Genomic DNA, 72089 nt, shown 5'->3' on the forward strand with positions numbered 1-72089 from the left:
TCTCTAGTTTAGATTTTATAGCAGAAACTCCAAAAAGATCTAATAAGCCGTCATCCAACTTTATATGATGATTGATGATGGTTCATGTTCAGATAAACTGATCCACTGTCAGAAACTGTTCACCTTCTCATCAAACCTGAGCTCCATTACTCCTGCATTAAATAGATGCAGATAGAGTAGAGCTACAGCTCCCTCTAGTGGTGGAAAGTAACCATGACATAAATAAAAAATCATATTTACTGCTTTAAGTAGATGGAGAGATGTAGCCTGGGTGCCAGTCCGAACTTAGTCCCGCCCACAAAGTTTGAGGTCGGGGAAGTTCGGTCTGGCTCTGCTCCATAGTAGCGCGAGTATTAAAGCCTGTCGCTACCCCGATCCGTACCGGTAGCACGATCCGTACCATCAGCTCATTTGCGCCTGCGCGAACAGAATAACTTCCGGGTCGCCAAAAAATAATGTAATTACGGTACTGAAAAAAACTTTATTTATATCCTTAAATAATTAAAGAATACTAAACTACATCGTAAAGACAATATTGAAGACTTTTCTGGACGAAATGGATGCTTTTTAAATTCAATCCATTGTATTGCTTGACGTCATTTTTCTGGAATAAAAATCCAAATTTTCGGGAAATGTTCACTTATCAATGAAAAACTGCAGGTCACGAAAGGTAGCAAATGAATCCATTGTGGGATTAGTACTGCTGGAGTGCATAGTTAAGTACAGAGTAAATCAAATATTTAAACAAATTTAAATATATACGCTGTGTGACGTATATTTGCGCATGCTCAGAGCAGTCAAAGTAACTATCACAAGGCGATTGAACTTTTTTTATGTATTTCGGTTTTTTTATTTTTAGAAAATGCAATATTGACGAAAATACAAAGATATACAAAAAGAAACCCATGCCTCTAAATAATACAAAAGAATAAAAAAGTAAGAAAAAGGCCACCGGAAGTTATTCTGTTTGCGCACGCGCAAATGAGCTGATGGTACGGATCGTGCTTCCGGTACGGATCGGGTAATGACAAAGCCCACTGTCAGGCGATCCAATCAAATTGTCAGGGCGGGCTTTATACGATGATGGACAGATGACAAACAGTAACGTAATCAACCACGTGACCAATGCGCGCTTGGGTGACAACAATAATGGCTGCCGCTGGAGAGTTGAGGTGAGTAGATTCTGCTATTAGGTCTGTTCTAGAAGATATCGACAGCAAATTAATTTTAAAAGAGGAACAGAGAAACGCGATCAAGGCTCATCTTCTTATTCTAGGCGTGAAACTGCACGCTTTGATTTTTGTTGACAACAACTTTGCGTGGCTTAACATACGTCACGCACTCCGTTGCTCTTATTGGTTGTAGGTCTATCCAATTGAGTGCAGAGGCCTTTTTTTTCCTGGTTCGTTCGAAACACGCCCCATAATCACAGCTCTATGGAGCAGTATCAGACTCATATTCTGACTAGAATTGAGTCGGACTACGTCAGGCTAGGAGAGATGAAGTTACAGTGGCAAATCATCTGCATAACAACAACATACCGTCTCTAGTAAAGAAGACTGAAAGCACCTCAGCTTTGTTACTCATAAATAAAGTTAAAACGTTTTTTTTTTATTAAGCTGTGGTTATCAATCTGTAATTATCAAAATAATTAATGCTTTACTGTACATGTGGGAATACAATCAATGTCTTGTTACAGTTTAAATATCATTCTGTACCAGTAAAGTCTCATCATATGTAATATGTCTGCTATGAGGCAGAGGCACATGTACTTCTGCACTAAGACCAAGTGCACACTTTATAAAGTGGTTTAAAGCTTAAGTATCTGGACTAAACCAAACAGTTAGTTTAGTAAAAATGAAAGAATATAGTGTTGACACTATAGGCAGGTAAGTTTAGGGTTTACCAAGCACATAAATAGATCATAATAAATACTCCTTACAAAAGAATTGAGGATATTTAAACAAATATTTCTTAATGCAATAACTAAGCGACATTGGCAGAACTCTTTCATTTATTATTCAGCTATTATCATTCAGCTCTTTTAATTGTGCTCGTGCTCTGGGAGTCTTTGGGATTTAAGATGCAGCTAATTTTACTTCTTTAGATTGACCATATAATCCAGCTGGATGACATATTTATATTATTCCCCATAAAGGTGAGATATTATACCTTACATTCAACTCTAAACTAGTATCCTCAGTCAGTTTTTTTTCCACAGCCAACAATAAATAATGTGATGATGCAATGATGTTCCTTCTGAAAAAAAAACTAAACTATGATTTAATCATTGTTTTTACTGGTTTAAAAGGCTTAGAGGAGATGCACCTTGAATTAACCCTCAAAATTCACCCAATGTGAATCTACCTGTGCACACGCATCCAATGTACCGGTATGAGTATCGGACCACTGATGTGAATCGGTGAATTTCCTCATCTCTACTCTGCAGTCAGAAAGCAATCTTCTGTGAGCAGATTTGCTCAATGCAGAATATGACTGATTTAGACAACATAGATGTATAAATGTGTAGAGGAGCTGAAAGAACCTGGAGGAATGGATGAAAGAGCAGTTAACCTCTGAAATACCTGAGATGAAAATCTGGAAAAATATAGATTCAAATGCTCTTCAGTAATCCTTTAGCTGTGTGTGTGTATGGATAGTTACAGATGTTAGTGATGAAATGTGAGCGGCACAGCAGCAGCACCTGGAGAGCATCCAGGATCCACCAAATATTAACCTTTACTCTCATTTTCCTGCTGATGTTCCCTCTGCTGAGCTGCTCAGGCTGGAATAGCTCTGCAACCAGAGTTCAGGTCAATGGGAGCTCTTCTCCATCAGGGACATTGAGCTGGATGGTTCTGATCCTGAGAGGTGGGTCAACCTGGACCTCCAGAACAGATGAGGCTTTAGGAGAGCGACCCAGAGAACTCAGGTGAAGTTCTGGTTCCTACTCTGCTTCACTTCACACTCACCAGAACAGAGCCCTCGTCTGTTCAACCTCCAGCCTCTGTGAGCAGCTCTTCAGTCATCTTCTATTTAGCTGACTTCCTGCCTGTAGTTTCATCATTATACTGCTGTAAATGAGCGAGTGTGAGACATGTGGACAGTTTTCTGTTAGAATCTAAACAGGAGTGAAGGACATGAAGGTGTCTGTGGACCCACCCCTCTTCCTGGATTTCAGCAGCAAGAAAAAATGCTCCGCTTTGCTGATGATAGTTGGCTTGATGAAGGAAAAGCTGCTCAACCCCAAACAGAGAAACAAGGTCCTCATGGCTGGAAGGAAATGGAGCATAACAAGCAGCTCTGGAGCTGGAAACTCCTGATTTACTCCCTCTGGATTTCCAATGATCTGCTGCTTCAATGCTCAGAGTGGCAGGATCCAGAAAGAGGTACCAGTGGATATTAGCTCCATCCCTCAGAGGCGTCAGCTTAACACTAGAGACTAAAACACTGAAGCTGTGAGGATAAACTTCTGAAAGGAGCATCTTCTGAACTGTTTAAGCAGATAACTTTTATAAAAACTTAGTTTAAAGTTGCTGCTGATCCATAAGAATCAAGAATGTTGAAGAACAGATCAGGAGGCTTTCTATATCTGATCTACTGAGCATCATATCAACCTGCTTCCTTCTTATCCTTCCTCTGCAGCTTCATTTATATTTCAGAGACTGCCTGTTCTTATGGGCTGATGGGACGCTAAACCTATGGGAACAAATTAATCTGTGGTACAATTTTTCAAAGACGCAAAGGCAGATGTTTGCTTTCAGTTTATTGATTTAGAGAAATTACAGTTCCTCAAAGTGTCAGATAGAAAGAAAAAGAATGAACTTTGGATAGAAAAACACAATCTGTCCAGTTTAGGAACATTTCATTAAATTTGCTGTTTGATTTTTTATGAAGCAGAAAAAAGTCACATTTGACAAAAACAAGCAGATCAACAATTGTCCCTTAAAAAATCTAATTACCACAGAAACAAATTAAGACCCAGAAATCTTTCACCTGCAGGAAATTACACTATTTTTAAAGAAATAACAAAAACCCAACAGAACCTGCTGGATTCTCTGATAGATCCTCAAAACATAACTATTGAAATATGCAACCATTAAAATTATTTCATTCAAAAACACATTTTAAAAAGATGGAGATTTTATCAACCATCTGTTTTACTATATTGGTGGTTTATTGATCTAAATCAGCTTAACTTTACTGCAGCTTGTTGGTTCTGCTGGCACCGATTTGTTACAAAATAAACTCAGTGACAGAAAGAAACTTTTAGACATTAAAAAAGGTTTTATTTCCTCATTAAACAACAAATGATGATAACAAACACAATAAGTAATAAAACAGACAAAACTATCCACAAACTAATGGAGATTTTGATCTGATTTCATGTTGTTTATAGACATGTTTTTTTTTAGAGGATTTTTTCAGCACTTATTGCTGCTTTACAGCACATGCCCCTGACTTAAACAGGAGATCTGAACAAAGAGAAGCTTTTTAACTGCCGGATGAATCCAGTAAAGTTTGTATACTTAGGGAAATCCAGGTGTAATGAAGACGTTGGAGATACGTCCTAACCTGACTTTAGCAGAAGACCCACTTTATTTGGAGTCCATTTTGACCTAATAGAAAGCTGCAATAAAGCAACTGCACCATGAAAGTAACCTAATTTATTGGCAGACCACAGCTTCTGGATTGATGCTCAGATTGTTTCTCAGAGACAAAAAGTGAAAAATAAAAGTTTACATAAAAGAAAAAAAAAATATTTATAAAGACAAACTCACAGTTAGCAGATATAAACTCTAATAAAGCTAATCAAGATCAAATCAGTGAGTAAAAAGTGTTTGTATTTTTTTTTTTTACAGTCATAAACAATAACATATTTGTATGAAAACATTTGGACATTTAAGTTACATGTTCATGAAATGTGCATTTCTTCCTCTGCTGATCAGCTCCAGCTCAATATACTGACACTTTCGCTGAATTCAGGACAGGAAGCTTCATTGCAGTAATGTTTCAGTGGATTTCACAGAAACTTTAAACACCTCATTTTATTATTTGTTCTGCTGCTTTTCCCTGAACTAGACTAAACTTATTTTAACAAGTTTAAAATTTAAATCGAATACATATCATAAAAAAAAAAAAAAAAACGGACAAAATGCACTTTTCTTCTGTGACTAAAATCTAACAGCTAAAGTCTGTCAGATATAATACAGTCTTTCTGTCTCCTGTTCAAAGAGACTTTAGCACTATCAGTGGCTCTACCTCTTCCAACCACTGAATTGAGGGATAAGCCATAGTTATCAATGGTTTCTTCCATGTAAACTGGCTCACACCTCTTCCTTCTTTGCGGTAGCTTATTTAAGGATTCTGTGCCTTCCTGACACACTTCTGAGTGAAATGACCCCATTTACCCCCTTTAGTGCAATACGTTATTGTAAACATTCCATTTAAATTAATAACAATAAAGCTGTGAGGTAGCTCAGTCAGGGATCATACCAACACCCAGTAGATCCTAAATAATACTATCAGTATTCCAACATGAGGTAGATACCCCCCTGTAATACCAGTGATAGCAGAGGATTCACTGTAACAGGGGGGATAGTAGTGCAAAGTGCATTTTTACATATTTCTAACCAGTAATGTAACGGAGTAACAAGATTCCTGTTCCCATCAAAAACAAAAATACACAAACAGAAAGTCCCCACCTCCCCCGATCTACCGGCTCTTCAGGTTCCTCCTGCTTTGGCTTTATAGAAGCTGCAAAGAAAAGAAGCAAGAAAATAAAACACTGTCATTCCTGTCATCTGGAGATCTTTTTTTTCAGTGACAACAATATTAAAATAGTAAAACAAAAAACAGAGAAAATGTTTAAAGTAAAATAGCTTACATGCAACTACAAGTTGCGATTCTTTAATGCATCTCCTTCCATCAGCAATAAGGACCAACCGATACAGCCCCATGTCGTTCAGCCTCAGGTCACTCAGCAAACATTTGATACTCATGTTCTCGATCAGCTGACACTGCAGCCGACCTCTGAACAGATTATCAATGTACGGCTCAGCATTAGCTCTGCTGTCGTACTCATAAATACGTCTCAGTGGCTTCATGATCTCCAGAAACATGAACAGGATCTCAGGAGGTGAGGCATCATGGCCTGTAAGGTTGCAAGTCAGTGTGAAGTTTGAGAACTCCTCTGCCTGGTAGTCGCCCTGAGTTTCCTTCTCAGATTGCAAAGATTTTCCTGCAGGAGACAGAGATAGACAGAAGACAGGAATGTCAACAGGAGGCTGAGGGATCCTAGGTTTGATCAAGTCCTCATGAACCATAGATCTACTCTGTTAACCTAATTAATCTAGAGTCTAAATCATCAGGTCTCCTCCGCAATGCTTTCTATGCCATGGCTGGTTTTCTTCATGATTTCCACAACATTATTTGTTTAGACTTAGACTGGACTAGACTTCCTTTATAGTCATTGCACAAAAAAACACAAGGTGAATCTTGACAACGAAATGTCAATTACTTGGCTACCAGTGTAACAGAGCTAAGACCTTATTCCTGCACAATAAATATGTTTTCTATAACTAAGAGCTAGCTATATACAGGGTAAAGAAGTATATATATATATACATATATATTGCACTGAGTTATGAAACATTAAATTGAAGACAGAACTAAACTAAGGTGCTTGTATTGTCCATGTCCATGGGGGGTGGTTTTAGTGTGTGTGGGGTGTGGGGGAGTGTTATGTGGCGTTAAGCAGTCTGACGGCCAGGGGGAAGAAACTGTTCAGTAGTCTGGTCGTTCTGCAGAAGATGCTACGGAACATTCTGCCGGACGCCAGGGGGGAAAACAGTCCATGGTTGGGGTGGGTGGGATCGGAGAGGATCTGGTGAGCCCGGGAAAGGCAGCGCCTGTCAGCGATGTATACAGCCACTCTGTGGAACACAGAGTGGCTGTATACTCAGGTTAGTAGGAAAAATGAACCTGCTACTTTGAGACACACAGGCCCCTGATGGGGAACCAACTACCAGTTTTAGTCCGTGAGGCAGACACCCTGTCTACTTTTAAGGCTAGGCTTAAAACATTCCTTTTTGATAAAGCTTATAGTTAGAGTGGCTCAGGTTATCCTGATCTATCTCTATAGTTCTGCTGCTATAGGCTTAGACTGCTGGAGGGCATAGGGACCCCTTTTTCATCATTCTGCTTCATTCTCTCTCTGTTCTCCTATTCTGCAGAATCTGTTTGTTCAATCTCTAACCTTCTGCTCTCTCTGCTTTTCCTCAGAGTAGCTTTGCCTAGTCTGTTCCTGTTTGGCTGTGACGTCATCCTGGAGAGAAATATCAGCTGTGCTGCTTCCATCAACACCCTTGTTTATAGATGTTGGAGATCGGCCTGTTTTCCAGTGTAGTCCTGTTTCTCTGACTGTGACTAACTGGATGTGCTCTCTTCGTCCTCTGGCATGGGAGCTGGCTCGGAGCTCGTCTGCCTGGCTGTGTGTTTCCTGAACAGGTCCGCCTTTTACGGGTGCCTTTTGTATCTATGCTTCTTTTTCTATGTCTGCTTCTGTCTCCTTGAACCCCAGTGGGCCTCAGCAGATGGCCGCTCACACTGAGCCTGGTTCTGCTGGAGGTTTCTTCCTGTTCAAAGGGAGTTTTTCCTCTCCGCTGTCGCTACAAGCATGCTTAGTGTGAGGGATTGCTGAAGAGTCAATGAGTCGATGCAATCAACTGGTTTTCCTTAGATAGAAAACTTTGTATCGATTTGACTGGATGATCTGGTTGAACTGTAAAGTGCCTTGAGATGACATGTGTTGTGAATTTGGCGCTATAGAAATAAACTGAATTGAATTGATGTGGCTAGGTGACAGTAAGAAACATATATGAACCTTTACCTGCAGGCTTGACTACTACTTGTTTTTTTATGTTAATGAAGAAAAAAAAAATATTTCTTATAGGTATGTACAGTAGATGTAAACAGAATAAGTATTTGTTGCACTTTTTTGAAGAGGTGGGGAAACTCTGTCTCAACAGACAGCCACAGGCATAGAATAAATGTTTGTATGTACTTTTCTAAATTTCTTTTCCTCATGTCACTCTCCCCTTAGGAGGCGGCAGAGCTCATTGGGCCCCCAAAATTGGAAAGCCCTGCTAATGACCCTTGACCCCTCCGCTCCCACCCCCACCACTTTGCCCCAACCCAGAGACACAGTTCTAGTTTTCTACTAATAACACTATTCATGTTATTAATCTTAGGATATACTAAACGTTTGGAAAGGCACATTCCTGGCTTTTACACTTGATTTTTGTTGTTTAAATATTAATAAATATGTAAAAATATATGAAACCATTACTGTCCCCGTTTCCTAATTTCATCTCGATAAGATGTATTGATTTTTATCCACGAGCAAGAAATGTCCCCAGATTTGATTTCAGAAATCTGGTCACCTTACTATGGTCCCTATGCAAACCTACTCCTATTTGAAGGAACAGAGACTGACCGATAAATCCAGAGCTGTGCCTTTTCTCAAGTATCTGTTTTTAAAACATTCTGGATTTTTTTCCCCAGATTTTCAGAACTTTGACTGTAACTCAGATCCTCACCCAGAGAACGATAACTCAGGATCCCCATCAGCACCAATAAGAGGGGGAAGGTGGTCCAGTTCAGCATGCCTCATGCAGGTCCTGAACAAAATATAAAAAATGCTCAGAACCACAGAGTTAATGAGATTATTCTACATTTTAATTAATGTTTATTTATCTGTAGAGCCGTTTCCATTGTTAAACATGGCGACCAGGACAAATCAGGACAAAATGGAGGATTAGGAAATGTCTGGATAAGTTTCATTTTCACGTTTTCGTAAGAGTTTTCATCTGCAGACACAGAGTTCAGCTGAGAAATCCCAGAAGGAGACTTAGAAAAAGAAAAGGGTCCAAATCTAAGTGTATAAAATGATTAAAACATTTTAAAGCTTAAACTGAAACTTGATGTGTTAAAGGTTTAAGAAATAAACCGAGCAATCACTCAGAAACGGAGCATTTTCTACGATCGCTGTGATTTGAAGGAAAAAATGAAATAAGATGAAATTAATAACCAGAAATGAACTTTGCACCCAAACATTGCATGCAGTATAAAAAGGTTATAAATGTTTATTTTGTTCTGTTTATTTTAGAAATAGAAAATAACATTATGGCGATAAATTCCCTTTAATGTGATTTTTTTTACCGCATCAAAGCTCCAGCCTTTCAAGTTTTGTTGTTAATGTGAAAATAACCCTATTTTATGGAGGTCTGCAAGAGAAAAAGTGCGCAACTTACCAAGAAACACGAAGAAGACGTTCAAATACTGGCGATAAAATGTGTCCCAACATCAACTAAACTTTTATTTAATCTGTTTAAATCGCTTTAAAGCTGCAAACACTAACTAAAACTCCGCGTTTTAGTTTTTTGGTGCTGAAGGTCGGACCATTAAAAAAATAATAATCTACTTCCTCCTTCCACAAAAGGTATACCGCCCCCACTTATTACGTCATCATTTTACCTGCGTGTGATTTTTCTATCCTGATTAATGCACTGAATCAGTTTCTATAGTTCTGTTAACTGATTATGATATTAATGAATTCCTTCATGTTAATAAAGCAACTTTTAGACTCTGCAGCCTGAATGAAGGACAGCAGGCTGTCTCTGACCAGCAATACCATCTACAGCCTATAGGGGGCGGACTCTGTTTCTGCCCAGAGGGAAACCTCATAGAAAAACTACATCAGTGAAACACTGAGTTAAAGCTAAATCAAACATGAAGCCTCATTAGACTTAAAGCCAGAGTCTAACTGAGCCTAAAGTTATGAATTATCAACTAGATCATCTGTTTATTGACATTAATTAAATTGAGAACAAGCAGTTTGTCTCTTTTTTTAAAGGCATCCTTGCAGCTTGGCTCCTCCAACCCAATCACTGACCTGATCAACCTGGGAAATAAAGCTAACCTCTTTAGACCAAGAAACTGACATAAAAACACTGATCACTGCTAAAGGCAGAAACATTTGGGTCTTTTTCTTGGTTTAACATTAAACACCAGAGTTTAAGGACACTGAGGCTCAGATACTGCTGGACTGAGAGCCGTCTGTGACTCTCAGGTAATTAGATCATCCCTGCAGACAGAGAAACACCTGCTCTGAACACTTCAGGATGTAATGGTGGTCAGCATTTATCAGCACGCTGGAAAAAATGGAAATCTAAATAAGTAATTTTTTCTTAAAATAAGCGTATTTATTCTTTGATTGAGGAGGTAAAAGAGACATTTTGCCAATGGAACAAAACAATTTGAACTTAAAATATGAAAGGACAATTGCATTGTCTTATTTCAAGTGCATATTATCTTATTTTAAGAGTTAAAAACTCTCATTCCATTAGCAAACTATCTCATTTATCTACTCATATTAAGGGTAAATACAGGTAACTTGAGAAATTTTTACTCATTTCTAGATTATATTTCCAGTGCAGGGGATCAAGAAAAGATGAGAGTCTTTATGTGATCAATAACTCAGTATTCCTGCTTATATGAGTATAAAAAAAGCCTAAAAAAAAATCAAGACTAGATAGACTCATAAATACACATTAAAGTGTATAGAAGTAAACTGAGATTAGAGCAGTAAGAGCTTCATTCAGAAAGATCAAGCTGGAGACACAGCTGTTAGATAAAGAAACACGTTTAATAAGAGAAATAATAATAAAAGAAAAACATCAATGGTTTCCTGTCACTCAGCTACCTTTCAGAGCTCAGTCAGTCAGGTTTGTACTCCGCTGCATTACTGCCATCTAATGGACACATTAGGTTATTAAACACGCTTCCAAAAGCCACATACTGTAGTGCACAGAGCTGTTTTCAGGAAGGGAAGCAGCCATGGGCGTAGGTTTGCATAGGGACCATAGGGACATGTCCCTACCAAAATTTTGAACCGACCTAATTGTCCCTACCAATAATTGGATGTGAGCAACATGTTTATAATTTACAGCAGTAGTTTTTGCAGCAGAGGCTTCTTTTCCTCTCGCAGCTCCTCTGCCTGGTCTCTCCTGTCCCTTTCATGTAGCAGCGCATGGAACTGTGCTGCGCTGTTTAACTCAACTCTCATTGGTTGTTCTGCCTTAGGTTCCGCCTTCTCTCTCTCTGATTGGCTGTTTTCTAGTCCGTGTGTGCTTGGAGCACAACATTGAAAATTTATTCACACTAGAATGCAGCGGTTACTACAATTAATATTAGGCTACAAAACTAGTCCCAATAAAAAAAATGAATATCATGTACACTAAAAAACAAAAACCTTTTTTTTTTCTTTTATAAACGAAATATTCTGAGTCAGCCAGGAGTTCTGAAGACTGCTGGAAAAATGGGCAAATAAAGACTGTAAGCCATCAACATTTCTGATTCTTAGCCACAGCCAACTAAAAAAGAAAATGTGAGGGTTTCCTTTTTACCGATATTAAGTTGATATTACAGTTTTCATTTTTTTGTTTTTATTTTTATAATTTTGATATAATAACTGATCTAAGTGGGTTGCTCTGTGGGGAAAGGCACATTTTACATTTATATTACTGTATGTTTTAAAGTCTCTATACTCCAGTTAATGATGAATCACTTACTAAATTAGTTGACGATTATTGAAATAATCAATTAATACGATTCATTTTTTTCAGCCCCAGATGAAATACATGAAATGGGCTACACAGAGTAACTACAGCCCAGATGTTCAACTTTTATAGTGAAGTTAATATTTTAATGAATGTATTATTTTGCTTGATACAGAGAGAGAATACTGTAGTAGGTACAAATATTAGAGTGGGGTTTAACTCTGCACAATTCTATATCTTCAAAAGTAAATACTGTATTTACCTTCTCTCTTAGTTGTTCAAATGAAACAGTTTTCAAAGTGGAAAACAGTCCTAATTCCACATTCATCAGAGCCGGTGATACTTCAAACATTGATAAACAGCATCTAATGAGTCTAGAGCTTATAACATTTTTATTAATGGAGCAAAATGATGCTTTTCTCTTTTAACAATGAATTCCTCTTATCAGTACGGATGCTCACATCGAGCATAAAAAAGGGCATGCATATTGCATAGCACCAATGACACCAGACCAATAGTGTCCCTACCAAAGTTCAAATCAAACCTACGCCCTTGGAAGCAGCTGATCTGTTGCTCCATCACCACTGGACACGAGGTGAAGCTGCATGTTAAACATTACTGTTAGTTTAAGCATTAGAGCTTTATAATTAAGTAAGAAGATATTTGAAATAAATGGAAATGATACAAAGAGTGTGAACAGGAAGATACAAAGTTTAACCAGAACGAAACATTTCTGATCTATATCTCTCTGGTGTATATTTATATATTTCCAATCTCTTTGCAAATCCTATCTTAGCCCCCAAATCTATATTTTAACCATTTAAACTGATAGAAACAATCTGATCTGAGGTTATTATTATATATTATATATGAATAATATTAATTAATATGAATTTTCAGGTTTTATTTATAAAGCATTCAATCTGCTCTTTGTGCTGAATGGTTCCAACTTAATTATGCTGCAATGATGAAGAACATATTAAAAAAGGAAATATCAAAAACTGAAAGGCTGATTCCTTTTTATGTTTTTTTATTTATTAACACATATTTTTTCTTCAATTAAAAAAAAAGTTATGAAAAAAAATAAAGCTTAAAATAATGTTTTCTTAATTATCTTTATATAGTTCGATGTTAATGAAAGCAGCGAATTCTGAAAATCTTTGGCTGTAATTAGTTTAAAAGCCACTAGTTAGTGAAAACATAAAAATAAAAGCTTTTCTGTGGTTCAGATGTTTAGTAATGATGATGGATTAATTTTATGAATCCAGACAGATTAATTTACCCTTTAAAAAAATAAAAAAGCTTAAATATTTATTCTCACATCAATTTAAACTGAACTTGGAGTCAGACATATATATTGTCTGACTTATATATAGACTTTTATATTGTAGCAGACCTGAAATATGCTGCAGTATCTGTCTATGACCACAAGATGGCGGCAGAGATCTTTTAAAAGGTTAACGAAACTTTTTCTGCACATTTAATGGATTCAATTTTCTATTACAAATTTTATCTTTACAGATTAAAACACAGATTTCCATCCTCTCTTTCCCTCTCTGTCTCCTCAGCAGCAACATTTGTAGTGAATGTGACACAGAGCTCCTATCAGGCAGAGGAGAACCACAACATCACTCTGGAGTGGACCTTCACCACCAGAATCAGCAGAACCTGGACACGATTGTTAATCTTCTGCAGCGTTTTAACTCTTCCAAGAGAAATATTTCTCTATTGGGTCCATATTTGGCCTCTCTGGAAACATTTCTGTTTAATGTTTGGGCCTTGGAGACCTTAATTATATCAGATTCCCTTTGTTTTTCTAAGTTTTGCTAAAACATAATATTGTAAAAATAATAAATGTAAAATTGTGTCTACCTTGTAAGTCGCTTTTGATAAAAGCATCATCTAAATGCATAAACATTATTAGTCTATTGAGGTGTAATAAACTCAGTACAGTACCCAAAATGTTCAAGCCAAACTCCAGCATATAGAGGCTGAGTGAATGTGGTCTGGACTCTATGGAGGAGAGTCATGGTTTCAGAGACGCTGTAGAAAGACAGAATTCCTGCTCTGTGATCCAGATACACTCCTATTCTGGAGGAAACTGGACCTGATACTGGAGTATGGATGTTGTTGTGATTAAACCAGTACCTGTCCTTGTAACAGCTTAACGACCATGATTCTGCATTGAATCCAAGTACAATATGATCTCCGTATCCCTTTCTGGAGATACTTTTGTATGAAACTGCTAGATGAACTTCTCCTTCTCCTCTCCACTCCACCTCCCAGTAGCAGCGTCCAGTCAGAGTCTCTCTACTCAGAATCTGAAACCAATCACTGAATCTATCTGGATGATCAGGATAGGGCTGATCTTCTTCCTTTACTGTTACTTTTCTGTTCCCTTTTGACAACAACAGCTTCTCGTGTGCTGTGTTTAAATCCAGTGTGATTTCTTTTGAATATTTTAAGAATCCAACTCTGCTCTTTGGTTCTGGTCCTGATAATAGAACCTCAACTTCAGTTATTGACAGTAAGATGTTTGTCCATCCTTCCCTCAGGATGTCCTGCATTTTCTCTCTGAGCTCTGAAACAGCTGCTGTCACATCCTCAAAGTATCTCAGAGGACGAATATTGATGCTGGATGAGTGTGTAGACTCACTGAGTGCTGACAGTGAGGGGTAGTTCTGGAGAAACTGGTACAGATCCTCTGTGATTGAGAGCTTCTCCAGCTCAGCATCTTTCCTCTTCAGCTCAGTGATCTCCTGCTCCAGCTTCTTCTGAAACTCTTTGACTCGACTCACTTCAGTTTCCTGCTGGGATCTGATCTGCTGCTTCACATCAGAGCTTCTTCTCTGGATGTTATGGATCAGATCGGTGAAGATCTTCTCATTGTCCTTCACTGCTTTATCAGCAGAGCCATTGATGGCCTCCACCTCCTGTTGAAGCAGCTTCACATCTTTCTCCTGGTCCTGGATTCTCTGCTGGATTTGTTGTCGTCTCTCCTGGAGCTCCTTCTGCCTGTCAGCCCTTTCTGCTGCAGCTGGGACTGTTTCATGGCCTTTATGTTCATCCATGGTGCAGAGATAACAGATACACTGCTGATCAGTACGACAGAAGATCTTCATCACCTCATCATGACGAGAGCAGATGATCTCCTGCAGCTTCTTATAGGGGTCCACCAGCTTGTGCTTCTTTAATGGTGGAGCATCATAGTGAGGTTGGAGGTGATTCTCACAATAAGAAGCAAAACATATCAGACAGGACTTTACAGCTTTCATCTTCCTCCCAGTGCAGACATCACAGGCCACATCTTCAGGTCCAGCATAGCAGTGATCAGCTGCAGGAGCCTGGAGTCAGGTCTTCTTCAGATCCTCCACTAATTCTGCCAACATGGTGTTTTTCACTAAAACAGGCCTCGGTGTGAACGTCTGTCTACACTGAGGGCAGCTGTAGATCCTTTTCTTGTCCTCATTATCCCAGAAGGTTCCAATGCAGTTCATGCAGTAGTTGTGTCCATAGGGGATAGTTACTGAGTCTCTCAGCAGATCCAAACAGATCGAACAGGAGAATTTCACAGAATCCATCTGATATCCTTGCTGAGCCATTTTCCATCTGGTAAACAGTCACTGTGTGAAAGGTTTTGTTTCCTCAAAGACAAAAGTTCTGTTATGCAACAAGTCCATGACGTTTTAATTCTCTGAAAGGGGAGTTACCAGGATAAGTAAAAATTCTATTCCAGCCAGAGGAGGGTTTTCTATTCCTGGCATAAAAGCTCCTCCTTTCTCTCTCATTAGGGGGGAGGAGCTGCTCTATCAGGAAAGCTTAGGCTTCGTTCAGCTCTTCCTTACATAACTATATTCAGTCTTTTTGTGTTGGGCTATATTTAATGCAAGCTTTGTAATTGGGTACTTCATAGTTTCCTTTAAATGTGTTAAATCAAAAAGTGCCTTCTCATAGGGGTTAGTAATTATTCCTGTCTGTGTATTAAAGGAAACCATAAATGAGTCACTTGGATGATATTTCTTTGACAGAATGTTGGATTCATGCCAGAGTTCAGTGACTTTGGAAGCATTCGACATGTCTGGAAGGCATATTGACAAGAAGAGATGATAAAGTGCGATTTACATGCCAGATGTGACTTTCTCTCCGTCTTGTGCAACTCATAGTGACTTAATTGGTCTGTTAACGTTCTCATTTTGAGGCAAACTCTTTAAAAGCACTACACATACACCAATAAGGTAATAGGAATTGATGCATGTTGAGATTAACTACCAGAAAGTGTAGTTTATCAAGACTATACAGATGTTCACCTCTCCATCATAATTATGAGCCTTTGCGCAGAATTCATTGTGTGCCAATGGTTTCAGGAAGGAAAAAAAGAAAATGAATAAAAAAGAGAAAGAATAGAAATGACAAGTGATGGATCAGAGAAGCAATGAATAAATCTAATTTTCTTCAGATTGTTACCTTAACAGCATGACTAAAAATGTCAGTAACTGTGGTAAAATGTTTAATCTTCTTATACAGAAGAATATTTCCTACCAAGTAAGAGACATCTATTGGCTAACTGTCAGGTTTTATTTTTACTTTCTTCATTATTCTGTCTTTGTAGTTGTTTTCTGTCAGCTTGGTATTTCTTGAGTTACTCTCTGTTGCCCCCTTGTGCTGGTTTCCTTTCTCCTTGGCTTCCTTCTAGTTATTTCCACTCACACCTGTTCCATATTCAGCTCATTAGTCCATCCTTTGTTCTGTTCCCCATATATACACCACCTCTGCAGTAACTTTAGATTAGATTAGATTAGATGAGCTTTATTGATCACAGCGGAGAAATTCACTGGTCACATATTGGCATAGTACTTAAAGAAGGTGCAAACAAGGAGGAAAAGGTGCATTAGGAATAAAAATAAATAAAAATATAATACAAATAAAAAAAAAATAATAAAAAAAAAAATAGCTGGGAGTAACATAGAGATTTGAGGTGACATATGTACAATCATCATGGCTTATATACAGGTGGATTGACTTTTACATTAAAGTGTAGTGGGTAAGGAACAACGGTGAGGTAACGGTATTACTATTATCTTCACATATATTGCACAGTCAGCATATTGCACAGTCAATAAATAAAAAACTATAATATAGCTGCACAGTGGTTGTTACAGGAGTTATTGTGGTTATAGTGCAGTAGCATAGAGTCTGGTGTAGGGGTGTAAATAATAATTGTTTTGTATCGGTCTATTTTTATCCATTTGCTCCTGGACGTAATTCTCCTCCCGTGCTGCAGTGGCGCTAAACCTATTTTGCCCTCCTACCTCGCTTCCTGGTTATACTCTTGCAGTGTGTTGCAGTAAGCTTGACACAGACATTTTTAAATTATGCTCAATGTTGAAGTCTGGTCTGAGCTACACAATGTGGGTCTAGATACGGCCGAGGCGGTGAGGAAGTGGGGGCGAGTTTAGTCCGACGACGGAGGGACATGTGGGCCAAAAAGAGCGGAGATCCAGGTGGAAAAAGGGTCCCAGCGTTCTTGCGCACCTCGCCCTTCTAGCGGGTCAAACTTCACGAGTTGTTTCCGCAATTTCGGTCATAAAAACAAAACAAGCCGGCCTCCTGTCTGCGGCACTGTTTGCGGTCAGCTACAATTTGGGAGAGGTGCAGCGGAGCATTGCATTGCACCCATTGCACTGATTTTGTCCAGTATTTTTGCAGTATTTTTTGATGCAACTTTTCTACTTCTGTTATTTGCTGTTGTTTCTATAAAAAATGAATTATTATATTACAGCTTTCATTGATTTATTTCAAACTTGAAACTTTGTTTAGCCTGTAAGGTCTAAAAAAAAATAAAAAATTAACCGATTAATCGAATCGAATCATGGTGTATTCTTGAGTATTGAAAATAATCGAATGGTCGGGTCAGGAACTCGATACTGAATCGAATCGCCATGATGGATGTGATTTACACCCCTAGTCTGGTGGCAGCAGGAATGAATGACCTGCGGTAGCGCTCCTTCTTACAGACAGCGTGTCTAAGTCTCTGACTAAAGGATCTGCTCAGCTCCTCTACAGTCTGGTGCAGGGGGTGAGAGGTGTTGTCCATGATGGATGTGAGTTTGGACAACACCCTACTCTCAGCCACTTCCTCTACTGAGGAAGAACTCAGAACTGGTTTCCTGTAGTTGTTTTGGTGCTCCATCGTCTCTTGCTCCCCATGTGTGTTTTCCTTCAGGTTTTCTTGTTTTTTTGGTTATCAGAATAAAATTATATTTTTTTGCCTCTTGCCTTGGACAATTTATTAAGTCGTCAAAACTCACCTCTGCCTCCTTACCTCTGAATTTGGGTCCTAACAAACCAACACTTAAGCTTGACACTCACTGACAGTTATAGTACATATTCTAACTCCAGCCTCTATAAAATAGTTTTACTAATTCCTTAATGTTCCTTCTGTATGAAGCACAGGCTGCTTATATTATTCTCCTTTAGAAAGAAACACCTGGATCAATTACTCTGTACTATAAAACATCTGAAAACAATTATTAATTTAATACCTGATTTATCTGGCAAATAGCAGCATGGGACTCACCAGCTTTGAGGGAAACTATGTGCTTTCTGCGTCATTCTGTTTTAGATTTCTAGTAGTTAACAAAGCCGCTGCTAACTACAAAAGGTCTACATGTTCATGTGGCATTATCAGTTCATACCCTTTGAAAAAAAAGCACTTTAAAAACAAATGACTATATATGATATTATCTGTACAAATGGAAATATAGGCTGTATTTACATTGTAAAATTATTCACTTAGTAAAAATTATCTAATAAAAGGAGAGTTTTCTATGTTGATGGTATATATCTACATTCCTCTTATTCTGTATCTTTGATAAAGCTGCTTCCAGTGATGTTTCCTTGGAACTCTTGGTTGCCTGTTATCATTGAATTCAAATTGTTGTTTTTCTAGCGGACAGCTTTTAAGTAAAAACCAAGAAAAAGCCAGTAGAGCTGCTGGTATTACTATCAGTCCATTGTAGTGTCCAACTCTTCCTTTACACCCATTTGTTGGAGTTTTAGGTTTCCTCTTAGGCTCAGCTTGTTTCCTCCCGGCTGTGAAGAAAGTGAAAACATCTGATTCACTCAAGTGAAATTATATCTTTATTAAAAACAGATAAAACAAGGTATTAACTAATATCACTATTGTGTTTTATCTAAACGTTGTTTAAAGTCCTCTTGTCTGAACTCACCTGAGACATTGAGTCGACATCTTCGAGAGTCAACTCCACCATCAGTCTTCACATCACACACATACAGACCAGAGTCTTCAGTCCTCAGTCTGGACACATGGAGTCTGATTCGTCCTTCTCTGAGGACGTCTTTGTCACTCTGGACTCGTCCAGAAAACTGTTCATCCTGAGACTCTGACACCTCAACACCATCATTGACCTGATAGAGGACTGAGATTCTCTTTTCAGTGATTAGGTCGCAGTAGATAAACAGGTATTTCCAGGATCCCTGAGGTCTGGTGGTGAAGGTCCACTCCAGAGTGATGTTGTGGTTCTCCTCTGCCTGATAGGAGCTCTGTGTCACATTCACTACAAATGTTGCTGCTGAGGAGACAGAGAGGGAAAGAGAGGAGCAGACACACTGAGAACTGGAACAAGGAGGTCATTTATTATAATTAATAAATACAAATTAAAACTGTTTCTTTCCATGACATAGCCACCGAGTGGGGAATTTGATCATTACCTTCTCTAACACTGATCAATAATCATGGATAAGTGCATATTTGTTCATTTTGTGTTTGCCTTAATCTTCTTGAACCTCCAGTCTGACTCAACAGAAGGCTGCTGACACTGAATATGGGGTCTTTCTGTTAGAGGGGAGTTTTCCTCTTCACTGTCACTGCATGCATGCATTCTTGTTGTGATGGATTTCTGCAATATCAATGACTATGCAAACACATAGGTTTCTTTACACAGAAACATTTAAATCAATCGACTGTAACGTGTCTTGAGGTGACATGTAGTAAATCAGTGTTATGCAGATGAAATTAATGGAAATGAATTAGACATCTCTAGAGGTTTCTGTCTCATGTTGATCTCTGTGTTGTCAGAGCTCTGATTGATTCTCTTCTAATTGATTCAATTAATTTATTGATATAGCACCAATTCACAACATGTCATCTCAAGGCAGATTGGTTCAAAGTTTTCTAACTAAGGAAAACCAGCTAATGGTATCGATTAATTGACTGATAGCAATCCCTCACACCAAGCATGCTTGTGGTGACAGTGGAGAGGAAAACTCCCTTTAAACAGTAAGAAAACTCCACCAGAACCAGACTCAGTGTGAGCTTCCATCTGCTGAGTGCTGACTGGGGTTTAAAGAGACAGAAGCAGTGATACATAAATAAGCAGAGATGCAAAATGCAACTGTCAACCAGCTCCATAGACGGCCCTGTCTAGGAAACACACAGCCAGGCAGAGGAGCTCCGAGCGAGCTACCATGTCAGAGGATAAAAAGAGCACACTCAGCCGGTCAGAGTAAGAGAAACAGGACTTCACTGAAAAATAGGCCAAACTCCAACATCTATAAACAAAGGTGCTGTCAATGCCAAACAGAAAAAGACCAGATGATGCCACTATGAGAAAAAACAGCGAGAGCATAATGTTAGCACTTGAGCTAAAAAATTCTACAAAAAGGGAGACTAGAAATAGAATGTAGCAGAATGGTGAGAATTGGTCCCTATGTCCTCCAGAAGTCTAAGCCTATAGCAGCATAACTATAGAGATAGCTCAGGATAACCTGAGCCACCCTAACTATAACCTTTATCAAAAAGGAAAGTTTTAAGCCTACCAAAACTGGTAGTTGGTTCCACAGGAGAGGAGCCTGATAACTAAAAGATCTGCCTCCAATTCTATTTTCATAAATTCTAGGAACCACTAGTAAACCTGCAGATTGAGAGCGAAGTGCTCTGTTAGGAACATAAGGAACAATCAGATCTCTGATATCAGATGGAGCTTGGCCATTTAAGGCTTTATATGTGAGAAGGGGGATTTTAAATTATATTGTTGATTTAACAGGAAGCCAATAAAGAGAAGCCAGGATAGGAGAGATATGATCTCTCTTTTTAATTTTCATCAGAACTCTGGCTGCAGCATTTTGGATCAGCTGAAGGCTTTTAACTACAGTTTGTGGACTTCCTGATAGTAAAGAATTACAATAGTCCAGCCCTGATGTAACAAATGCATGGACTAGTTTCTCAGCATCACCCCTGGACAGGATATTTCTAATTTTTGCAATATTCTCCAAATGAAAGAAGGAAATAGTAGAAATCTCTTTGATTTGGGATTTAAATGACACTTCCGGACAAAAGTAACACCAAGATTTTTTACTGTATTATCTCAGATCAATTTAATCCCATCCAGATGAAGTGACTGCCAAGCTGCTTGATCAAATGCAGCTGGAGGATTGAAGTGTTACCTTCACTGACAGACTTTTCACTGATTATTGATGGATTTAGAACAAAGAGAAGATGGAAACTGACCACAGAGACATGAGTTGATGATGATGAGCAGCAGGATCCTGGAGATCATCTTCTCCCTCTGAGAGGAGACAGAGGAGGAGAATCAGCAACACATCAGCTCCAACATCACTTACCGGTACTAGTTGTAACCACAATATGTAATTTTATAACAGTGCACCCTAGTGGCATAATGGTGTAATTTTAACACAAATGCAGGTGATGTCTGACAGATGTCTATCTCAACATGCAACATGCATGCCTTTTCAATAATTTGAATGCTGAAGGTAAAGCATCACAGGGAATGGTAGTCTCATCATTCCTTTTACTCTGCACACCCAATGAATTCATTTCATCTGCAAACATACACAGATGAAAAAAAGCTTTTTGGCATAGCATGGAAATAATTATCTGACCTTGAACATGAACAAAACAAGGGAGATGGTTGTTGATTTCAGAAGAAACAGTAACAAGTTGTGTCCTATTAAGATACTGGGAGAAGAAGTGGAGGAGTATACCCCAGTGTTTACTTGGACAACAAACTAAATTGGAGACTCACAACTGTGAAGTTGTCTATAAGAAAGGATACAGCAGTCTGTACTTCTAAAGGAAGCAGGCATATGTCAGTGTTTTCATCAAGATGCTGAATATATTCTATAGTCTGTTTTGGGCTGTCTAATTTCACACTACCGTCATAAAATATCTAAAAGAAGCTGAACAAGCTGATAAAGAACAACCGGTTCCATTCTTGGAACTCGTCTAGAACCTCTGGAGAGGATTTTTCCTAACATGGAGAACTTTTTCTGTCTAAATCAAAGGTATCTCATAGTGTTAGCTGAAGGGAAAACAAACTGACAACAGGTGGTGGCCAAATACAAACCAGCGCAGGATCGGCTACACTACCAATACCAATTATTTTCTTGTTCATCGCCAGAATCGACAGAGTACAGACAATCAGTTTTATCCCGTACCAGCTACCACTGTCTGACAACTTTGGTTAAAGGCAATAAAGTGAGTTGAGGTGACAGAACAATTGTATGTAGTGCAAACTTCTTAGGAAGTAAATAAAATATGGTCTCTCGTTGGTTTTGATTATGTTTGCCTTTGTAGCATTACTCAACCAGCCATTTAATTGCAGATTCCCATAAAGATATAGCTGTCTCTTCTTTTTACAATGACCCCAGCCAGCTACATGTTGTTTTTTCAGGTCTTGGTAGAACTTTGCATTACCCTCTGTTTTTCAGTTAGCTAGGTGTAGATGTTGTGACATTTAGCCAGAGGTAATCCTGTCAGATCTTCCATTTAGCTGGTGCGTCCAACCCATTGAGGTCTGTCATTTTAAAAGTAACTGCTTTAAATAAATATCCTGGCCCCTTAAGTAAATAATCTTAGACTTCATATTCAGGAAATACTTTGTAGATATTTTACAGTTATATTTTTGTCTTTAAAAAGCTAAAAAAAAAAATAATAAATTATATTTACTGTTGTTAAATTGCTTGGGAGAAATATTTTTGCCTCCAGCTATGCTCCGCTAATAGAAATACATCATAATGTTTACCAACTAAAAAGGGATCTATAGTGAATATCATCTTCAGGAGATGTTTTAACACCTACAAAGTATCTTTAGCTTGAATCTCCTGATCCTAAGCAAGATAGAACACTATCAAAGAACCTTTCTTCTTACACCTATCAACACCAATAAAAACTCATTGAGAAAAAAGCCTCAGTTACTTCTTTTAACTTCCTTGTGGGTTTATTATAGTATGTCTGAATTAAAATGAAATTTATTTGAATTGAAGGGGTGAACAAACCCAGAGTTATAACAAGGAGTGGGTAGGTACAACACTAACCCTATTTCTTTGAAGATGAAGCAGCAGCCTAATTATATGAAGGAAATCATGAGGTAAAGTTCTGGTCTAAGCCCTAAAAAACACCAAATCTGACTTTGCGTTTGATTTAACAGAAAGTTGTGTTATCCAAGGTTATTGCATTTGCACTCATTGAGAGTTAGTGGAAATGAACACACCTGACACGACCTTCTGATTGGGTGCTTGCTGGACTCCAACCAAAAAAGACCCCCGTTCTATTTATGCAGCAAATCAGCTGTAATTTCATGGGTTTGACATCAAGAGGACTTGGTTACAAAGTAAAACATGTGCTTTCCCAAAAGAAAACAGTCAGGTTTGGAGTCGCAGAACACATATATAGCAGCTAGAGCAGTGTCATGCTTAAAAAATCATTGAGACTTTTAACTATTTTAACTAGCTATGATAGGAGTTCAGGTGGACAGAAAACGGATAAATTTGTGAAACTCTTGAAAAAACAATGATGTGACAGTACAGAAAAGCACAGTAAAAAAAAAAAAATCTCAATTTACAACTGGAAGGATTGATGCAGGAATCCAAAAGTGGGTTGCTGTTTACATTTATGTTAGTGTAGTTATCAACAGCTCAAACATTTTTTAAAGTAATGTAGAAAGTAACATGTCTAGAATATGTTAAGTAGTCTTATTACCCACTAGAAAGGTTAAACTTTAAAACAAGCAACAAATTAATTAGTAAATCACAGACATGCTTACCTCATATCTTCCTCTGTTTAAAATATTTTGGAGTGATGCTTACCTGTCTAAACTTGTAAAACTGTGACGAGCAATCCACGTCCAGTAGCATTGCAGGGTGGTAAACTTCCATCAAGATAGGAATCATGCAAATATTTGGAGTTCAGCTAAATATACTCAATTAAACAGGAGTAACTGGTCTGTCATTGCTGTCTGGTGAAATCCTGATGGACTGACGTCATAGTCATGTTAGAGCAACTATTGTTTCACAATCCTCTCTCAAGGTAGAAGACTAACTTTAACCTGAGTCAAGGTAGTTTAAACTTTCACTAATGCTATTTTAGCTTTTACTATGTAGACCAATTCTATATTTTTTTTTTCAAAATTGCTGCTACTTTTCTGAGGTACATTATATAGAATTTGTAATATTTACACCATTAAATTGTCAATGATCTTTATAAAAAAATATATAATTTATTCATTAAATACATTCAACTCCAAGTCAAAGACATTTTAGAATGTCATTTTTAAATAGTGAATCTCTACTGAACTAAGGTATGTACACAGAAAAAAATGAATGGAAAATAGTAGACCGGATGCACAAAAAGAAAGAATGCTAAAACAAAATGAAAGAGAAACTTGATGTACTGTTTAGTTGTTTTATTTTCCAGCTTGATGTCCTTAAAGAAGTGAAGCTATTACATAGGTAAATGCTATATGGCCTGTTCTTATATAGCACTTTTTCAAGTCAGGCGTCTCGAGCAAAGCGCTTGACACTACATTCAGTCATTCACGCACACACTGATGGTGGCGAGCTACACTGTAGCCACAGCTGCCCTGTGGGTCACTGACAAAGTGAGACTGCGGTACGTTGACGCTGCAGTGATGGGCTGCGCCTGGATCTGCAAATCCACAGCCCTGCGCTTCAGTTCTGTTATTTCTGTTTTTATTTAAATAAACGTTTTAAACTTTTCCATTGCCTGTCTCATCTTGAATATTGGGTCCATCTGTCCAGTTTCTTTAAATAATGAAGTGAAACTAAAGAGCATATTTGTCTCTAGCTATATTGACAATGTCATATTTTTCATGTAGAAAAGACTGTGTAAAAGAAAACAAATGACAAAAAAATCTGTTCAATTTTTGAAATTGTCTGTGAGAGTCCACTTCCCTAAATGTTGCTAAAACAATGCAGAATACTATATATCTACTATATATATATATATATATATATATATATATATATATATATATATATATATATATATATATATATATATATATATATATATATATATATATATATATATATATATATATATATATATATATATATATATATATATATATATATATCAGTGGCGGCTGGTGAAAAATATTTTTGGTGGGGCTGATATACCCTAGTGTATGTCTCCAACTAATCCGGAATAAGAATTCAAATAAACAATTGGACAATACATACAATTTAACAGTAATGATTTAATTTACTATATAATAACAGTAACAGTGATGATTTGGGTCACTGTGACGGGGTTCTTTGGCCTCCAAGAATCCAGTCTCAGTCGGGTTACCGGTGTTGGTGATTTATTGAGCTCAAAAACTCAAAACAGGGTGCAAAAGAAACTAAACATGTACAAGATACTCTGGGCCTCAGCCTCCCTCCAGTTACCAGCAATGTAACAAAGAAACAGAAAACAAAAATTGCCGCTTTTCTTCCCACAGCCCTCATTAAATAGTTTAAGCCCCTACCCTCAGGCTCTCTTATTTCTGATTTCTTCTCATTAATCAGTTTTGTCCATATATTACCTCCACAAACAATTGATGTACAAAAACAAATAATTTTTACAACTTAATTATTTTACACAGATTCATTGACTTATTCAATTACACCAAACTGGGTTTGAACCCAGCAAAGACGCAGCCAGACTGAAGATGACAAGTCCCCGTAGCATAAACACGTACACACCCACACCCCCAACATACCCACACACACACACACACACACACGGCTAACCCCACTGAAATATTAAGTGTGCACCCTCAATACGCCAGCAGGTAACCAGGACAGCTTGTGTGTTTTAAGTTCATGGAGCTACTGGTCTCAGCGCGAGTGTATTGGTCCTCACAAACACAGTATAACAGGAATGTGTGTGTGGCGCGCAAAGTTAGAGAGGTTGTTTTAAGTGACGAGGTGGATTCGTCACAGTCACAATAACCATGACATGAAATGTTCATATCCTACAACAGGGATGTTCTTCAGGCAAACGGGTAGATAAATAAGGATCTCACCGAATTTGGTGGAAGCTGCATCTCGTTCGTTACATTCGCCATCTTCCCTCTAATTGTCTGCACCTGCGCTTGGGTTCAGAAGCCTGTTAAAGCGCAGTATTTTCAGAGCCCCAAGACCATAAAGTTCCGAGACGCTGATTGGCCATTAAATTCACCTAGCAATAGTACATGATAGGGAAATGTAGTTTATATAATTTGTTTTGCTTATAGGTACACAGTCTAGAGAGTAAAACTGACATTTATGAGTTAATTTCTAAAAATATATTTTACGTTTCTCTCTTCTTATCAGGGAGGGCGGTGCCCCAGCGCCCCCTATGGGTCGGCCGCCACTGATATATATATATATATATATATATATATATATATATATATATATATATATATATATATATATATATATATATATATATATATATATATATATATATATATATATATATATATATATATCTACACATTTTTAAATTACATTTTGTTAAATACTCTTACTACAAGAAATAGTCTAAACTTTCAACTGTAATAAAAGGTCTTGACAACATGTCTGTATAAGCTTGGATTTATTTATAAGATTCCAACATTGAAAATAGCACAGCCGAAGCGGGAAACATGTCTTGTACCTAGTAACAATATGCATAAGCTTTAAGACAAAAAAATTAAACAGAACAATAAGGTGCACTAACATAAGCTTTGACTCCTGAACATATTATAACCAATATAAAGCTTTAATAAGTGGAGTGAAACAAACAAGATCCCCATCAATACAATCATGCAGAAAAGTCAGAACAGAACAATGAGGAAAAGGCTGAACCAGGATGGATTATTAAAAGAGCCACCAGAAGAAAGACTCTCCTCTCTAGAAAGATTCTGGCAGCAGAACTTTGGTTTTTAGCTGCAGCTGAACAAAGCTCCAAACTCCTATTCTGAAACCAAACCAGCTGTCAGGCACGGTAGTGGCGGACTGATGACCTGGGCTGGTTTTACAGCCACAGGACCTCAATACCTTGGAGTCACTGAGTCCAGCAAAGACTCATGTGGACACCAGAACCAGAACCTTCATGGTTCTGTTAAACTGTTTAACAATACTTTGACACATTTGGATAATTGCGAAAACAGTAACGTAAGAGACAATTGAGAAGCACCGATGCTATTCCTGTTGCAAATCCAGTTAAAAACATGAGACCAATACTTTGCGCAGTCGTTAGTCTGGTTTGGGTGACACCAGCAGCTGCTGAAAGAACAAAACATAAAAGAGATTAAAGCTTGCTTTATGCTTGACTTGTCCACAATGTCCACACAGCATATTTAGGTCAACATAGTTGTGAGTAGGCAGGATTTCCACCCCCTGCATCGAGCAAAATGTGTTACTACATGGATGGCTGCTCCTACCGGCAAAGGGTTTCAAAATGAAAGTTCTAGAGACATCTTCTCATGTAGTAGATAAATATCACTATGATCAACAGATTATCTGCTGTAGATCTCTTAAATTACGGTCCCTCTTGGATGATGTGAAGAGGCTTTGAAAAACTTAGCAATGGTTGTGCTTTCTAATTCCAGAACCTTTGTTATGCTTAATCTTCCACGAGGACGCCTTGCGGACAGGATAGGAACCTAATATATTGATAATCTGCTTGTAAGATATCTCAACACTTATACAGAAAATAGTCTGATTTGTTTGATTTGTCCTTCTCCTCTAGTCAAACTGCTTGATGAAATGCAGCTGGAGGATTGAAGTGTTACCTTCACTGACAGACTTTTTACTGATTATTGATGGACATCAGCCAGAGACACTTGGTTCTGAAACACATTAAACCTCAACAGCATCACTTCTAGCAGAACTACTGGAACATGGAGGCTTTTTATGGACCCATTGACTCTCTGTAGGGCTGAACGCTGGAGCAGCTGTTAGCACTGCTGCCTAGCAACAAGAAGGTCCTTGGTTCAAATCCCTCTCTGTGTGCTGCGTTCATGTTCTCCCTGAACACGTGTAGAGACTCCAGCTTCCTTCATTGGAAACATGCAGCTTAGGTTGACTGGACTCTATGAAGTGTGTGTGGGTGTGTGTGTCCATATCTGGTGTCCTCAGTGTCTCTGGGACCAACTGTCCAGGATGGACACACATCTGGATTTTATCAGAAAGGAACAAAGTTCCCCTGAGATAATCTTACAAGCATCATGTTTCCAAACAAGAGGCAGCAGAGAGATCAAATAAACAGCTGATACCAAAGAACTTACCGATTATATTGACTTGACATTCTCTAGAACCAGAACCACCATCAGTCTCCACAGAACACACATAGAGACCAGAGTCTTCAGTCCTCAGTCTGGACACATGGAGTCTGATTCGTCCTTCTCTGAGGACGTCTTTGTCACTCTGGACTCGTCCTGAAAACTGTTCATCCTGAGACTCTGACACCTCAACACCATCATGGACATGATAGAGGACTGAGGAATTCGGAGGAGCAAATAGTTCACAGATAATAATCAGTTCTTTCCAGGTTCTGTTGGGTCTGGTGGTGAAGGTCCACTCCAGAGTGATGTTGTGGTTCTCCTCTGCCTGATAGGAGCTCTGTGTCACATTCACTACAAATGTTGCTGCTGAGGAGACAGAGAGGGAAAGAGAGGAGCAGACACACTGAGAACTGGAACATGGGAGTCTTTAAACTCCATCTCTAGAGGTTTCTGTCTCATGATGGTCTCTGTGCTGTCAGAGCTCTACTTGATTCTCTTCTAGTCAAACTGCTTGATCAAATGCAGCTGGAGGATTGAAGTGTTACCTTCACTGACAGACTTTTCACTGATTATTGATGGATTTAGAACAAAGAGAAGATGGAAACTGACCACAGAGACATGAGTTGATGATGATGAGCAGCAGGATCCTGGAGAACATCTTCTCCCTCTGAGAGGAGACAGAGGAGGAGAGTCAGCAACACATCAGCTCCAACATCACTGACAGACAACAAGGAACCTCTGAACTACAGATACCCTCCCAATAAAGAAAAATATAAACTCACACTACTCACGTTACTAAATGATAGTTGAGTCAAGTAAAATTTGACTCTGAAATTGAAGTACCTTGCTCCTGAACAGTGAACCAACACAGCTGACAACAGGTGCAGAAGTCTAGCTGAACATTTCCTGAACTTTACAGAAAACACCTTATGTCCGTCATTGCCTCATAATGTTGCTCAACAATGTTTTTGGTCAGGAGCTCCATCAATTCAATTCAATTTACTTTACTGTTTGCTGATTGCATTCTGTCTTTAATGGGATTGTATGTCAACTTTCAAGCACAACTGTATATTTAAAGAACTACACATTTATTCTTAAAAAAGACCATTACTGTCACCTAGTGGCTATAAAACACGTCTCCATCCTCTGCAGTTGCTAAACTTATTTATTTGATCATCAAAATGTTTCAGAGTAAAACCAATCTGTTATAATTTATGAATTGAAAAAATATGTGAGAAAAACCTGGAAATGACTTAAATATTCATTACATTCTTTTTACTTTTACAGTTCATTAATCACATGTAAGCAGAAGTAAAGTTTTTTTTGTTGTAATAGTTATCTTCAGACTGTTCTTTTCCAGCTCCCATCCACTTTCAGTGAACGCTGGATCTTTAATCCACTCTCAGAGAAATGTTTCTCTGCTACAATCGAATGAGGGAGTTCAGTCAGGGTAGCAGCTTTTTGCACATCTCTGACCAGACTGCAGAAGAATGAGGAAGTCAGATCAGTCACAGAATAAGTCAGCTCTGAGGTCTTTGTTTCCATCATGATATACCTCTCAAATCGTTCTCTGTCGCAGTGCAAAATAGATTAAGTGGTTAGATTCTGAAAAAAAAACTATGACAAATATCCCATTGGAGAATGAGACGTAAAACTGAATTTTCAACTGGATTAAGAAAGAACGTTTGTGATGGAAAGCCATTTTGTTCATAAACTACTGTATGGTGTATATCATACACCTCTAACACCATCATCATCTTATCATAGACAGGAGCAATAAATAGTAAATAGAATTATAGCTGCCCTTAATTAACTTATTTGTTTACTCATTTCCTATAGGTATTTTCTGAGGTAAGTCAGGTCCAACATTTTCGAATATCAGTTTTAAACCTCTTACAAATTCTTCCTTGTGTAATTTTCAACAAACTACTCAGGATAACATTAGCACTTTTATCACATCATATATTACACTCTCATAAATAAATGTCTTACTTAAAATATTTTACTCAAGAGATTTTCTTTTATCAATCTAAGTAGAATCTATGCAAACAGATGATCAAACTTACCTAACCTTTTTCTAACCTCTTCTGAACCCTGAAGTCTCTTCTGCTTTGAGCAGAAATATATCACGTATGTAGAACATGGCTTTTTATCTTTAACCACATGTACTTTCCTAACCTTGGTGAGAACAAGAGGAGAATTAGAGTTAGTATTTAAACACACATACGTTATTAGAGGCAAATATTTTGTTCATTATTTTGGGCTAAAAATAATAATAAGTGTTTATAAAATGTTATGTATTTTTCATAAAACACACACACATTTATATATGTATATACATCAAAAAGACATGTTGACTGTTTCACAAGCTGCTGCAGGTGAATCATCATAACCCACATTTATTTCCTGTCAGCTCTTCAAGTTTTCTAATTTTTTCTCCTTTAGAAACATTCAGTAGAAGCATAAAGACTTTAAGCGACAGGCGTCAGTAGAACCTGTGTGAAGAACATGACTCCTCCTGCTGTTTCTCAGTTTACATTTAGTTGTGCTTTATATCCTTGTTACTGTAACATCTTACTTTCTGGACCTTTTTGTTTCTGTTAAATTGTACTTTTTTAGTTCTAAAGTCTGCTTTGTTTCCTTTTGTGTTGTTCTCTAGATTTACATCATTTTTTGTATTCTTGGTATTGTTCTACCTGATTATATTTCTTTCTACATAATTGCTATTTACGATCTGAAATGTGCTGAGTGATTTTGCAATAGCTTTGGATTCCTCTGATCCTAAATGATAAAAACAATGATTGAAACATTGACTCTTATCATGATTCTCAGTTCCCTAATAAAAGGCTTATCTTTGCTTTGTTTTATGATTGCACCGTTGATATTCCAAATGTATTTAATGTTGTCTTTATTTTTTTTTATTATGTTCTTGTAATAATATTTTCTTAATTGTTCTAAAACTGATAATATATAATTTTTTATTACTGTATTTTCGCCACTATAAGGTGCATATAAACGTACATTGGTACATTGATATTTATCAATAGATATGTGAAAGCTATAGGTTTCATACATTCATGCACCAAAGCATGATACTGAACTTAGGCCATGCTAGCCCACTGCTCATAAAACACATTTACAGCACAAATGATCAATAAGCTTCATATTTTATTCAGCTTAAAATATCCCATTAGTTTCATTGATGGTAAGCAGGTAATTCTTTTAAAGATTCTTAATGAATTTGGAGAAAGATTCTGGAAATTAATTAAAATGATTAAAATGATTTGATCAGACTGTCTGAGGATAAAAGTAGGACACAGTCATTGAATTCAATTCAGTTTATTTCTATAGCGCCAATCCACAACACGTCATCTCAAGGCACTTTACAGTTCAACCAGATCATCCAGTCAGATCGGTTCAAAGTTTTCTATCTAAGGAAAACTTTGAACCAATTTGACTGTAGGATCTGATCATGACTGAAACGGCTGTAATTATCAGTTTAATTAATGAAACTCAAACTTTTTAATATCTGAGATGTTCAAAATTCTATGGTTAAAAAAAAAATCATCTCATCTTTACAAATGAAGACATTCTCTTTCCTTTTTTTTCAATATTTAGATATGTTCAAAAACAATAACATCAAACATTGCGCTAAGAGGTGTCTTTCTCACTCTTCACCTTTAAAACTGAAAAATCTGATGAAATAATTTAAACAATAGAGTTTGTAACATGAGATTTGAACTTTATTAACCAGAAGCTAATAATAACTGTGAGTGTTTCCTTATTTGGTTTCTCAGTCACGTGTAAATCTGATGCAACAATTGAATAACTAACACTACATCTACTGGGATTTCCTCATTCAGAACTAGTCAAAGCCGTGATCACTGTTTATCTTCGTCACTGCAGCTGGAAACTTAATGTAAAACCACAGAAAAGAGGAACAGCTCACCGCTCATCTACAAACAGTGAGTATTTGAAGCTAATATGTCAGCTTTACAGTCTGAGTCATTATGTTTCAGTCTTTTATTAACGTGTGCTTTTACTGTTTACAAACAATGACTGATTGCACAATAGCCTAACAGTGTAACAAGCCAAAGTAATGACAATTTTTCTGCTTTAGTTTAATTTGTAAATAATTTTAAAGATAATGAAGTTGCTTTACGTTCATTTAACCATAAAAACAAAGGAAAAAAAAAAACAGGTGTTGTTTGAGATGATCATATTTTTATCTAAGAATTCTAAAAAGAACATTAATCATATATTTTAAGCGCTAATCAGGTTGAAACAGTTAAAACATGTAATCAACATGTAAATGCATCTGAAGTAGTGCTGCAACTAACGACTATTTTGCAAATCGATGAATTTGTCAATTATTTAATCGATTTATAGTCGGATAGCCAAAGGGTCCCTAAAGATTTTTTAAGATATTAAACCAGGTCAAATTAAAATGTTTGCACTTGTGGAGTTCTGGATAGAGCATATTGACAGACGAAAAAGTTTTCGTTATTCTTAAATGCAATATTTTTCTAGTTTTTTTTTTTTTTTTTTTTTTTACAATTTTGGTATAATTACTGCTCTAAGTGGGTTTCTCTGTCAGTTAAAGGCATGTTTTAGAGACTCTATAATCCATTTAACGACTAACCGATTACTAAATTAGTTGACGATTATTTCAATAATGGACTAAATAATATAAATCTGATTAACTGTTTCAGCCTGATGACCGCATAAAATATATATTTATTCAACAAATCTTTTTGTTTTTCTCTAATCTGTAATAACGTCTCCCTTTAATCCAGAAATAACATTAGCATCATATCATAACACCATAACATTGCAAGTCTAGCTGAGAAGGAGATGCATTGAGACGAAGAAATCCAGTATAACCTGTTTGTCAGCTTTTTTGCACAAAAGCAAAAGCGCTTCGGTCCTGACAGAGGTGACTAACACAAAAATAAGGGAAAGAATCCAACAGTTCTGATCTGTCCTGGAAAAACTGCTGGTGGGTAATGGAAAATATAAACATTTCCCTGATATAATTTAATTATAGTCTCTGTGAGAATGATTTGATCAGAGTAATCATTTTGTTTTTGTTTAGTTATTTAGTTTATATAGTGTACTGATTAAAATACACCAATCTGAGCTGCAGTTTTCCATAATCTTCAAGTATTCCTCCATTGGGACTAAAAACAGTTACATTTTTTAAAGCTCATAGCTTTAGTAAATGTGGGCCCTAAATTATGAAACATTTCCCTGTTTATTTACAATGTATAAAAAGAAAAAATTTAAGATTATTTCACATAGCCGACTTTTAGAAACAAAGCCAGTTTAGATGTGAGACCAAGCAGGACTAATACTGAACTGACCGCGCTAATCTGAACATTTGGACCCAGTGGCTTAATCCTCTTTTTATAAATTACGAGTTTTATGCCTTAAGAATTCATGAAAGTGTTTCATTTCTTTAGCTCAGTAAATATAAGAAGGTTTCTTTTTTCTTTTCTTAATTCTCTCATCATTAAAAGAAAATAAATGGGAATGTATGTAGGAAAGATTTTTGACTGATTAATTTAAAAAGTGGCTTAATTCCTTGACTCTATTGAATAATTATTAATGTTAAGACTATATTTGTTTTGGTTGTCGAACAAATGATAACTTTCAACTCTTTTTATGAATTTTATCAACATTACATTATAAATCTTCCTATAACACAAAGATGTTCCTCTTTAATTTACAGAAAAAGTCTTTTGGTTCTTCTGACATTAAGAAAATGAACTTATTCTTTCTCCTTCTTCACCTGACCTCCACTGTTCAGGGTGAGTTTATCTTTATTTCATACTGAGTTTTATACTGACATTTTTCATTGCTGTAGTAATTATAGTTTTTGTTAGGATAATCTAATTTATGGAGCAGAAACTAAGTTAAAATTCAACTAATTAGCTGTTTTCACACTAAGGTCTGGCTTAATCTCTCTATGAAGCTGAGCTTTTGATTGAAATTAGCCTCATTATTCTGAGTTTAAAATAAAACTGAGTCAATTTGACTTTTCAGCTTCAGAAACAATTGTTCATGTCTTTATTGTAGTTAAAAAAGCAAAAATGGCTGATGTATCTCTGTCTTGCGAAGGAGGGATTACCGATGAAACACCACCTGCTCATGAGATTGAAGAAGAAGACAACATCACCTTCAGTTGGGACAGCATGACCCAAACGGACATGTCTCTCACCAACATGATCTGCCTCCTCCTCTTGCGTCGTCCTAAAGTTCTCTATGAGATCATTAATGGAGCTGAGGTGACAGAGTTTCAAGACGAGCGGTTTGCAGGACGGGTTCATTGTGACAGAGAAGCTCTGAGAGAAGGACGTCTCAGACTCCATCTGTCCAGACTCAGCACTGAAGACTCTGGGACGTACCGCTGTGATCTGGCTACTGGTTATAACCAGAAGTTAGAGAGATGGGAGTTAAAGGCTTCAGGTAAGTCTGCAGTTTTGACACATTTAATCTGATTCTTGCTGCTTTATCATATAACTGTTTTCTTCTGCAGTAAACTTTGTCCTGAACGTGACCAAAACGTCTAATGGAGACATTTCTGCGTCTGTGGAAACGCCAAAGCCTGGACACATCCAAAATGGGGTTAAGCTACCTGCTCTACTGGCAGCCATTGCTGTCATTGTAGTTCTTTGTTTGGCCATTTGGGCTGTCCCCAGACTACATGGAGGAAGATGCAAAGGTGGGTGTTATTTAATGTCTTTAATGGATTGATTTTGTTGTTTTTTTTATTTAGTGTGTTGAATTTAGTGTTTTCTGAATCCTATAGTTGCCATGGATACAGATGAACCAGGTTACTTCGTATAACAAGCAAGGGTCTTGAGGATCATGATAAACCAGTAGGATGATCTTCTTCCATCCACATTAGCTCCAGATATTGAAGATCATTTTCCACAGGATCTCTGTCCTGATGTTTGGATCCAGAAATTATTCTGCTTGTTTCCTTTTTAATATTTGTAATTTTTGTGATTACCAAGAAGTGATCTCTGCATTATTATCTCTGCGTTTATCGACTCCTGAATGGCTGAGTCAGCATTAATAGTTTCTGCCACTTACTGATGTGTTGCTCTTCCTAAAATCGATCTAAGAATGCAATGATGTGTGAATATATATATATATATTTTTACTTTGAATCAAATGTTTTATCGAGAAACAAATATGTTTTTTGATTGTACTTGAGTTTAGACAATCAAGTCTTATATTTTGCTTTATTTTTTAACTTTTAATTTTATCATTGTAAAACAGTGCACTGGATGCAACTATTTACTATAAGTAATATTTGACTTTTCTTTTCACACCAAGAATGGAAGCATATCAAACCTTCTGCCTCTGAAATCCTTTTCCATCCTGGAGAGCATCTGGCATCATCATGGTTTGCAGCCTTTAGCTACGTTAGTATGAAATCCAAAGATCTGCAACCTGAATAAACTCGACCCCAAGAAAGAGCATTAAGAGCAGATAGGAGTCATTTTTAGATCATATTGTATCTGAGACAAAACAAAATCCCAGAGAGAATCCTGATTCCAACGAACATCATCATCATTTTTTAAATACATGCTTTTTATTAAATATTTATAATGTGTTCATTTCTTGCACTTTAGATGACATTTATTTATTATGAAACTATTTAAAACCTTCATTTCTACTGCATTAAATAATAGTTTTTACAGATGTGTGATGTGTTTTTATTTGTTAATATGTTGTAGTATTAATGTGACTCATGTTTTTAGATGAGAGTTGAATTGAGATTCTTTGGTTCCTGGTTTTACTTTGCAGAGATTAAAGTTAAGCAGGTGAACAGACTGCAGCTGATCTATGGATGCTTTATAATTTAAACTAAAGAAATTCAGAGGTTGAACTGAAACAGAAGGGCTTTGTGCAAAAAAAACCAAACAGTTTTTCTAAATTCTGAATTGATTCAAAAAAACTTATTTTTAACTATCCTTATAACCACCATTAACTAATATAACTTTATAATTTTGTTGTTGTTGAATGTAATATTAGCATTAATATGTTGCATAACTAATGTACACACAATCCAACTTAAATGAATTGCTTTAATTGGAAAACTTAAGTCAAATCACTTAAGTTTGCCCAACTGACCTACCAATTTTTCTGAGTCTTGAACTTAAAACTTTAAGTTCAAGACTCAGAATAGTAAGCTAAAGCTAACTTCAACCATGAAATCTGTTGGGAGCTGGAGAAGTTCCACCTTTCTCCAGCAGAGTCCGCCGTGGATCCTTCTGAGGGAGCCTCCTGCACAGCTGCAGCCCATCAAGATCATCAGAGGATCCACTATATAAGCTGTCTTCAGACCTTGCCTCAACGCCGCAGTGTTGATCCAGTTGGTCAGCGCCTAAGCCTAGACTCTCTGTGTATCTTGTGACTTTGAATCCAGCCAGGATTCTAACCGTTGTCTTTGTTTTCCAGGAAACCAGTGTCTCCTCTGTGAAGCTCTGGAAGAGCTAACCTGCCGAGCCGACCCTCAGAGCCAAACCCGAAGAACCATAGAGAACTTCCATGCAGCTCAGGACTAAGAGCTGGAAAACCCAATGCCAAGGTCTGTTCATTAGTAGACGTTGAGACGCTGAAGCAGCAAGCGGATTCTGCTGATCAACTCCTCTCCAGATCCAACAGTGACTCTTCCAAAGCTAACCTCAAGAACCCTCAAGGTACAATCAGTTATCATCAAGAAAACACGCTCCAACGTGCAACGCTAACTGAACTGTCTCTCACGCAGACTCCGGTGAACCAGTGTCCAGGCCCGAGCCAGAACCAGTACATTCTGTGTGCTTGTGTCAAAATAAACTTGTTGAACTTTTATTCCTGTGTCCGTCAGTGGTGTTCTGCATAATTGGGTCACTCTTAGAGTACCCATCATGACAAAATCTTGCTGATTGAAGCATCTTTACTTATTTTTGAATTAATGACAGTAAAGGTCAATAGTGATAACATTAAAAGTGGGTAGAAGTATCAACTTCAGAACACACAGAGAATCCTGAAAAGGTTTGGAAACGTTTTCAGAAAACCTGAGCGAGAGTTCAGTTTCCTCTGATTTAAAACAGTTTTGATGGATGACTCAGAATTTTCACAGACAAACTGCATTGACTGTAGTAGTTCTGTAAATATTGAAGCTGTGGCATGACTGATGCCTGTTTGCAGAATAATTTTGAAAATAATCACAAGGAATTTTAATTTTCTCCCAGTTTAGTTCTTAGAGCAGAAACTCAGGGAAAAGATAGAAGAAAATAAGGTTAAAGAAAAAAAAAACTTAAAACTATAATGTCAAGTCAGGCAGAATGACAAGAATGCATCATCACATGGTCAGATGTTTCAGGAAATTCCCTGAAGAAGTTTGTGAAATCTAAACAGGTTTTTCTAACTGGTAATTTTGGTTTTAAGTTCCCTCATGACTCATAAATGAGCTTCTTTTGTCACTTACTGTATGTCACAGGTAAAAACAAATACATTTAAAACAATTATTATTAAATGTGTTAGATAATGAGACTTGTTTATCTGTATCACTTTTTTTCTAACTGTTTTGACATCTGTTTTTGTTCATATAACTGGATTTATCAGATTCATTTGACATCTACGTTTTATCTATTTGTTTGCAGCTGTTCTACGAAGCAGTATGAATGTTTGATATCATTACTTTCTATACTTTTTGTTATGTTGGTATTCTTTTAAATGGCATAAGTTAATCGTAGGTTCTCTACCTTTCATCCCTATTGTGTGGGGGTTTCTATATTTTTATTCATACCATTGTATTCTGAGATTTTTACAGATAAAGAAATGTGTTTCCTTTCCTGTACACTGCTTATTGCATTTCATTATTTTGTTAAATTTCCTCTTTAGGGTCAAATTGGACCATTAGATCATGTTTTTTTATCTTATCTTGTTAAAAGCTTCATCCGGCCTCTCAATCTTACAGAGTGCACACTAGAGATCCAAATAAAACTATTCTCAAACTCTCTTTTTAGTATAAAATTATTGGAATGATTTTTTTTTTTTAGCTGTAAACCCTGCAAACTGTCATTGGTTTTAATATTTGACAGAATTATATTTTCTTACCAAACAATTCTGGATTAATCACATACTTTGAACGCTAAGTATCGGTTTCCTACCCATTAGTTTCCTATTAGTTTCCTAACTAATCAAATTTTGTGTACATTATTGTATTTTTGTTTACCAAGTTTTTTGACACTCAAGTGAAACACATTTTTAGCTTTGACTCAACAACAGTTTTGAATCAGTAATTCATGCAATTCTCTGGATCTGCTTCTGGGGCATTCAAGGGAAGCTATTAGAAAAATGGCTGTTTGTGTTCAACTCCCATATTCAGGGGCTGCCACAGGTAATTATCATTTGCTCCCTGACGTGGAAGATCTTTGGTTTTCCTTTGTGAGTAAAAGGGTGTAAATCTTAGTTCCTAGCTTCATATTCCTTAAAAAATACATTATGGGAGTAACAGCACACTGCTGAGAAATAAATAAGATGAAGTGACACTGAACTGAATAATAAGATCGCAATACATTTTGAGATATTCTGGAGGCTGAAATTAGATTTTTAAACACTAGTAAAAAATGCAAGAGGAACTGACCCACAAAATAAAAGTTTGACATTCAATAACTAAGAATTTCAGCAATGAGGAAGAAGTGCTTATGGTTGCTATAAGTTGCAGTGCCGGCGATTTGGAAACCTGTACCCCTGCTACAACACAAACAGGTAAGAAGATTCAATTCATTGTCTTGCTTGCTTGTTTTAGAGTAAACTCTTGCCTATGGAATCCACATTGTGGAAGGTTGAGAAAATGAGGCTGGTTATAGAAGCTCAAAATAAATATCACTGAATTGCAAAAACAAACATTTGAGGTTTCAGGAAATTTTGACAATTTTTAACAAATATATGAGGAAAAAAGGTTTAAATTTGTTATTTTCGATTAACATTGTAATATTAGCCAAATTAAAGTTACCTTGGAAACTGATTGGGCACAAGTTTGTTTGACTTGAAATCGCTCTCATCATTGGCAGTGCAAAAATAAGTAATCAAAATGATCAGATGTATGTTTTACAGTACGACCACCAGGTTTAGCATCTTATTTTATTTAGAAGAAAAGTATAATTAATCATGTTCTACAGAGCAGGATCTTCAGAATGTACAGACACATCTGGATGTTTTTCAGGTTCAAAGTTTAAAGCACAGCCAAGAGTTTAAGCAAACCACAAGTATAACTTCCTTATTTGTCAACGCAGAATGTATGGCCTCATGCATTATGATAGGATCGGTTCAGATAAGTAAATTAAACTTAGCAGGTCACATTTCTACAAGTTCTAGAATGGCGACACTCATGAGGACAAGGGCATTTTGAGGTAGTTAAACATAACTCTATAATATCTTAAATTAAATCATCATAAACATTTAGTACTTAAGGAAGTTGTTTATACCATTGTGAGTTTTATACTTATTTTGATCACACATGCATCTCTATAAGATCATGAATGTTATATTAAGAATGGAAAGCATATGCCTTCATCTCCAATATGTAAAAACTGCACACACAAGCCAAGAAATTTACATCTTAACTAATGGGTCGTAAATATCCCCTGGGAATTTATGTTTTAGAGCCATAAACAAACTTTTCTTTTGAGGAAATGTCAAGATTAATTTAAAATTTTATCTTTGACAGAAACCCTACAGCTCTGCAAGGACAAAACAAGATGTAGAAAATGTCTGAATCTTTTGCTGGTGTGGTTGAAGAATCGTAAAATACCCGATAAGAATATTAATTAGAATCAAAGTTATAGATTATAAATACCATACAAATTATAGATATGTATCGCATAGAGTACAATATTCTATGGCATATTTTGTGACGATCAAAACTGAACAAGAAACACACAGAATCTCTTTTGTTTTATATTATAAAGTGTGATAATGTTAAAGACACCTTTTTCTGTATTCTTTTCAAATGTTATCTCGAAGATTGTCCGACAAATTGAAACCCTGTTTATGTAGTTAAATGTTTAAAAACACAAAAAAAAAAATTACATAATGGATTTGTATTGATTCAGTTGATTAGAAAATAGGTTTGAGGTATTTTAAATGGATACAGCCTGTATCTATTATTGTTCTTTTTTTTTAAGTATTGTTTGGAAAACAGATTTGAACATTTCTAGACACAACACCTTTTCTCCAAAAGTGAGCAACATTTGCTGTACATATTTTTTTTTACAATGAAAAGGATAGTAAAGAAAAAAGAAGTGAAAATAAGATCACAAATGTTCTCGAGCAGCTAGAATGTCTCCAAAGGCGCAGGTTAGACCAGTTCTTGGGTCTCACTGTAGTATTACATTAGGCTGTGGTTCTGCTCCAGCATTCTTCCCAAATAAGCTCAACAAGACTCTACATTCTGCATCCTTTTTAATGATACTCCATTTATATGGCGTGTCCTACTGTATTCACAAGTTTTGAACCTGAAATAATTCCAGTGTTTTTTATAGGTCTTTTTATCCCTCCAGAGAAGATGAGAGCAACTTTGTTTATTAGTCTCATGTGCTCCTATGCCCTGGTTTTGGCTAAAAAAGAGGATGAGCTAGAGCTGGTAAGCTACAATTCTAAACCATGTCAGAGGACCTTTAACACTATTGCCTACCAAGCTTTTCGAGACAAACACATAATTCAGATGTCCTTTAACGCCTTATCAAAGCCTGGTTGGAAAAAGTAAGTAATGTCATGTGTTCTAAAAAGCCTAATACATTTTCTAAAACCATGGTTACATTCTTGCTGTGGGTATATTGCTGTATGTCCAGTAATATTTATCCTCCTAAAATTGTTTGGATATATTTCTAACTGAATTATTTATTTGATGAGCTTTTTACTATATTTTCAATCTACAACATTTAGTGCACTGTAAGCTCTGTAAATATTACAATGCAGTTAAAGTAAATGTTATAAATGATTTGGGGTGTTATTTTTTTCAGTTCTCTTTCTTAATTTTAAGCTGCTGGCAATTTTTCATTTTAAATTTTGACCATTGAATTTGCTAAGCTACTTGATGATTTATGTAATGTCCATAATAACATTAAACTGATCTTTTCTCAGTTATTTGCAGCAAATGAGACTCTGTAACCGACCTATACAGTCCTTTGTGGAGATAAGCGATGAAACCCGTATTCTACAGATCTGCAATGGCTTTGGCTGGTGGCAGACAGGCAATTTATGCACAAGTAACACATCATTTTTGCTTTATGGTTTAAGAGTATCCATCAGCAATTGTAGCGTTAAGTTGCTGACCATAAGTTATCAATATGTAACTGTGGCTTGTGATAAGATAAACAGTAAATGCGTTCCTGTACACTTTCAGGGAAATCAAACCATACCGGCATATAATCAATCACAACGCTGCAAACCTTAAATACTAAAGCACTGAAATCTTTTATTATCAGATTTTAAAAATATGTTTTTCTCTTTCCAAATATTAAAACTTCCAGCTTTGAGAAATGTATTATCCATCACTAAATTGGCTATGTATATACATGTGTGATATGGTACTGCGGAAACCTTCTGTTTGTATTGATTATCTTATTTAAAAACTAATCATATCTTTTTGGAGCTTAGAAGTTTGTTTCTTATCTATTTGTAACTTCGACCGATTTTTTTTTTTAGACACTGTGAGAACTAAACGAAAACGGAGCCTCTAACAGAAGTTAAAAAATGTAATTTTTGTTTGCATGATGATAAGAAAAATCTGATTGATGTATTTTCTGTGTGGAGAAATCTTATTTTTAAAATGTAAACTTTTTTGCCCTTTGTTAAAAATAAAATAAAGCCTTAGAACCAAAAATATACTCTTTATAAATTAGCATATGTATATTGGAAAGTGTTTTAATCCTTTGGGCATTCACCTTATAAATATATTCAATTTTAGATCCTAATGGTATTGCACAAGTGTAGACTATGGTAAGTGTGTTGAAGATGAACAATTTGAGGAATAGATTTTTGCTTATTAATAAAAAGCAGTCAAAAGAGGTGTTTAAGGATTGATATTTTTATGGCAATTGATGCCATTGATGATATGTGAACATTTGCAGACATGCTTTTGGTTTTGGTGAAACCCCTTTTTTTTTTTTTTTTTTTTTTTTTTTTTTTTTTTTTATACATGCTATGGGTTTTGGATGCAGGCAAACACACTTTCAATAACTATCTTCAGTAAGCAAAACTGAAATACAGGCATTGACCACCAGGGGGTGATTGACGACACTGAATAAAACCTTGTTTGTTCAAAAATCTAATTCATCTATTTGCTGGTAAACTTCTAGGCTTTCAGGAACCTTTTATCACTATAGAGTTTATCTAATCATGTTATAATAGTTACAGCAGAATTAAATAAATTAGTAATGTAAAACAAGTCAAGTTTTTCAAATATTCTTTTTAAAGGGCTTTCCAAAAAATGTGAGACATCCATCTATGTTCGGTCACACTTATCGCAAGGGGTGCTGGTGCCTATCTCCAGCTGTCTACAGGCAAGAGGCGGGGTACACCCTGGAAAATCATTCACACCTAAAGATAATTTAGAGAAACCAATTAACCTAACAATCATGTTTTTGGACTACGGGAGGAAGGTGGAGTACCCGGAGAGAACCCACGCATGGTAAGGTAAGAACATGCAAACTCCATGCAGAAAGATCCCAGGCCAGGAATCAAACCCAGAACCCTCTTGCTGCAAGGAAGCAGTGCTACCCACTGCACCACTGAGCAACCTGAATGTGAGTCAATGAATTTTAAAATCAACTGAAGGCCTACTTATACGCACAGTTTAATTTCACATTTTTGGTCCTTTCCTCTCTCTGTGTAACCAAAGTCCATCATGTTATGTTTCACAGCAGAGGAAGGACAAAAATGATAAAGTAAATAAATGGAAAAATAAAAGGTAAACTGACTGCAATGTAATTGACAAATTAATAATAATAATAATAATAATAATAATAATAATAATAATAAAAAAGAAGGTTATCATGGAAATTATTCAGCTGCTAATATATATTTGTAACTTGTCAATTCAAAAAGGTATTTTTCAACAAAAATGGAAAATTGCAAAAGTCATCCCACTAAAGAAATCTAAGAATAGACATCACTTCCACAAATCTCGAAAATTTGGGGGAAAAAATTTGTTGCTAAATTGGATAGATCTTGTAGTAAACCCCAACTACTCGCTGAGAGTCAGTATGGACTTAGGTCACAAAGATCCCCAGAGATGGCTGTTATTCATTTAATAGAAGAGGTTACCAGGTTACCTGCTGGGTTATTTATAACTTAAATAAAGCATTTAATACAATTGATCATGAAATACTCATCAAGAAACTTGAGCACTATGGTCTAAGAGGATTAGTTTTGCAAAAAAAAAAAAAATCTTCATTCTATTCTTTTCTATCTCAGCAACAGGCAACAATTTGTGCAATTGGGTAATTTCCAGTCCTAATTGCTTGTGGTGTTCCCCAAGGCTCAGTATTAGGACCAACGTTGTTTACCTTATACATAAATTATATATGTAAGGTTTCCAAATCACTTAATTTTGTGTTATTTGAAGATGATACAAACATCTTTTCAGGGAGTGTCAGCTTTGGTGGAGGTTTTGAGGACCCAAATGCAGAGAGAAGTAGGCACCAATGGGTTTGGATGGTCTAATGTAATGCCAAGGGAAACAGAGGCAAAACACCAAAATACAAAAATAATGAAAACCAAACAAAACCAAAAAACTTCAGGAAAAATACTCAAGGGAAGCATGAGACTAGGAAGCAACAAAAAACATCTACAACACACAAGGAACCAGCACTGAAAGAAGGCTCTGGTGCTCTTTTAATACCAGCACTATACTATGATCATCAAGATTACATTCACCTGTGTAGGCTACCCAAGTTCTCCACAAAGATCCTCTATAGTAGAGATGCACAACTTGCACTAAACACACACACAGGAAACCTGACAATGGGAAGCTTTTGATAGAAAGAAATTTAGAGTCCTGTAAATTGAAAAACTGGTTTCATATTGACAAATTATCAGTAAATGTAGATAAAAACAAGTTTATAATATTTGGGAATTGTAAAAGGTATAGGGATTTACATGTAATAGTTGATAATGTGACTGTGGAGAGTGTGATGAAATTTGGTTTTTGGGTGTATTGATTCATAATAAGATGTGTTGGAAACCTCATATTAAATATGTAAAAAAAAAAAGCTAGAAGTATTGTTGTTATCTCTAATGCTGGAACTTTGATTAACTACTCTGCCCTTCATATTCTTTACTATGTACTTATTTTGTCATATCATATCTAAATTACTGGAAATATGCGGCAACACTCACAAAACTTCACTTCCACCATTATGTACATTACAAATGTGCCATTCGAATTGTTCACAAGGTTAATTTTTATTATCATACCAACAATTTATTTATAGATTGTTATATTCTGAAACTCAAACAGAAGTTTAAAAATACATTTTTTGTTTGCATGATGATGAAAAATTTGATACACATACTATTTTCTGTGTGGAGAAATCGTATTTTTAAAATGAAATATATATATATATATATATATATATATATATATATATATATATATATATATATATATATATATATATATATATATATATATATATATATATATGTATATATATACATAGTAGAGTTTTAAACTGCACAGTTTATGCATAAAGTTAGAAAAAAACTATTACCAGGAAATATACAAAAGTTACTGATAGAGTGGAGGGATATAACTATAGAAAAACATTGAAAAGAATGTACATTTCTATCATTGAAGTGAATATGGAATAAACTCACTAAAGAGCTGAATCAAAGTCCAAGCGTGAGGTATTTTAAGAAAAGATGTTTTAGGTGCTTTGATAAAGTCTGTTGTTAAGGATATTCTTGCTTTGAGCTTAAGGATAAACTAACAATTCAAAATGGAGATTAAATGTGGAAATGGAGATACTATATTATAGTATTAATTCCATATCAAACCATTTGGTGCAGATGTTACTTATTCCTTTATAGATGGATTTACTTTGTTGTTGAGGTTCTGTTAATTTTTCTAACAGTTTTAGCTCGTATTAATTAATTAATTTTTAACTGCTGGGGCTTTGTTCCAATATGTTTTTTCAAAGTTTTTTTATTTTTATTTAAAAATTTAACAGGTCTTCCGAAGAAATTCAGCATCCATTTGTTTGATTCAAGTTTAGGTGTTTCTTTTTTAATTGTCTTTTATATGTTAAACAAACACTAACAGATTACATCAACAACAACACCAGTGAAAAACATTTCCCAGATTATCATGACACATCATAAGTGCTTCAGTAAATCACTGTCATCTCACATGATATCTCGTGACAAGTGGATTTAGGTTTTTGAAGAACACGAAAGCGAATCTATTTCAAGTTTCTCATCCTTAAAAGCCAAATCTGCCTTATCAAATGACCATATACCACATGATCACTTCCACATCCTGTAAAAACAGAACCTACTTCGTCCTGAGGCTCAAACAGAATTCTGCTTTCTTTTCAAAACATTTTCTTTTTTAGTTTGAAGGCTTTTTAACAACTGTTAGTGTACAGATGATTTGGATATTAAAATGTTTTTTTCCTGCCTCTAAATGTAAGTATCTTTTGAGAGTTTGGTTGAACTGCTTAATAGTATCTAATTATTATATCTATCTATGAGATTAAAAGTACATGTACTATTTATATTTTTTTAGGAATGCAAAACCTGCACATAAAAATTACTTCTGTTGCATAAAGTACCTTTAAAAGTAAAGTAAAGTACCTTTAAGAAAAATGTTTTAATGACTTGTAACCGACTTTATTGTCAGGGAGTCTAGGCTAAATGAATATTTTAGTTATCAACTAAGCACTAACTAAATAAATTAACCAGCAAAAAGCAGTTTTTTTTTGTTTTTTTGTTTTGCTAAAACTGACGTATCTTACTTAGGATTGCCAAATAATATTTTGCTATAGCTAAAGTTTAAGTTAGACAATAGACAATTCTTTCCTGTTGTAATAACTAAACATTTTCTTCCCTATCTCACAGGGAAAATTATCCTGCCATTCATGATGTTGTTCTGCTACCGTGGTTAGTTTGCATATCATGATTTTAGTTAGGCCCAAGCAGCGAAGGCTGCGAGAGCCTATTGCTATTAAAATTTTTATATTTAATCGTGGCCACTGGAAAATAACCCATCAGGAACACCCAGAAAGTGCAATGCCACATTTTCTGCTCCAGCTTTCAGTTTCTCACTTTGTCCTTTTCTCCTGGACCAGGATCCTGTCATGGGGAGAGGGACAAGAAAATCAAGCAGGAGGGGACCAACACACCATACAGCTCCTCAAGGTTTTTTTTTATTTTTTCACCATAAACTGTTGTAAGCCAAAAGATCATAGAGTCTTACTATATTATGATGGAAAGATGAATTCATTTGACAAAACCGTACTCAGAGAAGTCCTAATGAAACTATTTCTAAACTCAGGATAGAAGACTGCACAAATTTGCTGAAACTGATCTTATTTCTCCGATGGTTGGTAAGTAAAATCTTACCAAAGAGACCGAAGAAAATACTGTAATTACAAAAGAGTTTTAATTGCCCCTTTTTATAGGGCCTGATTCTCTGTAACTTTTATTTACATCTAGAACCAATAGAAGTGAAAGCAACAGACACAATCTATCATGGAGAGAAGAACAACAACATCACATTTGATTTGACCTTCGAGACCAAACCGGTCTGCCCCCAAAAGAACATATATTTAGTCATTTATTGTCTATTGATTCTGAAACAGACATTGTTATATGAGTATGTGCTCCATGATGGTGTTGAGGTGTCAGAATCTCAGGATGAACAGTTTTCAGGACGAGTCCAGAGTGACAAAGACGTCCTCAGAGAAGGACGAATCAGTATCCATGTATCCAGACTGAGGACTGAAGACTCTGGAGAATATGCCTGTAAACTGCAAATAGGCTGTTGCCTCGGCAAGGGCAAATTTACTCTTAATGTTACTGGTAAGTAGGTATACTGTAATAAATGTAAAAAATAAACAGTTCCTGTTTTATTTGGACATTTAAAATGTTTTTCTCCTGTCCTTCACTACAGAGCCTCTTTCATCTGTGCCTCAGTTAACAACTGTCAGCCCTCCAACTGAAAATCAGGGAATGATTGGATTATATTCTATAGTATTTTCTCTTCTTCTTATAGTTTTGCTTTCATGTTGCATTATTTATGCTTGTCTCAGAAAAAATCAGCATGAGTCATCTGAAAGACAACCTCTTTGCATATTTGCAGCAAATGAGATTCTGTAACCGACCTATTCAGTCCTTTATGAAGACAGGAGATGAAATCCATATTCTTCAGATCTGCAATGGCTTTGGCTGGTGGCAGACAGGCAATTTATTTACAAGTAGCACATCATTTTTGCTGGCCATAAGTTATTATCAATATGTAACTGTGGCTTATAATAAGATAACAAGTAAATGCTTTCCTGTACATTTTCCAGTACAAACCATACCGGCATATAATCAATCACGACGCTGCAAACCTTAAATAATAAAGTATTGAAATGTTTTGTCAGCAGGTTTTAAATATATGGTTTTCTCTTTCCAACTATTAAAACTTCCAGCTACGAGACGTATTATCCATCACTAAATTGGCTATGTAGGTATACATGTGTGATATGGTACTGGGGAAACCTGTTTGTATTGATTATCTTTTTTTACAAACTAATCATATGTATTTGGAGCTTAGAATATTGTTTCTCATCTATTTGTAACTTGGGCCAATTTTTGCATTTTTGAGAAAGTGTGAGAACTAAATGAAAACTGAGCCTCAAACAGAAGTTTATAAATATAATTTTTGTTTGCATGATGATGAAAAATTTGGTACACATACTTTTTTCTGTGTGGAGAAATTGTATTTTTAAACAGCTTTGTTAAAAATGAAATAAAGTTTTATAACCAAAACTATTATAGGTTAACATGTGGAGGGATATGACTATAGAATAACAATGAAAATAATGTGCATTTCTATCATTGGAGTTAATCTGGAATAAACTCACTAAAGAGCTTAAGCAAAGTCCAGGTGTGAGGTATTTTAAGAAAAGATTTAAAATGGTTAGTATTCAAAGGTATAAGGATGAAAAGGGGTGATAAATTTGGCTGGGAACTACAGCACTGGGGATGACTTGGGAAATTGGGTGCAGGTTTGTGTAAGAGTGTGTAAATATGTGTGGGCGTGTAAATAGGTATATAATATATTTAAATAGGTATATAATATTTATGTATATATGCAGGTAGATACATATGTATATATATTTATGGAAGTAGGTAGTATTTTCATCTGGTTCAGGAAATATAAATACAGTTTTTATTATTAACGTTATTTGTTCACCCTCCTTTTGGAAAGGATACTGGAAACAAGGAGAAAATGTATACTATGAATTAATAAATGGAAAAGGGGAATGATTATATATGTTAACCTTCAATATACTCCTTATCATGTACTTGAGAATGTAAATTTGATAGTAAGTAGTAGGTAGTATTATATTTACACTTAGAAACATGAAACTATTTATTGTTTTTATGTTTTGCTGGTGAGATGTCTGTCTAAAATAAAAAAAAGTATCATCATCATGTTACACAAATTATGTTATGGAGAAGTTGGCAAGAAAGATAATTTTTTTTATGTATGTATCATTTGCTTTATCGTTGCTACTTTCCACTAGCTGATAAAACTAATGCCTCCTTTTGTTAGGCAGGTGGACTTGCTTCTTAAGAAGCCAAAGGGTACACAGCAGGATTTTCTGGTGGGCAGTGAGAGGAAGTTCATGTAATGCATCTGACTGACAGTCTCTTGTTATTAAAACTAGAAAGCATGTATGTATGTACATGTAGACATGTGTTTTTATATTTAACAGTCGAAAGCATGAATGGTACAGTATGCGTCCCTGAACTATGATGACACCCTGCATTGATCTTGTCCAATCAGTGAACAAACGGTTCTGTGCACCTCAGGGCAGTTTAAGCTAACTGTGAATGGATGAGAAGCAAAATGGCTTATTAAAAGGTGCAATCTATGTTACAGGTCATTTACCATATAGAGCAGAGAAATATTTATCTCTTCAATGTTAGAATCTATCTAGAATAACCCAATTTAATTTTAACTGAATCAAGTTTAATTCAATTTCAGGAACAAACAATTGAGTTTATCCAGTGATTCTACAGTGAAGTTAATCTAAGTTCATAATGGAATCTAATTTATAAAAAAGGTTTAGGAAAAACTGGTGATTTTATCAGAACCTTTGTTTGATGCACTCCTTTGTGTCAGTAAAGCATAGGGCAACCATGAAGAAGAAACTATTTTTAAATGGGAAGATTCGTCCAACAGGTACATAGTCAGAGACAGGATGAAGCAGCAGAAGAAAAAGGCAAATCATTTATTTTCTGCAAACTTTTTACATTGGAGTAGATATACTGTAGTTAATTCAACAAAACGTGAATTGAACCAAAATGAAAATCACCCACAATAGGGTTATTTGATTAGCTGTAGTACTCTCTTTAGTGTTTTTTTTAAGTTAGATTTTAAAAACAGGTAAAGTAATTTTACATTAGTATTTTTTAGCAAACAAAATAAGCAAACACATCTATGTAATCATACATTGTATTGAAAATTAAAAGGTTAAATTCTACCATAAACACCTAGCCCCCAACATTAAAAACCAAAAGAAAGACACCGGAGTTACATTAAAATAAGCAACAAACAAAATAATTCCTGCAGAAAGATCATGATGAACTATGACGATAGAAAAGATTAAAAAAAAGAAGAAAAAAAAGGAAAAAGTAGGCTGCTTGCAGAAAATCTTTCCTTGGCATTAGAGTCTTGTCCCATAAGACGTTGTGATTCACGCCCCCTACTGGTCTGGTGCACATTGGTTTGTGTAACAGGTTTGCACCTTTTTGATTTTTTTAAACTTACCGCAGATTTTGGCATTTACAGAGATTTCTTTTGCAGTTCGAGTTTATTTTACAATATTATACTTTTTTTTTTTTTTTTTTTTTTTTTTTTTTTTACAGAATTTTCCAATAAATTAGTTTTCTTACTGTGTTTTCAAGTTTGCATGCCTCTGTTTCATTTTCTGTGCCTTTACATTTATGGAACTGAGCATCTCTTACCTCCAGAGCATGCAAAAATTCTCCATTTCCAGCATTATAAGACAAAACCTTGAAACGTCACAAATCTTATAGAGTCTAAATATTGCATGGCCTGCCTTATTTTTCTTAAACTGCCAAAAACTGACCAATAATTTAGGATCTCAGAACTTAATAAATTATCACAAAACCCTGTGTGTTTCTGTTTCTAAAGATGTTTTGATAGTACTAGTATGGTATAGTCATATTCACTTCTGTTTTCATGAATTCTCTCTAGAAACAGCAGAAAGTAAAACAGTACCATTAACAGTGAATTAGAGCCTGCTTCTGTAGGTTCTTCACTTCAGACAGCCTAGGGTGTGATGCTTTATAAAAAAAACACAAACTGCCAGTAGAGCTGAAGCCACAGTGAGCAGTCCCAGTCCAATGTAAAAAATTATTCTTCTTCGCTTCACTGCTTCTGGTCGCTGTGTCGGACCTATCTGCTCCCTTGTGGCTGTAGAGAACAACAATATGTCATGCACGTCAGTAAAAATTGGGGAAAAAATTATCATTGATCTAATTGTTCTTTGGTGTTAAAAGTCTAAAAGAAAAAAAAAAAAAAGCTAAAGCTTAAAAAAAAAGTTAAAAGTCAAGACAAGAGCACAGGATGTACACCGCTGCAGTGGTTCTGTTTTTATCTGTTTTTATCTATATTTACTTTAATCAGACTTGACAGTTTTACCATATCTTGGATCATTGACATTGTCTCTCTCTCTGTCTGTTATCAGGTTGTTAGAAAAAATCTAGAACCATGAAAAGGTCTAAGTTAATCCAAGGAACTCTACAGGGGAGAGACAATAATGTGCTACTCTAAATAATCATATTACCAGACTTTACAAAACCTCTTCAACAGGATGCAAAACAATATTGGCCATTAGATATGGTTAGCAAAATTCCCACCATGCCTTGTTATATTACAGTGTCTGTTTCCGTTTTTTTAGATGTTTTGGTAATATATCAGAAACTTGTTTTATGTGAGCAAATACTTACAATTGATATCTAATGTAAACCATTGAAGCCTCCTTCCATATCCAGAGGCCATTCTGCAGAGGTACACCGCCGAGTCTTCAGTCCTGACTTGAACCAGGTGCAGCCTGACCAATCCTGCTTTCAGTGCCACTATATCACACTGAACCCGACCAGCAAACTGCTCATGTTGGGCTTCAATGACGCTGTTGTCCAGATGATAAAAAACGTTCAGCTCAGGTAACTGAACACAGTGGATCTTAAGGGAAGAGACGTTAATGATGGTTTGAAATGCAAAGTGCCACTCTATTGTGACATTATCACTTTTCTCTGCCTGGTAAAACAGACCACTGTCTTGGTTTGGAAACTTTCCTGGAAGCAGGGAAAGAAAAAATGATTTAAGTTTTGTGAAATATATAAATAGGTGTACATATACAAGAAAACACAAATCTCAGTGCAGTTATTTATGTCATAACATTTTTTAGGAGCAAAGAAAATAATCATTGTTGCACACAATGCAAAAACTTAATCAACAACCAAAAGGAATAAAAAGCAACTCACTACAAGTCTTCGTTTTTTTTAACCAGAAATAGATGACTGGCCAACAACTGGTCTAATGATATTTAAGAATACTTTCTACATTTAATCAAGGAAAAATGCAAAAACTTTTTAATACAACAGATCAATGATCTGAGCTACTGATTAACAAGGACTTTTAAAACAGGTTACAGTGTGGATTGAAACTGAAAGTATGAGTCATTACTGCACTTTAACTCAAATCTTAGTCATGCTTGCGTAGCTGATTGTAAGGGAACAAGCTAATCATTAAAAACCCAAGCAGATGGGTAAAACAAACTAATATTATCCTGACAGTCCATCATGCCCCCATTCATATAAATACAGTTAATTTGTCTTTCCTGCAGCACAGTTGCTTAAGACAAAGCCCATTGGATTTAGACTTAGACTTTAAACTTTACACTTTATTGTCATTTTGTTTACTCAGAATGCAGCATTTTGCGAAATTTTGTTTAGTACAGCTCTCATCACATTTCCATTTCTTAAAGTGCAGCAGTGATCCAAATGTAAACAGTTTGCATTATTGTTTAAATTCCAAAAAAATGCAATTAGCTATTTTGTTGGTTAACACAGCTGTGTCAGATTATTTTCATTATCTATTTCCATATGTACACTGTTATTTTAACACATTCACTCACCTGAGACTATTGGGATCAAGATGAGCAGCAGGTTCCTGTAGATCATTTTCTTCCAGGGAGAAAAAAAAAAAGAAGACCACAAATTACGTTTGTGAGTTAATGAAAATGTAAACTATTGCAGGTCCAGCGCTATAATGAGATGCATGTGTCTGACTATTTTAAAAAAATAAGCCTGGGACAAACAGTTATCTGCTAGCAGTCAACCATCTGACTGCAGCCTGAGAAATCCACCAGACTGATTGTTTTCTCAAAGATACACAAAGTCATTGCCCCTATTTCCTGATATCTATTTAGTCAAGGTGCTGTGTCATGTTAGTCATGTTGAACACTCTTGAATCACTACCTTTTCAAAAAGTCTGCCTATTTTCTAATATTGCAAGATAAACCCTCACTTTGTTTCAGCCTGTTCTACAGATTGCTGTAATTCTGCTCTCACCCTTTTACTGCTGCAGTAATGCCAATGATTGTACTTAAAGTAAATATTTTTTTTTCAGGAAAGTTTCTGCTTGGGGAGTTTAAAGATAACTTAAAAAACACCACCCCCTTTTACATGTATTTACACTAAAGTTATGACAACATTGGCAATAAACACAGCTTGTCTCCTAGGAAACAAAATAATCATTGATTCATTGTATTTATCATAAAATTGGACAGAAAATCCATTTTTATTATAAATATAAAAAAGAGATCAATAACATATACATGAAATAATAAAGTTGTTAAGCTTTTAATAACTTTTGAAAACATATATCCAAATAAACTGTTTCCATAGGAACAGTGATGAGTAAAGTAAATACACAGAAAGGTAGGACAGAATACCAGGAAATGAACATGAAAGGTTCAACCTAATGCCAGCACATGATGACCAAGTTGCTAGAGGAAAACATCTGTTGTCTAATAGAATTCAGGTTTGATTTATGCATTTTCGAAATCCACAGACAGACACACACGTTGTGTTCCACTATCCTTATGAGGACTTTCCATTGACTCTTAATTCCTTTCTCACACACTTCTATGGCCTTACCAAACCCACGCTCAGAAATAATTAGGGGGATATGACTACAAAGAATGACCCTCAGGGATCCAACTAAACATACATTTCGGACAAACAATGTTTTTTTCTCAATATGTGTACTAGTGCGTTCTCATGTGCTCGTGTACTCGTGAAACTTCATCAGCCTCAGCTCTAGTATTGTTCCAGTTCACAAGAACGCTGGTCCCTGTCACTATTCATTCTGCTTATGCAGCTCATTTCCCATTGCGCATCCAGATATATATCTGGGTCGGCCTCAATTTTATTTTGTTAAAATGACGATTTCCCTCCCCCAAAACAGTAAACGTACTAAAATATATGTGTTAAAGGTTAATAATGCATTTCCTGAGAAAATAAATGCCTTAAAATCCTTTCTGTTTTATCACTCGTCTCTTCCCGACCTGCACCGGAAATGGGATCCTACGCTACTTCTGGTGGCTAACTTTTTCGGCTTTAGATTGAAACATAAATCTAGACTTTTTGAGTTTTATGTTTTCGATTCGTTTTAACCTTATGCTATATAGTGCGTAATCTAAAGAAAGAAACAACTAAAATGCAGATAAACATGTTTTATTCATATTTTGCCAGACTGCTCTGAGCATGTCTGATGATGGCGTCAGAGAAGCAGTTTAAAAAAGAAAATGTAAAAAGCATAAATATTGTCTCACAAAAGTCATAAAACATTTTTTAAACAGACGTGTATTAGTATTCTTTAGTGAGTTAAGGAGAGAAATAAGTAGTTTTAGTACCATAATTACATTATTTACGGAGACCTGGATGTATATCTGTTCATGCATGCGCAGAACGGATTGTGCTTCGGATACAGACCGGGTAGTGACAGTCCCAAGATGTTGTTCACGCCCCTCCCTATTTACCAAGTATACGTCGGAGCAGAGTCATCTGTTCTTGAGATTGACAGCTGTCCCAGCATGCACTGCGGCAGCAGCAGCTTTCAATGCAGCACTCACAGAGCTTTGAATATTAAGTTAAAAGTTCTCTTTTCGGTTGCCGTTGTCCTATAAATGTACGCTTTATTTTTAGTTTCATTTGAGAACATTATACTGTTAAGCGTCACTATATGGCCCATTCGCTGATTTAGTTTGTAACAAAAAAAAAGGTTCAGATGTTGAGGGGACCGTGGCAACGACACAACAACAGGCAACAATTGACTTGTAAGGAACATTATCTGTGTGGGCCCCATATGAAGTACAGCACCCCATATCTAGACACAATAATAACAGGAGGTGAAATGCGGCAAGGACACGAGTCCGTACTCACATTTTTGTGAATTGAGAAATAGTAAATGATTTTTGACTTTTATTGATTTTTTTCGAAAATTAACACATCAGACACCAAATGCGAGTGAATTTTCCATTCTGAGTGAATTTCAGAGGGCTAGCTGCCACATGGTGAGTTAATGTTTTTTAGTCATCCTTTTGGTGGCTGTTTCTTCATGTTCCTCTGCTGTCACCTCATATAACACACTTGTTTACACATTTACACATGTTTAGTGTAAAGTGGTGTATGGAGATGGTGGTGTTGTAAGAAACTGGCTGCACTATGATTACAAGGCTTTTCCGTTCATGCTAATAATCTGTTCCGTGTGTTGCCAGTATAATAATAATTGAACTTTATTGATCTGACACTGGAGAAATTCACCTGTGCATTTTAACCCATCCCTTTGGGAACAATGGGCTGCCAATGTGCAGCGATAAGGAGCAATGTGGGGTTAAGGGTCTTACTCAGGGAGCAAGAGTGGCACTCATTGGGAAAGGGTTTTTGAACTCAGAACCTCTGGAACCTCTATGACAAAGATAAGAACAGAAAAACATTTTTTCACATACGTGAACACGAACAAACTAAATGCCAAATGGTCTGTGTCAGTGTGCTCTGTCAAAAAAAGCAGATTCTCATGGCAAACAAACATTTCACAAAACATAACAATTATGCACATGGCTTGTATGTATTTTAAATCACATTGCCACAGAAAACTATTCATGCCCTTCCAATTTTTCCCCCCATATTTTTCACCTTAAAATCCAAAACTTTAATTAGTTTTATGGGCATTTTATTGCTAGAAAGAAAAAAGAAAAAGGCACATCATTTGATTGTTGTAGAAAAATAAAACTGGAATAAATTGAATGCATTTAAACTAATCTCTTTGTTTACTGTGTTTAAAACAAAATAGGGGTGGATTTAGGGAATTTGGGGCCCTAAGGAAAGACAGGCATGGCTGCAAACCAAGGACAGCAAATACAAATGCTGCACCTACATATCAAAACTGAAAGAACTCCAGTGATAGCATGTGTTAAAAACGTGCTGAATCTTGTTTTTTTTTTTTTGCTGATATTATAGCCCTACAGGGGGAATAATCCCTAGTCAAACCTGTTTCTACCTGCGAGGTAAAAACACAGCTGATAAGAATTCAGACTGTAAAGAGTATAGATACAGGCCTTGACCTGTGCTTTATTACACAACCTATGCTTGTTTGTTGATTGATTTCATGTTCATTGATACCGTTTGACTGAATATCAAAGCTTTGTGTTCCATTCTTGAAAAGCACATAGTAATCAAATTCCTCACCTGTGAAACAAAATAAACTCTTGATGAATATTTCCATGTAAATTGATAAGGTTTTCCTAACAGATAATTCCAGAAGACACTTTTTCCATAGGCACAATTACATGTTTTTTTTTTTTTTTTATTAAAAAATGCTGTTTAACTTTGAAAAGGAATGAGAGTAAATTAGTGGTATATGTTTTATTTCATATTCTTAATTACAATTTACAGCAGGCGCCTTTTATACACGTTTACGACTAAAAAATCATTGACTTCATGATTGTTGATATTTATATTTCACAGCTTCTTTGTTTAAACTATTCCACACACCTATTTTTTTTTTTTTATTTCAAAATACAGAGCTTGAACTGATGATCAGGGCTGCTGAACAGATAGCAAGTAAATAATATTTTCATTACTTCTGCTAAGGTTGTGGAAGATTTGCGGTAAAAAGACAAAGAGTCAAAGATATAAGCAAAAAGATGGCAAGAATTGCATGACATGCATTTTTAGATTGTGACAGCAAAAAGACATTTTGTAGAAACTGAAAACCAACTTTGACATCACTTTTTAATATTATTGTTATGAGCAGAAAATACCTAACAGTTTTTGAAAACAAAAGAAAGTAAACTAGAATTGATAAGAAGGCTCACTTTTTTGTCTTCAACAGATGCCAACAATTTTTCCCCTTGAATATTTTTTGTGAGGTGTAGAACATCTTATAAAAAGTATTTTCATTAATGTTGACCATAATTTTAGACCTTTTACCAATAAATCCCAGTAATACTTAGAGGCTCATAAGTCATCAGCTTATTTCTATTTAAACCAAAACTAATTGAATTCGTTTAGATATTACAGCTGACATTTATTTTTTCACTACTATTACTTCTTGTAAATGTAGTTTCTTCAAGTATCTGTTATAAGAATATTATTTTGTTAAACTATGCTTGAGTGTTACAAGGTTAAACGAAAACACAGCAGAGAACCACAAAGGACTGTTTTCAGCACAGCAATATTGTTTGGAGAAGATAACGATATAAAATTTTGTTGGTTATCTGCCCTCAGTGAAGGAAAGTTTTTTTGGGAAAAAAAGTCATAATGGGGATTAAAATGTAACAAAAAAAAAAAAAAAAAAAGCAAAAGGATAACAAAAAAGAAACAGAGACCATATCAGAGTTTAATCTTGTATTTTCTCTAGACTGAAAAGTTGAATGTAAGGCTGTCATGAAACACCATCAAAGAGCTGCAATAAATAGTCTTTTCTGTTAAAATAAGAGCAGCAATCTTCAACCACAACAGGAACAAAGGTTCTAATTGATAACAAAGTGTTGAAATACAGTGTGTTGTTTCATAAGTTAAAGATTGTATCTTTTCTTTCATGATTTTTTTCAAACATTTTATCATCAGAGACAGTTAAAAAAAACAACAACAAACAAAAAAACAAAAAAAACAAAACAAAAAAAACCGACACCCTTTGAACTACTTTTGAAAATTTAAGTCACTAAAACTTCAACAATTTCCTTAAGTCTTCCCTTGGGATATACCGTCCTAAACATGTTAAATTTAGTAAATAAAAACAATTTGAACTTGCTGCCCACCTTGTTAGGTAAACCTGTTCAACTTATTGTTAACATGCAACGAATAATCAACTTATCAATGGTACAGATGCAATGGATTATCTGCTGATATTTCACAAAAATTCCATCTCTAAGGGTAACAGGAAACAGTCTAAGAAACTGAAATTAGACTGTGAGCAAAAGCTGTGTGGAGGATAACATGAAAACATCCATGTGAAAGAAAACAAAAATAGTAAAAATTACCAATGGTGACAAAAAAGTAGGGTTTTAAACAAGGATGGTGAGTTCAGAACTTGGCCTTGATAGCATAAAAGCATGGCTCATTTATGAGCCATTCAGAGACGTAGTGGTTAGTGGTATAGGAAACATTTTCTTTCAACAATTTGGATCTATTTATACCAGCTGAGCATTTTTCAAACACTTTTTCCTGCCTGAATGTTACTGCTAATCATATTCATGCCTTCTGATGGCTACATCCAGCAGGATAATGCACCACATCAAAAAGCACAAATAACTTTGATAGATAATAGGTAATATGCAATAGCAAAATAATAGGTCTGTGTTTCCTTGATGTTCAAAGTCACAAGACGAAGATCCAAAAATCATCATATCAATTTTGGGAAAACAAGAGCAACAGCATGATGCTACCATGTTAGAATAGACCAAATCTCTGAGAAATGTTTCTGACTCCTTCTTTGATCTATGCCAAGAAGAACTAATGCAATTCTGATGGTAAAATGGGGACTAGTGAGGTGTATCTAATAACGTGGCTTTTGAGTGCCATTGGACTTTCTGTTGGTAAAATAAATGATCACAAGGTGGCCACAAAAAGTGAATGTTTGTGCCATTCATATCATTTATATGTCATTTATATTCTAGTTTAGCCTTTCAGCAAAAGAAAACAAATGAAAAGAAAACAAGAAGTTAAGATTCAGTGATTTATTGCTTTAAACAAAGAATTGTGTCTCTTTTCTTATAATATGGAAGATGTTTATCCTGTCGGCATGCGTTCTTCTTGGCCTTTTTTTAGCTTTTCTCCTTTTCTGTGGACATTCTCCCATCATGCCAGGCCTCTCGAGTGTTTTTCAGGGCCTTGGTCCTTTTCGGATCCACAACCACATAGTCTACACGTCTGCGATCACCTCGTCCTCTTTCGTCACCCGCTCCAACTGGCTCATTGCTGTTGGTTCCACCCTCTGCAGTGCAACGTTTCTTGACAGGCACAGAAATAAGGAAAAACTTTTTATACAGTTTTCATAAAATTTACATCCATATTATGTAAGAAAATACATGCATGATGTCTATATGTACGAAATAAGCTCAATTTAGAGAGTTGTGGATAAATTGATCTCTACTGGACAAACTCCAGTAAATAAAAATTACAATGTAATTTTTTTTACCTGTCTGGTTGGTGTTGATCGTCCTGTATGGAGATCCAGGTCCAAATACTCCACCTGTTTTTCAGCTTTTGCTCGTTGTAGTATTGGGCTGCTGACTCCACCTTCAGAGGCTCGGTGGAGAATCATCCTAAGAGACTGAAAACGAGCAGATTCAGATCATAATAAAACAGTGGGTATAAAAATAAGTTATTTAGAGTGACAGTGTGAAAGTAGGGACAATATATAATATAAATGGAACATGTAGATACTACTGTTTGAAATATATTTAGAAAACAGACAGGTGAACAATAATAAAATGTTTCACCTGCTCTCCAGCACTATGACTGAGGTTGGAGGTCACCATGGTAACATAGCTGTCATCTGGGTCATCAGAATCCGAGGAGGGGGATGAACTTTGCACAGAGCTCTGAATAAATGAGCCCCGTGTTGATGGGCTAAGACACATGAAACACGATTAAATTATCCAAGGTAAAACTTTACTCTTTAGGTTTAATCCATAACCACAGGGTTTTAATTTTTGTTCACTTATTTTAAAAATAATGCCCTCCTAAAACATGCATTTATTTTTCTTGCTTCAGGTTGAGCATTTTCAGATTTTCATGTAATACTTTGTTGTGGCCACAAGATGGTAGCAGAGAGCAACACAGCCAAGGTCGGTCAGCATGTTATTGAAAGCTCTCCCATTTATTGGTAAACATATTTTATATCAATTTGTTTAAGCTAAATGTTGACTTGCTTACCATCGAGTAAAGGTTCGAGTGACAGGTGAGCGAACAGGAGGTGGGACTTCCTGCCAGTCCTGAGATACTGGTTTGATCTCTAGGGGAGCTGGTTTTACTGGAATACATAAAAAAAAAAGAAATAATGTTAACTTATTAAAAAGAAGGGAAGATTAAAATGTCTTGTTCATGCAGGTCAGTTTGTGACAAAGTTTTGTAAATCTGAAAAACTGATATTCTCAGGTGGTCTAAACATAGACACTGCCAAAAAAAAGCTCAGCTTAGGGCATTTTTTTCCTTTGGCAACTGAAGAAGTAGATCCTTTTTTTCAGCTTCAGGTCATAAGTACGTCGCTCTTATTCAGTCTGTACTGTCCTGGTATATCTCTGGGTTTATCGACGAGACAGGGACTATCTAGACTGCAACAAGCACTTAGATCCATAGAGGTAAATACTGGCCTTCCTTATAGGGACAAAGACAGTTCTTCAATCAGGAAACAACAAGCAAGCAAAGAAGCAGAAGGAAGTGATACAGCTAATACCTCCAAAGTTTATTACTTCTTTGAACAGTGAAAGTGCTGACCTAGTCAACCAGACAATAACAATGTTCTGATTAATGCTGATGAATGACACACCGACAGTCAGAGAGATATGCTGCATTCAAAGCTTTTTTTTGTAATATTTTGTGGTCAGAGATGAACATTTCTATAATTTAGAGATGTTAGATATCTTCATTTTTCAAAGTAAAATGAAGCCTTGGTAGCATGAAAAAGTGCACAAGCAACCTCATTTCCAAACCATTGCAATGGCTATTTTTGTCACAACTTGAAAGATTTCCAAACAGCCAAGTTATTACTTTTTTTTTTTTTAGTTTATTCTCTGCAACTGACTTTGAACAGAGGTTACATGTTGTGGAAGGTCAGCACCGTTCTGTGCTCTACAAAGATTGAAGCACTCACATTCATTCTGTCACTTTCCATTGTTTTAAATGGCATTAATACCTAAAGTGACCAACAGTGGAGAGATTTCTTCTCTGTAGCCATCTGTAAAGGTGCAGGGTGCTGCACACTGATTGGTGCCTAGGGAGTATGCTTAGTTGTGAACTTTTGGAGTCAATCCAGGAGACACACAGTCTGTTCTCTAACCGTTAAACCACAACTTCCCCATTAATTTGTGTTCCCAAGAAAAGGCAACCTCTTTAAGTGTTTGCAGAAATGAAAAACATGAAATTTTAATTCTATTGTTTCCATAGGCAGCAAATTTTGGTCTACTGCTGTTGGTTAACATATGGGCTGCTGTCAGAACACTGTTCTGTGGTCTTGTCAAGCAAACTGGGTGCAAGTAAATAATTAATACTGAAAGCAGTGTCACACAAGAAGGTGGGAAGAAACAATGAAGCATTTCGTGTCTGTATACTTATGTTTATAGCTATAGGGTAAGAGTTGGTACCTTTTGTTTTATGATTAATTTCTACAGAGCTCTGGTTGCTGTGTTTCTCCACAGTGTTACTGCCACCAGCTCCTGCAGAGATGCAATTTGAAACAGAAAACTGCATTAGGAATACCTATACTGTAATAACTAATTAACAGTTTAAAGTGTATATACACACACTCTATATATAAACTAGACACCCTGTTTAACCATAATTTGTCATTAGGAATAGTTAAAGATTTTTGATGTTCTTTGTTGAAAGGAGTACACCTTTCACTGTCTGTATCATTAAATTGCCCTTGCTAATTTCTAAATGCTTTGAGAAATTTCATCTGCCAATAAAAAATGCCCTGTGAGCAGCAATAATTCCTTGACTGATTCCCACTGACCTTTTCTTTGTGGCTTCAGATTACGATGGATTGGGGGAGGCACGACTTCTACTTCACCCACATTACTGTTGGTTATTGTATTTCTTCGCGTTGGTGGTGTAGAGGGAATGACGGGAGTCATGGTGGAATTCCGAAAACCCATGTGGGCAGGTGGAGGCACTTGCCTCCCCAGGAATGCTAGGTCACATGTGGCAGGAATGGGATTAGCAGAAAAGGACGAGGTCAGCGGGGTCATTGGGACGTAGTTGCCATCTTGGAGCTCAGTAGTAGAGTCAGTTGGACCTCCTGGATGGAGCCTGGATGAAGAGAGGAACACATTGGTGGACTTAAATTAACCTTTTAATTGTCATGTCATGACCATAGGACTTATGTGGTATCTCCAAATTTACAGCCTCATACTGCCACAATAAGGCTACTGCCCAATGGTAGACTAGACTCTCCCAAGAAGTAAAGAACAGCAGCCAACTTAATTCATGATTTTTCAGACATTTTTATTGATTTATGAAATCTTTACAATTTTTTTTTTAATTATGTATGTCCAACCATTAATTAGGAGTTATAACTCACATCCATCTTCAAATGTAATGCTGAACACTATAAAAAGCTTTAAAAGACCCTACTTGACTATTAATCTGTTTCAATTCGTTTTTGTGACCATTGTTGGTTTTTCTTTCATTAAACAAGGGGTTACAACAATCATGTGCATGTGTGTATGAGTGAAAAGAGGAGGATCTTAATAACAACTACATTACAAACTACATTTCTCAAAGGATTGAAAATTAGAATTTCCTCTTGCAGCAAATATTGATGATTTTAAATGAATCTTTTTTTTCTATTATTGATTTGTCCTAATTTTATGTCAAATACTCATGCCTATTGTTAAACATCTCTATTTATACACTTCATGCACTCATTTTATTTAATTAGCATCTGTCTGCTTTATTAAAACCATCACACACTCAACAATAATCCCACAATAACCTTAATTTAAACTCATAGTTTGAAAAATATTTCAGTACCTCAGTAGCTCATTAAAACAACATGACAAAGTGTTTCAGTACTGACTCACCTTGCTGTAACTGGTGGCTCAGTGGTGGCAGCACTCATTGGAACATAGTTTTCATTTACATCATCATCTTCATAACAAACACTACCAAGTGGCACCATGCCTTTATTAAACTGAAGGGGAAAAAAACAGTAGAAGAGAAAGTGATTTAAAATGAACAATAAAGTAAACCATCAGCTCATTTGAAGGTGCTAACTTACAAAGTAGGTGTTAAAGCTCTCACTGAACTCAAACATGGTAGCTCTTTCAGATTGAGACCGAGGAAAGAAGACAGACTCGCTACCTGAAATACAGAAAAAAAAAATCTGAATCATGCATCTTAAAGGTGAGTGCATCCGACTGACAGTAATAGGCCATCATGAAAGGTTAAAACAATGTTTTTGCTCATTGGTGTATTTTCTTCAGGTATCATTTACTCAAATTTTTACATAAATGTGGATTGGACAGACTGGTTGGAAGAAACATTTAAATTAATGCTGTTACACAAATTCTTCCTCATTTCACTTTCCATTGTGTTTCTGTAGCTGCTAAAACAGCATTTATCATGAAGAATAAAACTAAGCAAACACTGAAAGCTTTTCTAAACAATATGTCTTTGTTTCACTGTGGGGAAAACTCTCATCTTCTTATTACCTACAGTTCTATTGAAATCCCAATGAACACAAGCTGGGGTTGTTCCTCTAAGCATAAAAACATCCATGAACCCTGCTACTCCAGGAGAATAAAGCTTCTTAAAGTATAAAGGTCACAACACTTGCCAGTGTTCTACCTCACACAGTAACTAAAATTGTGGTAAATGTTTTATAGCACGATTTTCTCTCACTAACACTATATCTTATTTACACTTTTTTAATTTAACGTTTGCACCACTTTTGATTTTTTCAACAACAAATCTTTGAAATATATTATTTTTTAACTGCTATTTGTAAAGTATAGACAATGAACAGAAAAAATGGATTTGGAAATTAATCAAATAAAAAAAGGAGATGTTCCTTTTGGAACTACAAACTATTTAGAAAATGTTTTTTTTTTTGCTATTGTTCTACAGATACCCATTGATTAAGTTAGATACTGATGCTGGATTAGAAGGACTGCTTTTCAGTATCCTTTTTAATTAACAGTAATGATGCCCTACCAGCCGGAAGTCATGACTCTGTGAAAGGTTTAGCGGAGGATGTTCTTTTTTCCGGTGGATCATCAAGACAAGTGGTCCTCCGAATTGTCAGTCATTCTGGTGATATGTTTACGTAAGGCCGTCCTACATGCTCATCCCCATCTTAAATTAGAGGTGGTGAGTCTGACATAGTGGAAAAATTTTAAATCTGGAAAGTAAGCCTGTATGAGCGATGCAAACAGCAACTTTTATACAAAGCGTGCACGAGGAGAAATAGGCTCGTGCATGCTATCCCCCGCGTTTAGTAGGCATTCCCTGTCAGGAGCGGGTACAGGGTTGTGCATGTGCACATTTTTTTTTAAAGTGGAGAGGGCGGGTTTTTCTGAAAATTTGTAAAAATCCTCCACTATACCTTTAAGGCTACTCAAGCTATTCTATTGCCTTGCTTTTTGCGAAGATGTGCACACATGTTGCAACAGGAAGTAGAGATCCCCAAAGTGACTGCCTACCAGGGTGATGGAAGCTGTGTCAAATATACTTGCATGCTGCAGCAATAATTTCAAGAAATGGTAAAACTGGCAACCGCCAAACCAAGAATCCTCCATTTGATTAATTACAAATAGATTATTGATTACTGTTCTGTGTATGCTTTTAGTTATGATGTGTTACCTTTCATTTGTTGTCCTTGGTTAAAGCTTTCATCTCTCTTCTCTGGCACCGAGTTTGCTCTTGGTAGTGTAGCAGGCCCTGTGCCAGCAGTGGAGCTGTCTCCATGTGGTGTCACGGCTTGGGGCTTGGGTGGTCGAGGAGGAGGAGTCGGGATGGCAGTGTTGAGCTCGGCCTGAGTTAACGAGTCCACACTAGGTGTTGAAGAGGGACGCCGAGGAGGAGGTGGTTGTGGAGTGGCTGCTGGTCGTGGGATCTGGTAGCCACTTGTACTTGAAGGTTGCGAGTTGATGCTGGAGTGATTGTCATCGCTCAGTGGCAAAGCTGCAGGGCGCAGGTGGAAATCTAAGGAGTGCTTTCTAGGATGAGGGGAGGGGTGGCAATGAGGTCTGGCAGCTCTTTTCTGGAAGTCAGAAGTCATGCTGGCATCCAAGGACTGACTCAGGGGGCTCGTCATGGCAGCTACTGTCCAAGGAGCCATCCGGAAGCCCGTTGAGGATGGAAGGCTGTTAGGAGGAAGGGAAGGAGAGGAAGAGCAGGAAGAGGAGGAAGAGGTGGCCAATGGAGGAGGGTAGAGGGTATCATTGTTGTCTGTCTCAAGAGAGATGGATGAACCCAAAGGAGGTCTAAGGACGACAATTCAAACATAGGAGGTTTATTAATATTGGTGCTTTTTTTCTCATTGAAAGCAAACAATGCAAATGCATAGTAAAATTTTTCATTTTTACATAGTAAAATATTTCATTTCTTCCATCATTATTTCTTTTGTCTAGTGAATGTTCTAGTGCGACACAGGCAGTTGAAAAGAAGAGAAATCTGTTCACCAAAGTAAGCTATAACTACATTGTCTTTGTTATGAACTCTACCATGATGTTTGGGGAAGTGAGCCCTTTCAGAAACATGTAGGTGTGATCCATGTTGAGCTGATAATCCCTCCCTATTAGCAGCAGCATGTCTAAACCTGAACCTTTCTTCTTTTGCTCTTGGATGGTTTTATTTAACATGGAATATTTATAGCATTTATACAAACATTAATGTGTCTCAGAAAAAAAAAAAAAACTTTATATTCAGTAAAAATCATACCTTCAGAGGTCTTAAATACTTACTCCTTTCATCTGATCACTGGTTTAATAGGTATATAAAATCAGTTTAGGGACACACAAGTTTAAACCTGTTTTAGTATAATTTGCTAGTTCTTAAAATGTATAATTTTGTAATATTAGAACTCACTGAAGATCTAAATTGTTAATAGTCTTAATGGTTGTTTACCTGGTGTGAGTCTGGCAGTTTGATAGCCACAGATAGTCTTCCTCAGCACCGCTAACATGCTCCAGATGACGCACACTGACTGGGTCATATGGGGTTGGGAGGGACACTGTTACCATGGAGATAGCGGGTGTGCCCCTGGATGTGGTCACAGAGGTGGAGTTTGGTGTCCTTTCTGAAACTAAATAAAGTAAAAACCATATTCAGTCAGCGTTGTTGAGAAATATACCTTCCAGCTTATGTTATAGGTGTAGCGGTTTTGTTCTCTAATCTGCATGGTGTTTAATAAAGATGATTGCATGTCTTCTCTATTTGGTTTAACAGCCATTTCTTGCAGCAAACAGACCTGAACATGGAAAAAAGCATGTTCGGACTGATGAGGAATGATAGCAGTTTCTTGTCAGGTCTGCAGGACAAACAAATTGCGCCTGACTCATTGTCCATTAGCACAAGCCAACACATTATATTAGCTTTATTGCAAGCCCAAGCAAAAGTGTGGAAACCCAAATGCCACCATGCATTCCTCTACATAGTGAAGAAATTATTCAACTCGGCAAATGTTGCCACATCTTTAAACCACGCTTAACTCAAGTCCAATTGTGCTTCAGTTTCTGTTCATACTTAAGTGCCTGCTTGACAAAATATTTTCCATATGTGGGCCTACTTGTTTATTAATGTCTTTTTTTTGTTATTTTTGTTATTTCCAGGTTTTATGGAATGCACTTTATGGAATGAAAATTTTTATTTACTGTCCGAAAAGCTGTACTAAATGAAATTTCATTTTTGTATACACTCTGTGTATACAAAATGACAATAAAAGTTGTCTACGTTTTAGAGTCATTACACTGTCACAAGTACAGAGTAACAAAATGCACTCTGCATTTAACCCATCCCTTGGGGGCAGTGGGCTGCCATTGTACGGCGTCCGGGGAGCATTGTGAGGTTAAGGGTCTTGCTCAGGGACCCAGAATGGCAGACTGTGAGAGTGTGTCTCAAACTACGAACCTCTGGCTTCCAAGCGCAATGCCCTAACCACTTGGCTGCCACTCCCATAATCCCATCATAATATCTACCAAGACCCTTGGTGAATGACAGCATGAAACCTGGAATATTGCAACCAACTTAAGACTCTTCTAGGTTTGTATTGGAGTTAACCTGGCAGCAGACAGATTGATATGTTTAGAACTGCGTTGAGTTCTACGTTATCAATCTGGGATGGCTGCCGTTCATTCTGTCGGTGAAAAAGAGGGATGTTTAGTACAATACTTCCAGCTGATTGGGTGACATGCAAGCTAGTACCTGCTAGTATGCTTGATCATACGCTTTCAGTCAATCCTAGCTGCGCATCCCCTGTGACTGTCATCCTTCCTTGGCCCAAAAAACACTTCTGGCATCTCATTGTTCCGACGCGCTATTTTTTTACATGATGGATGTATTAGATGGAGTCTTTCAAGATGGATTTGTCGTGAGACTGAAAACTCAGATCTTGCAACAATCCAGCTTGCAGCACTAGGTTGTATTGTAGTGCCCAGTTAAGAAGAATGGCTGGTTAATTGATTGAAAATTGTCTTTCTTCTTATTTTTCTTTTATTTGTCCATTAAGTGGACATTTTTCAATCTATTGCATTATCACACTCTCAGATCAGGCTGTTAAAGCTACACCTAATTATATGTTTTTTGTTCTGCTGTTTAATTACTTGATGACTGAAATAGTGGATCAACAAATCACCTGGCTGCAACCAACTAGAGCTGCTGTCATCACAATGGGAAAGAAATTGGATTTAAAAGACTTTGGACATTGCATGGTTGTTGGCAAGATCAAGAACGGTCTCAATAGGATAAAAAATATCCAGTGATTAGCAGATCTGAGGATGAAAAAGTCTTGCTGATGCCATAGGAGAAAACAAGATATGTTTAAAATGATAGCAAGATTTAGTTTCAAGTTTAACTCTGACTACCACAGATGGTAGGTCAGTTTAAACATGTAAGGATGGACCCTTCTTGCTTGGTATCAATGAGTGCTGATGTTGTGATGTTATTGAGGCTCATTATCTTGGCACATGTACCAAACTGAGCATTGACCCAACTCCACCTGTAAGCTATCATTCATTCATTACCACAGTTTCCATCTTCTGATGATGACTTCATGCCTGATTGATAATAAAACCTTTATATATTTTAGAACCATTTCTAAGATTATGGTTACTTGTAAAATTCAATGTGTTTTACTCCAGCTGGGGAATAAAAATAGATCTCAAGAACTGAAAGCTGAAAAATGTACAGCAACAGTGCAATGCTATATTATATCTATAAACAATGTTTCAATCCTTACTGGATTCATGCCACAAAATATTTTAGAGTATTTAGCAATATTTGCAAAGTGTCTGGCACACTGCTATCAAAATTATTCAAGAAAAATAGACATCTGGGCATATCATACCTATATATCTATTTAAAAGGTTACCAGCTTTGCCAGCTACCTTGTGTTTTTGCAAGAATCTCCAGCAGGAACATTAGAAACTAATTAACTGAACAACAAGCCGAGTGTGTGAAAGAAGCTGCATGTCATCCAAATCTTGTGTGAGTGGCTTTTAATCATTTTACCTCATTGTTAGCTATTTGTGTAAAAGCTAAGGTAATAATTTTCTATGGATCGAGTAGAAGGAAAAATAAAAGGTTATAAATTTCTTTCTCACCTCATTAAATGCGACTGTCGAATTTCTTCTGACATCTTTAATACATTACCATATCTGGATGCTTTTGACATTATTGTAGAATTTGTAAGCATGTTTAAAATTAAAAGTTCATAAATAAATTATTGTTAGCCTGGAATAATTATTTTTTTAAGGGTATAGAGTCTTAAAGGACTGATCATAGAAATACTCCAGATTGAGAACGGCAGTAACTACATATGGAACCCATAGAAACTCTTTCCAGTTTGTCTCCCCTATTCGTTTTATTAAATCTAAAAATCTACATTACAATAATCCAAAACATATCAGCTAGCATTATCAATAATGCTGTGCAATGCTCTAAAACTAAACATCAACTAATCTCAGAATTAAAATTGCTCCAGTACATATGCAGTTTAAATTAGACTGCATAATATTATTTAAGCACATGCCTAAAACTTTTTAAAGATTTATAAAAAAATAAGAACACTGAATTATTCCCAAATAGTATAAGATGTTGTGCAGAAGAAAGTGTATTACTGACATATTTTAATATTGATATCATACTTTGCACTTCTCTGATTCACTGAAGAAACCCAAAGGACCTTTCGTCCATATTTTTCTCTGCATGTTCTCCTGTTTCCCCTCCTACTAGTTTTCACGCTGAGTCAATATCAGCCCACAGACTAAATGCAAGTACATCACAGCAAAAAGAGACATTTTGGATTTGGCTTTTCTTATTTTTATCATACCATCATCGGTGGGATTGAAGCCACAAAGGAGACAGATGGACGTCACCCAGCGGTTCATGTCCTCCTCAGACTCGGCTACCAGGTACCAGGTTCTCTCTGCTGTTCGCAGGTCAAAAACAAAACTGCTCTCCAGCTCTTTTTTGGTGAAGGAGAGGCCAGCATCTACCTGGAGGAAAGAATGGAAAAAGAGTCAGATTTCTGAATCAAATTGTTTACAGAACATCAAACTCTTCCCCTGACAGACAATTGATAATATGCTGCTAAAAAAAAATCTAAAGTCATCCTATTTTTGTTTTCCTTTGGCTGTTTCTCTTAATTTTTTTCTGCTAGTATTTGGACATTTTGTTTTCATTCATTTTGTTTTCCTCAGGTAGATGGAAATATTTATCATAAAAGGCTTGTAAACTTAAAAGGATATTTTTTGTTCTATCTACATTTAGGAATTAAACAGATTTGTAAATGTAGACAAATGTAAGGCAAGCCACGTTTTGTTTGTGTAGCAATTCAGTACATCGACAACTCAAAGTGCTTTACATGAATTAAGCGATACAATAGAAGAAAAATATAGAATAGTTAAAGCAATTAAAGATAAAACAAGATAAAAGCAAGTAGTAAATTCAATAAAACAGTTGGATCACAACCTTTGACTAATGATAACTTGGTTAACAGTTTAACTTCGACATTCAGAGACATTTCTTATCAAATGTGTTTTTAACTGACTTAAGAACTCAGGCTTTCAGCACTTTTACAGTCTTCTGGGAGTTTGTTCCAGATCAGTGGAGCCTGGGAACTAAATGCTGATTGTCCATGTTTGGTTCTAATTCTGGGTGGACAGAGTAGGCAGGAACTAGAAGACCTGATAAAGACAGCCAACGCTGTGATTGGTTGATTGTCACCTGGTGACATTGTGCTGTAAAGGTGTGTGTACAATACTTTGCAAGGTTATAGTAACTGATATTGTTGTTTGCTATAATCTCAACTAAGGAGAGCCTGTAGATGTTGAATAGGAGGGGCCCCAAAAGGGAGCTTTGAGGAACCCTGCCAGTGGTGCCGCATGGGGGGGAAAGTTAGGACCATTCCAAGGGCCCTTGACTTAGAGGGGGCCCAAAAGAAGAAGAAAAGATATGTCCCACTAGATATTTAATATATATAAAAAAAAATCATCATACATTTTCCTTGTGTTCTCCCTGATCTTTCAGCATTAAATATTTTCACAATTTTATTTTGTTTTGTTTAATTTTTATCTTTCAAGAAAAAAAAAATTAAGCCAGGATTTATCCAGCATTTTTGTGAGAGTGTAACTAACACAGAGGCAAGACAAGGCAACAAGAAAAAAAGCCATAGTCTTTACGTCAGCATCATCTGAGCGCTAGTAAATGTTTAGCAGGATATTTACAATTAAATAATTGTCCTTGTCCCTCCTTCATCATGTAAACAGATGATCCACCAGTAGCAGTCTGATCTCTTTAAGTGATCTCCAGAGATGGGAAGTAACGAAGTACAAATACTTCGTTACTGTACTCAAGTAGATTTTTCTGATATTTTTACTTTACTTTACTACTTATTTTTATGGCGACTTTTTACTTCTACTCCTTACATTTTTACACAAATATCTGTACTTTCTACTCCTTACATTTAAAAAAATTGGCTCGTTACTTTAGTTTTGAATCATTTCAATGGAGTTACCGTTATTATTTTTCACGTCATCAATACCAAATTCAATCTAATTGGATGGGAATCTACGTTGCATTTGACGCACCACTACAAGATGAATCGACAGATTCGGCGGTATTCATTGGCGGCAAATCATTGCAGCTTGGTGGCGGTGGCGTTAGCATAGTAGTATGGACGACGAGATGATTGAAAATGAACACAACGGAGATCTAGTCCTATTGGCAGACATCCATTTAAAATGTAGGCAACGGCATGAAAAAAGTGGTTTCTACTTTTACTTTTATACTTTAAGTAAATTTACAAGCCTGTACTTTGTTGCTTTTACTTGAGTAAAGAAGTTTAATCAGTACTTCCACTTTTACCAGAGTATTTTTTAACACAAGTATCTGTACTTTTACTCAAGTACAGAAAGTGAGTACTTTTGCCATCTCTGGTGATCTCACCGAGCCCCAATGAAGATTGTGAACCACATTATGTCCAGTTCAAAAACTTAAAATGAAACTTTTTAATTTATAAAAATTTAAACACATTTTTTTCTACATAATGATCACTATAAAATGAAATGGTCTTGCAGTTGTTTGTACTCAATCCTGGACAATTAAAGGCAAACATCAGTTAGCCTCCAGCCGCCTGTATTACAATCACTGTTAATAACTCAGTTAGATTGTTATATTCAGATTGAATTATAGCCACTAAACGGCATCTACAAATCATGTTCATTCTCATAAGCAGCCTGAAACAGCTATACAAAAAATACTTATATATTATTGTCATTACATGTATACATGAATGAAAACTATATTCGCATAAAAACTCACCTTTGTTAAGGTATAGAGAGACAAAATGGGAAAATATTTTTTAAATCCAAAACCTATTTTCTTTTCAAGTGTATAAAGATACATCTAGTATCTTATCAAGTTAATGTATATTTAACTTTCATGTGAGGATAATTTTCCTTTATTAAAATTGTACAGTAAAAATTGCATTGAAAATGTAAATCAGCGGTCCCCAACCACCGGGCTGCGGACCGGTACCGGTCCGTCGGTCATTTGGCACCGGGCCGCACAGAAAAAAGTATATATGTATATATATACAGTGTTGTGCCTGAACGCGTTCATTGAACGA

The 72089-nt window shown here is 36.1% G+C and overlaps 4 protein-coding genes and 2 long non-coding RNA genes across 8 annotated transcripts in view; 3 read left to right on the forward strand and 3 right to left on the reverse strand.

The window, feature by feature from the left end:
* Window positions 1–3749: 3749 nt before the first annotated feature.
* On the reverse strand, window positions 3750–15032 carry LOC119792424 (tripartite motif-containing protein 16-like). Its single transcript, XM_038299044.1, has 4 exons — window positions 13578–15032; window positions 8601–8681; window positions 5888–6241; window positions 3750–5757 (listed from the first exon to the last, which is right to left on the reverse strand). Exons 1-3 carry the CDS (start codon window positions 14894–14896, stop codon window positions 6223–6225), a joined length of 1419 nt encoding a protein of 472 aa, XP_038154972.1. The 5' UTR covers window positions 14897–15032; the 3' UTR covers window positions 3750–5757; window positions 5888–6222.
* Window positions 15033–17661: 2629 nt separating this feature from the next.
* LOC119792421 lies at window positions 17662–21254 on the reverse strand. Of its 2 annotated transcripts, none has more exons than XM_038299041.1 (3): window positions 21151–21254; window positions 18851–19213; window positions 17662–18713 (listed from the first exon to the last, which is right to left on the reverse strand). In XM_038299041.1, exons 1-3 carry the CDS (start codon window positions 21197–21199, stop codon window positions 18466–18468), a joined length of 660 nt encoding a protein of 219 aa, XP_038154969.1. In that variant the 5' UTR covers window positions 21200–21254; the 3' UTR covers window positions 17662–18465. The 2 variants fall into 2 exon arrangements, with proteins under 2 accessions (XP_038154969.1, XP_038154970.1); XM_038299042.1 differs by having other exon boundaries at window positions 18851–19210; window positions 21151–21230.
* Window positions 21255–32025: 10771 nt separating this feature from the next.
* Window positions 32026–35884, forward strand: LOC119792418. 2 transcript variants are annotated; one of them, XM_038299037.1, is made up of 5 exons: window positions 32026–32163; window positions 33930–34008; window positions 34319–34666; window positions 34737–34922; window positions 35010–35884. In XM_038299037.1, the coding sequence occupies exons 2-5, from the start codon at window positions 33963–33965 to the stop codon at window positions 35045–35047; spliced, it is 618 nt and encodes a 205-aa protein (XP_038154965.1). In that variant the 5' UTR covers window positions 32026–32163; window positions 33930–33962; the 3' UTR covers window positions 35048–35884. The 2 variants fall into 2 exon arrangements, with proteins under 2 accessions (XP_038154965.1, XP_038154964.1); XM_038299036.1 differs by having other exon boundaries at window positions 35543–35884.
* Window positions 35885–38911: 3027 nt separating this feature from the next.
* LOC119792397 lies at window positions 38912–42076 on the forward strand. The gene is made up of 3 exons (XR_005281985.1): window positions 38912–38968; window positions 40744–40963; window positions 41345–42076. It is a non-coding gene; the product is annotated as an uncharacterized LOC119792397 (long non-coding RNA).
* A 3653-nt stretch (window positions 42077–45729) lies between these two features.
* Window positions 45730–46775, forward strand: LOC119792396. Its single transcript, XR_005281984.1, has 4 exons — window positions 45730–45892; window positions 46325–46366; window positions 46555–46624; window positions 46761–46775. It is a non-coding gene; the product is annotated as an uncharacterized LOC119792396 (long non-coding RNA).
* An 11965-nt stretch (window positions 46776–58740) lies between these two features.
* Window positions 58741–72089, reverse strand: part of LOC119792425 (GRB2-associated-binding protein 1-like) — a 24226-nt gene continuing 10877 nt past the window's right edge. Inside the window, exons 3-13 of the mRNA XM_038299045.1 lie at window positions 69291–69456; window positions 65870–66047; window positions 64604–65226; window positions 63021–63103; window positions 62824–62933; window positions 61755–62050; window positions 61384–61455; window positions 59957–60053; window positions 59521–59650; window positions 59217–59351; window positions 58741–59028 (exon numbers count right to left, since the gene is read on the reverse strand). Of these exons, the coding sequence (XP_038154973.1) occupies window positions 58843–59028; window positions 59217–59351; window positions 59521–59650; window positions 59957–60053; window positions 61384–61455; window positions 61755–62050; window positions 62824–62933; window positions 63021–63103; window positions 64604–65226; window positions 65870–66047; window positions 69291–69456 (2076 nt within the window). The 3' untranslated portion in view covers window positions 58741–58842. The remainder of the gene's footprint in view (window positions 59029–59216; window positions 59352–59520; window positions 59651–59956; window positions 60054–61383; window positions 61456–61754; window positions 62051–62823; window positions 62934–63020; window positions 63104–64603; window positions 65227–65869; window positions 66048–69290; window positions 69457–72089) is intronic.

This window comes from Cyprinodon tularosa, unplaced genomic scaffold, assembly GCF_016077235.1.
Source record: "Cyprinodon tularosa strain WSP-4 unplaced genomic scaffold, ASM1607723v1 ctg419, whole genome shotgun sequence".
NCBI lineage: Eukaryota > Metazoa > Chordata > Actinopteri > Cyprinodontiformes > Cyprinodontidae > Cyprinodon > Cyprinodon tularosa.

Bases quoted from the DNA above. Each gene is read 5' to 3' on its own strand.
- LOC119792424 (XM_038299044.1), bottom strand. From the start codon at position 14,896: ATGAAAGCTGTAAAGTCCTGTCTGATATGTTTTGCTTCTTATTGTGAG. The intron at 8,682-13,577 runs GTACTGTACTGA...TATTTTGTTCAG, and splicing joins GTTTGGCTTGAACATTTTGG to GACCTGCATGAGGCATGCTG.
- LOC119792421 (XM_038299041.1), bottom strand. From the start codon at position 21,199: ATGATCTCCAGGATCCTGCTGCTCATCATCATCAACTCATGTCTCTGT. The intron at 19,214-21,150 runs GTCAGTTTCCAT...CTGTCTCCTCAG, and splicing joins CATCAACTCATGTCTCTGTG to CAGCAACATTTGTAGTGAAT. The intron at 18,714-18,850 runs GTGAGTTCAGAC...CTTTCTTCACAG, and splicing joins ATGTCGACTCAATGTCTCAG to CCGGGAGGAAACAAGCTGAG.
- LOC119792418 (XM_038299036.1), top strand. From the start codon at position 33,963: ATGAACTTATTCTTTCTCCTTCTTCACCTGACCTCCACTGTTCAGG. The intron at 34,009-34,318 runs GTGAGTTTATCT...TGTCTTGCGAAG, and splicing joins CCTGACCTCCACTGTTCAGG to GAGGGATTACCGATGAAACA. The intron at 34,667-34,736 runs GTAAGTCTGCAG...TTTCTTCTGCAG, and splicing joins ATGGGAGTTAAAGGCTTCAG to TAAACTTTGTCCTGAACGTG.